Below are 72,089 nucleotides of genomic sequence, written 5' to 3' on the forward strand. Positions count from 1 at the left end.
TAATATATATTTATATGTATATGGTGTACTCTACTGTATCCATAATATATATTTATATGTATATAGTGTACTCTACTGTATCCATAATATATATTTATATGTATATAGTGTACTCTACTGTATCCATAATATATATTTATATGTATATAGTGTACTCTACTGTATCCATAATATATATTTATATTTATATAGTGTACTCTACTGTATCCATAATATATATAGTATATGTATATACTGTACTCTACTGTATCCATAACATATATAGTTATATGTATATACTGTACTCTACAGTATCCATAATATATATTTATATGTATATAGTGTACTCTACTGTATCCATAATATATATTTATATGTATATAGTGTACTCTACTGTATCCATAATATATATTTATATGTATATAGTGTACTCTACTGTATCCATAATATATATTTATATGTATATAGTGTACTCTACTGTATCCATAAAATATATGTATATGTATATAGTGTACTCTACTGTATCCATAATATAGATTTATATGTATATAGTGTACTCTACTGTATCCATAATATATATATAGTTATATGTATATAGTGTACTCTACTGTATCCATAATATATATTTATATGTATATAGTGTACTCTACTGTATCCATAATATATATGTATATGTATATAGTGTACTCTACTGTATCCATAATATAGATTTATATGTATATAGTGTACTCTACTGTATCCATAATATATATTTATATGTATATAGTGTACTCTACTGTATCCATAATATAGATTTATATGTATATAGTGTACTCTACTGTATCCATAATATATATTTATATGTATATAGTGTACTCTACTGTATCCATAATATGTATAGTATATGTATATAGTGTACTCTACTGTATCCATAACATATATAGTTATATGTATATACTGTACTCTACAGTATCCATAATATATATTTATATGTATATGGTGTACTCTACTGTATCCATAATATATATTTATATGTATATAGTGTACTCTACTGTATCCATAATATATATTTATATGTATATAGTGTACTCTACTGTATCCATAATATATATTTATATGTATATAGTGTACTCTACTGTATCCATAATATATATTTATATTTATATAGTGTACTCTACTGTATCCATAATATATATAGTATATGTATATAGTGTACTCTACTGTATCCATAACATATATAGTTATATGTATATACTGTACTCTACAGTATCCATAATATATATTTATATGTATATAGTGTACTCTACTGTATCCATAATATATATTTATATGTATATAGTGTACTCTACTGTATCCATAATATATATTTATATGTATATAGTGTACTCTACTGTATCCATAATATATATTTATATGTATATAGTGTACTCTACTGTATCCATAATATATATGTATATGTATATAGTGTACTCTACTGTATCCATAATATAGATTTATATGTATATAGTGTACTCTACTGTATCCATAATATATATATAGTTATATGTATATAGTGTACTCTACTGTATCCATAATATATATTTATATGTATATAGTGTACTCTACTGTATCCATAATATATATTTATATGTATATAGTGTACTCTAGTGTATCCATAATATATGTAGTTATATGTATATAGTGTACTCTACTGTATCCATAATATATATAGTTATATGTATATAGTGTACTCTACTGTATCCATAAATCACTGCTCAAAAATAAAGGGAACACTAAAATAACACATACTAGATCTGAATGAATGAAATATTCTTATTAAGTACTTTTTTATTTACATAGTTGAATATGCTGACAACTAAATCACACAAAAATTATCAATGGAAATCAAATTTTTCAACCAATGGAGGTCTGGATTTGGAGTCACACTCAAAATTAAAGTGGAAAACCACACTACAGGCTGATCCAACTTTGATGTAGTGTCCTTAAAATAAGTCAAAATGAGGCACAGTAGTGTGTGTGGCCTCCACGTTCCTGTATGACCTCCCTACAACGCCTGGGCATGCTCCTGATGAGGTGGCGGATGGTCTCCTGAGGGATCTCCTCCCAGACCTGGACTAAAGCATCCGCCAACTCCTGGACAGTCTGTGGTGCAACGTGGCATTGGTGGATGGAGCGAGACATGATGTCCCAGATGTGCTCAACTGGATTCAGGTCTGGGGAACGGGCGGGCCAGTCCATAGCATCAATGCCTTCCTCTTGCAGGAACTGCTGACACACTCTAGCCACATGAAGTCTAGCATTGTCTTGCATTAGGAGGAACCCAGGGCCAACCGCACCAGCATATGGTCTCACAAGGGGTCTGAGGATCTCATCTTGGTACCTAATGACAATCAGGCTACATCTGGCGAGCACATGGAGGGCTGTGCGGCACCCAAAGGAATGCCACCCCACACCGTGACTGACCCACTGCCAAACCGGTCATGCTGGAGGATGTTGCAGGCAGCAGAACGTTCTCCACGGCATCTCCATACTCTGTCACATGTGCTCAGTTTGAACCTGCTTTCATCTGAGGAACACATGGCGCCAGTGGCGAATTTGCCAATCTTGGTGTTCTCTGGCAAATGCCAAACATCCTGCACAGTGTTGGGCTGTAAGCACAACCCCCACCTGTGGACGTCGGGCCTTCATACCACCCTCATGGAGTCTGTTTCTGACTGTTTGAGCAGACACATGTACATTTGTGGCCTGCTGGAGGTCATTTTGCAGGGCTCTCGCAGTGCTCCTCCTGGTCCTCCTTTCACAAAGGTGGAGGTAGTGGTCCTGCTGCTTGGTTGTTGCCCTCCTACGGCCTCCTCCGTGTCTCCTGATCTACTGGCCTGTCTCCTGGTAGCGCCTCCATGCTCTGGACACTACGCTGACAGACACATCAAACCTTCTTGCCACAGCTCACATTGATGCACCATCCTGGATGAGCTGCACTACCTGAGCCACTTGTGTGGGTTGTAGACTCATGCTACCACTAGAGTGAAAGCACTGCCAACATTCAAAAGTGACCAAAACATCAGCCAGGAAGCATAGGAACTGAGAAGTGGTCTGTGGTCACCAACTGCAGAACCACTCCTTTATTGGGGGTGTCTTGCTAATTGCCTATAATTTCCACCTGTTGTCTATCCCATTTGCACAACAGCATGTGAAATTTATTGTCAATCAGTGTTGCTTCCTAAGTGGACAGTTTGATTTCACAGAAGTGTGATTGACTTGGAGTTACATTGTGTTGTTTAATTTTTCCCTTTATTTTTTGAGCAGTATATACTCTGCTCTACTGTATCCAGAATATATATACAGTTGAAGTCAGAGCATTACATACACCTTACACGGAACCCAAACCGGCTGCGCTCGTGCGCCATTGTTTACTATCGTGAATAAATGTATTTTGTCCCACAACCCCAAATGCGATTACAACACGCAGGTGAAAATATCAAAACAAACTCTGAACCAATGACATTCATTTGGAAAACAGGTCAAAAAGCATTAAGCATATATGGCAATTTAGCTAGCTAGCTTGCTGTTGCTAGCTAATCTGTCCTGGGATAAAAACATTGAGTTGTTATTTTACTTGAAATGCACAAGGTCCTCTACTCTGACAATTAATCCAAAATTATAACGGCCAACTGAATCGTTTCTAGTCATCTCTACTCATTCCAGGCTTTTACATCTTTGAAATTATATGGTGATTGGCATCTACACTTTCATAGTATTACCACGACAACCGGCAAAACATTGAGTCTTTCAATCCGCCACGTGCGTATAACAAATGATGAGATGCCATGTGGGTACCTGCTTCTATAACCCAATGAGGAGATGCCACGCGGGTACCTGCTTTTATAACCCAATGAGGAGATGGCACCTGGGTACCTGCTTCTATAAACCAATGAGGAGATGGCACCTGGGTACCTGCTTCTATAAACCAATGAGGAGATGGCACCTGGGTACCTGCTTCTATAAACCAATGAGGAGATGGCACTTGGGTACCTGCTTCTATAAACCAATGAGGAGATGGCACTTGGGCACCTACTTCTATAAACCAATGAGGAGATGGCACTTGGGTACCTGCTTCTATAAACCAATGAGGAGATGGCACTTGGGTACCTGCTTCTATAACCCAATGAGGAGATGGCACCTGGGTACCTGCTTCTAGAACCCAATGAGGAGATGCAAAGTGGGTACCTGCTTCTATAAACCAATGAGGAGATGGCATGTGGGTACCTGCTTCTATAAACCAATGAGGAGATGGCACTTGGGTACCTGCTTCTATAAACCAATGAGGAGATGGCATGTGGGTACCTGCTTCTATAAACCAATGAGGGGATGGCATGTGGGTACCTGCTTCTATAAACCAATGAGGAGATGGCACATGGGTACCTGCTTCTGTAAACCAATGAGGAGATGGCATGTGGGTACCTGCTTCTATAAACCAATGAGGAGATGGCATGTGGGTACCTGCTTCTATAAACCAATGAGGAGATGGCATGTGGGTACCTGCTTCTATAAACCAATGAGGAGATGGCACTTGGGTACCTGCTTCTATAAACCAATGTGGAGATGGCACTTGGGTACCTGCTTCTATAAACCAATTAGGAGATGCCACGTGGGTACCTGCTTCTATAAACCAATGAGGAGATGGCATGTGGGTACCTGCTTCTATAAACCAATGAGGAGATGGCATGTGGGTACCTGCTTCTATAAACCAATGAGGAGATGGCATGTGGGTACCTGCTTCTATAAACCAATGAGGAGATGGCATGTGGGTACCTGCTTCTATAAACCAATGAGGAGATGGCACTTGGGTACCTGCTTCTATAAACCAATGAGGAGATGGCACTTGGGTACCTGCTTCTATAAACCAATGAGGAGATGGCACTTGGGTACCTGCTTCTATAAACCAATGAGGAGATGGCACTTGGGTACCTGCTTCTATAAACCAATGAGGAGATGGCACCTGGGTACCTGCTTCTATAAACCAATGAGGAGATGGCACTTGGGTACCTGCTTCTATAAACCAATGAGGAGATGGCACTTGGGCACCTGCTTCTATAAACCAATGAGGAGATGGCACTTGGGTACCTGCTTCTATAAACCAATGAGGAGATGGCACCTGGGTACCTGCTTCTATAAACCAATGAGGAGATGGCACTTGGGTACCTGCTTCTATAAACCAATGAGGAGATGGCACTTGGGCACCTGCTTCTATAAACCAATGAGGAGATGGCACGCGGGTACCTGCTTCTATAACCCAATGAGGAGATGGCATGTGGGTACCTGCTTCTATAAACCAATGAGGAGATGGCACTTGGGTACCTGCTTCTGTAAACCAATGAGGAGATGGCACTTGGGTACCTGCTTCTATAAACCAATGAGGAGATGGCACTTGGGTACCTGCTTCTATAAACCATTGAGGAGATGGCACTTGGGTACCTGCTTCTATAACCCAATGAGGAGATGCCACGTGCGTACCTGCTTCTATAAACCAATGAGGAGATGGCATGTGGGTACCTGCTTCTATAACCCAATGAGGAGATGCCACGTGGGTACCTGCTTCTATAAACCAATGAGGAGATGGCATGTGGGTACCTGCTTCTATAAACCAATGAGGAGATGGCATGTGGGTACCTGCTTCTATAAACCAATGAGGGGATGGCATGTGGGTACCTGCTTCTATAAACCAATGAGGAGATGGCACATGGGTACCTGCTTCTATACACCAATGAGGAGATGGCATGTGGGTACCTGCTTCTATAAACCAATGAGGAGATGGCATGTGGGTACCTGCTTCTATAAACCAATGAGGAGATGGCATGTGGGTACCTGCTTCTATAAACCAATGAGGAGATGGCACTTGGGTACCTGCTTCTATAAACCAATGTGGAGATGGCACTTGGGTACCTGCTTCTATAAACCAATGAGGAGATGGCACCTGGGTACCTGCTTCTATAAACCAATGAGGAGATGGCACTTGGGCACCTGCTTCTATAAACCAATGAGGAGATGGCACTTGGGTACCTGCTTCTATAAACCAATGAGGAGATGCCACGCGGGTACCTGATTCTATAACCCAATGAGGAGATGGCATGTGGGTACCTGCTTCTATAAACCAATGAGGAGATGGCACTTGGGTACCTGCTTCTATAAACCAATGAGGAGATGGCACTTGGGTACCTGCTTCTATAAACCAATGAGGAGATGGCACCTGGGTACCTGCTTCTATAACCCAATGAGGAGATGCCACGTGGGTACCTGCTTCTATAAACCAATGAGGAGATGGCATGTGGGTACCTGCTTCTATAAACCAATGAGGGGATGGCATGTGGGTACCTGCTTCTATAAACCAATGAGGAGATGGCACATGGGTACCTGCTTCTATAAACCAATGAGGAGATGGCATGTGGGTACCTGCTTCTATAAACCATTGAGGAGATGGCATGTGGGTACCTGCTTCTATAAACCAATGAGGAGTTGGCATGTGGGTACCTGCTTCTATAAACCAATGAGGAGATGGCACTTGGGTACCTGCTTCTATAAACCAATGAGGAGATGGCACTTGGGTACCTGCTTCTATAAACCAATGAGGAGATGGCACTTGGGTACCTGCTTCTATAAACCAATGAGGAGATGGCACCTGGGTACCTGCTTCTATAAACCAATGAGGAGATGGCACTTGGGTACCTGCTTCTATAAACCAATGAGGAGATGGCACTTGGGCACCTGCTTCTATAAACCAATGAGGAGATGGCACTTGGGTACCTGCTTCTATAAACCAATGAGGAGATGCCACGCGGGTACCTGCTTCTATAACCCAATGAGGAGATGGCATGTGGGTACCTGCTTCTATAAACCAATGAGGAGATGGCACTTGGGTACCTGCTTCTATAAACCAATGAGGAGATGGCACTTGGGTACCTGCTTCTATAAACCAATGAGGAGATGGCACTTGGGTACCTGCTTCTATAAACCATTGAGGTGATGGCACTTGGGTACCTGCTTCTATAACCCAATGAGGAGATGCCACGTGGGTACCTGCTTCTATAAACCTATGAGGAGGTGGCATGTGGGTACCTGCTTCTATAACCCAATGAGGAGATGCCACGTGGGTACCTGCTTCTATAAACCAATGAGGAGATGGCACTTGGGTACCTGCTTCTATAAACCAATGAGGAGATGGCATGTGGGTACCTGCTTCTATAAACCATTGAGGAGATGGCATGTGGGTACCTGCTTCTATAAACCAATGAGGAAATTGCACTTGGGTACCTGCTTCTATAAACCAATGAGGAGATGGCACGTGGGTACCTGCTTCTATAAACCAATGAGGAGATGGCACATGGGTACCTGCTTCTATAAACCAATGAGGAGATGGCACGTGGGTACCTGCTTCTATAAACCAATGAGGAGATGGCACGTGGGTACCTGCATCTATAAACCAATGAGGAGATGGCACGTGGGTACCTGCTTCTATAAACCAATGAGGAGATGGCACCTGGGTACCTGCTTCTATAAACCAATGAGGAGATGGCACGTGGGTACCTGCATCTATAAACCAATGAGGAGATGGCACGTGGGTACCTGCTTCTATAAACCAATGAGGAGATGGCACCTTGGTACCTGCATCTATAAACCAATGAGGAGATGGCACGTGGGTACCTGCTTCTATAAACCAATTTGGGGAGTTTCTCCCATTCTTGTCTATAGATCCTCTCAAGCTCTGTCAGGTTGGATGGGGGGTCAAGTTTGGGCTTTCGCAGTGCACGGGTAAGGGTAGCAGTGTGTGTGTGTGTCCATAAGCCATACGTCTACCCGTGTTCCTGCCAAGGCCTGGTTACCATGGGAACGTCATGGAGGATGACATCGCTGTGTTACTGTGACATCATCACCAGACAGTGACTCATATTCTTTGGGGTCGTGACAGTGTGTGTGTGTGTGTGTGTGTGTGTGTGTGTGTGTGTGTGTGTGTGTGTGTGTGTGTGTGTGTGTGTGTGTGTGTGTGTGTGTGTGTGTGTGTGTGTGTGTGTGTGTGTGTGTGTTTGCGTTTGCGTTTGCACTAGTGTCCTTGCACTGCGATGCAAAAATTAAATCCACCAACCGATATCATTTCAACATCAAAGTGTTTTTATTCTATGTAACAAAAATAATAAAATTGTTCTTAGTTCTATGAAAAGCCAAACTGAAAAACATAAACTGAACAAAATTCATAAACGAGACACACATTCACATCATGTCAAGGCAGAATAATCTTGCATTGGACACAAGGGGTTCCCCTGACACAGATTAGAATAGATTTACATTCATAAATATAATTATGCAGATTCTTAGTAATATTAAGGGGTTGGTTTCATTCTATCTTTTATGTTTCTGTATCATCATGTGCTATTTCTGAATAGGTTGGTCCTCCATCTAATCAACATTCCACTGTGAGGTGGTATATTTTAACAGTCCACCGTATTAAACCTGATTCAAACAAACATATCAGTATCGTGTATTGTATTGATTTCAAGTGAAAAACCTTTTCATAACATTTGAATAAGACTCGTTTTCCAGGGAACAACGAGGCCAACTAACCATGTCCAAGGAAGCAAGCTTAAACAAATCCTAAACCCGCATTTAGATTCCCCCTGGGGTAGCAATACAATTAAATATCAAAAATATATGAAACCACAGTAACATTCAACAGATAGCTGCAATGGGAATACAGAAAAGAACCAAATCAAACCTCAGCAACATTCAACGGAGAGCTGCAGACAAGAGGCAACATGAACTGAAATATAATTCCCTATATGGGTCTCCCTATGGGTCTCTCTATGGGTCTCTCTATGGGTCACGGGTCTCTCTATGGGTCTCTCTATGGGTCTCTCTATGGGTCACGGGTCTCTCTATGGGCCTCTCTATGGGTCTCTCTATGGGTCTCTCTATGGGTCTCCCTATGGGTCTCTCTATGGGTCTCTCTATGGGTCTCTCTGTGGGTCTCTCTGTGGGTCTCTCTATGGGTCTCCCTATGGGTCTCTCTATGGGTCTCTCTGTGGGTCTCTCTATGGGTCTCCCTATGGGTCTCTCTATGGGTCTCTCTGTGGGTCTCTCTATGGGTCTCCCGATGGGTCACGGGTCTCTCTATGGGTCTCTCTATGGGTCTCTCTGTGGGTCTCTCTATGGGTCTCTCTATGGGTCTCTCTATGGGACTCCCTATGGGTCACGGGTTTCTCTATGGGTGTCTCTATGGGTGTCTCTATGGGTCTCTCTATGGGTCGCGGGTCTCTCTATGGGTCTCTCTATGGGTCTCTCTATGGGTCACGGGTCTCTCTATGGGCCTCTCTATGGGTCTCTCTATGGGTCTCTCTATGGGTCTCCCTATGGGTCTCTCTATGGGTCTCTCTGTGGGTCTCTCTATGGGTCTCCCGATGGGTCACGGGTCTCTCTATGGGTCTCTCTATGGGTCTCTCTGTGGGTCTCTCTATGGGTCTCTCTATGGGTCTCTCTATGGGTCTCCTATGGGTCACGGGTTTCTCTATGGGTGTCTCTATGGGTGTCTCTATGGGTCTCTCTATGGGTCGGGTCTCTCTATGGGTCTCTCTATGGGTCTCTCTATGGGTCACGGGTCTCTCTATGGGTCTCTCTATGGGCCTCTCTATGGGTCTCTCTATGGGTCTCTCTATGGGTCTCCCTATGGGTCTCTCTATGGGTCTCTCTATGGGTCTCTCTATGGGTCTCTCTGTGGGTCTCTCTATGGGTGTCCCTATGGGTCTCTCTATGGGTCTCTCTGTGGGTCTCTCTATGGGTCTCCCTATGGGTCTCTCTATGGGTCTCTCTGTGGGTCTCTCTATGGGTCTCCCGATGGGTCACGGGTCTCTCTATGGGTCTCTCTATGGGTCTCTCTGTGGGTCTCTCTATGGGTCTCTCTATGGGTCTCCCTATGGGTCACGGGTTTCTCTATGGGTGTCTCTTTGGGTGTCTCTATGGGTCTCTCTATGGGTCTCCCTATGGGTCACGGGTCTATCTATGGGTCTCTCTGTGGGTCTCTCTATGGGTCTCTCTATGGGTCTCCCTATGGGTCACGGGTCTCTCTATGGGTCTCTCTATGGGTCTCCCTATGGGTCAAGGGTCTCTCTCTATGGGTCTCCCCATGGGTCTCCCCATGGGTCTCCCCATGGGTCTCCCTAAGGGTCTCTCTATGGGTCTCCCTATGGGTCTCACTATGGGTCAAGGGTCTCTCTATGGGTCACGGGTCTCTCTATGGGTCTCCCTATGGTATCCCTATGGGTCTCTCTCTAAAGGTCACGGGTCTCTCTATGGGTCTCCCTATGGGTATCCCTATGGGTCTCTCTCTATGGGTCTCCCTATGGGTCTCTCTATGGGTCTCTCTGTGGGTCTCCCTATGGGTCTACCTATGGGTCTCTCTATGGGTCACGGGTCTCTCTATGGGTCTCCCTATGGGTATCCCTATGGGTCTCCCTGTGGGTCTCTCTATGGGTCTCTCTATGGGTCTCTCTATGGGTCTCTCTATTGGTCTCTCTATGAGTCTCCCTATGGGTCTCCCTATTGGTATCTCTATGGGTCTCTCTATGGGTCTCCCTATGGGTTTCTCTATGTGTCTCGTTATGGGTCTCCCTATGGAGCTCTCTATGGGTCTCTCTATGGGTCTCCCTATGGGTTTCTCTATGGGTCTCTCTCTATGGGTCTCGTTATGGGTCTCCCTATGGGGCTCTCTATGGGTCTCCCTATGGGTCTCTCTATGGGTCTCTCTATGGGTCTCCCTATGGGTTTCTCTATGGGTCTCTCTCTATGGGTCTCGTTATGGGTCTCCCTATGGGTCTCCCTATGGGGCTCTCTATGGGTCTCCCTATGGGTCTCTCTATGGGTTTCTCTATGGGTCTCGTTATGGGTCTCCCTATGGGTCTCCCTATGGGTCTCTCTATGGGTCTCCCTATGGGTTTCTCTATGGGTCTCTCTCTATGGGTCTCGTTATGGGTCTCCCTATGGGTCTCTCTATGGGTCTCTCTCTATGGGTCTCTCTATGGGTCTCTCTATGGGTCTCTCTATGGGTCTCTCTATGGGTCTCTCTATGGGTCTCCCTATGGGTTTCTCTATGGGTCTCTCTCTATGGGTCTCGTTATGGGTCTCCCTATGGGTCAGGAAAGTACACAGGGAACGTAGAATGTCCATATGGACTGCTGAGGCATCTCTGTTACACACATACACACACACACACACACACACACACAAGCACACGCACACGCACACACACATACACATACACACACACACACAGGCAGGAAGGAACACACAGACACACACAGGCAGGCACGACGGAACACACACACACACAAAATGCATGTGAATGATCTCACAAAAGCCAAAAGCTCATAAATATAAATGTGCACACGAATACATTCACAATCACACACACAAACACACACGCACACACTCACACACAAACATTTAGAAACACACAGACACACACACACACACACTCACACACAAACATTTAGAAACACACAGACACACACCCATTCTCTGGTTATACCCAAACCACTGTAGCTGTGTTGTCACGTGAAAGAAGCTGTAGGTTTTAGTGTTACATTGTCACGTACATTATTACATACGTTTATATTCATTTCTCTGGTTATACCCAAACCACTGTAGCTGTGTTGTCACGTGAAAGAAGCTGTAGGTTTTAGTGTTACATTGTCACGTACATTATTACATACGTTTATATTCACACATACGCTTTTTGTCAGAATCATTTCATCGTAGTTTCACAATTAACAGAAAAAGGCTAGAGCTTGTCTCTCTTTAAAGGGAGGGAACATTCTGATTGGCTTAAGGACGAGGGAGAAACGCCATTGGCTAGGGAAGTTCCATCGTTTCGCCTCCTCTATCTACAGGACACTAAGATTTCCGGTGTCTAGCCGTTGGACTAGAAACATAGACCCCCCCCACACACACACACACACACACACACACACACACACACACACACACACACACACACACACACACACACACACACACACACACACACAACTTGCTCTTTTCTCGATTGAGTTCAAAAATCTCCCTCTCCTCAACCACCTGTTACAATCCACTGTCTGCCTGACATTTGAAGAGCAGGAGGAAGAGGAGGATGAAGAGGAGGAGAGGAAATGAGGAGAGGAAGATGGGAGGATGGCTTTTTGAGACTTTTTAGAAGAAAACAGGAGAAATATGGAGGCTTTGATCTGTCGAGGATCAACCAGCAGCCTGCAATTATCATTGAGCATCATGAAACAACGGCCCCGTGGCTCTGTTAGTAGTTGTCGAAACGTGTCTTCTTTTCCCCGGCAGGGTAGCCTAGTGGTTAGAGCGTTGGACTAGTAACCGAAAGGTTGTGAGTTCAAACCCCCGAGCTGACAAGGTACAAATCTGTCGTTCTGCCCTTGAACAGGCAGTTAACCCACTGTTCCCAGGCCGTCATTGAATATAAGAATTTGTTCTTAACTGACTTGCCTGGTTAAATAAAGGTAAAATTAAAACAATTTGAAGACTCATAGCTTCACAGTTCTTTGGCAGGTGAGTATTGTAGCTGCCCGCTACAATAAAATAAAACACATAACAACATTGAGTGAAGTCAGTTGATGTTTGGACAGGACTGCTCTTTAAAAAGGTAAAATCGCCATCACTATCATCAATGTTCGTATCATCACCATCACAATCATGACATCACTATAATCACCATCACTATCATCACCATCACTATCATCACTATCACCATCACTATCATCACTATCATCCCTCTCTTGCCCTCCTCTCTCTCTCTCTGTACCCCTCTCTCTCTCTCTGTACCCCCTCTCTCTCTCTCTTTCTCTCTACCCCATCCCCTCTCTCTCTCTCTACCCCTCTCTCTCTCTCTCTACCTACCCTCTCTCTCTCTCTCTTTTCCTCAATCTATTAACATCACACTGTCTGGTCCCACAAACCTCTGCTTCTTCTTTATTTTCAGTAAATGTATCTCCTAACCTTCATCTCCTTAAATGTTTCTCCACCCTGCTCTCCTCCATCTCTACCCCCCTCATCCCCTCCCTACTTCTGCAGATTTCCAATGTCCATCCTGTCTCTCATCCTTCCACCCCCCTCCATCCTTCTCTATATCACTTGGCAACAGTCGTACAATGAGAGGTCAAACATGCCATCTCCATCTCTCCCTCCCTCACCACCTCCCTCCCTCCTCCCTCTCTCCTCCCTCTCCCTCCCTCCCTCACCTCCTCCCCTCCCTCCCCTCCCTCACCTCCCTCCCTCACCTTCCTCCCTCCCTCCCTCCCTCCCTCACCTCCCTCCTCACCACCTCCCTCCCTCCCTCCCTCCCTCCCTCCCTCCCTCCCTCCCTCCCTCCCTCCCTCCCTCCCTCCCTCCCTCCCTCCCTCCCTCCCTCCCTCCTCCCTACTCCCCTCCTCCTCCCTACTCCCTCCCTCCCTCCTCCCTACTCCCTCCCTCCCTCCTCTCTCCTCCCTCCCTCACCTCCTCCCTCCCTCCCACCCTCCCTCCCTCCCTCCCTCCCTCCCTCCCTCCCTCCCTCCCTCCCTCCCTCCCCCTCCCTCCCTCCCCTCCCTACTCCCCTCCTCCTCCCTACTCCCTCCCTCCCTCCTCCCTACTCCCTCCCTCCCTCCTCTCTCCTCCCTCCCTCACCTCCTCCCTCCCCTCCTCCCTCCTCCCTCACCACCTCCCTCACCACCTCCCTCCTCTATTTCTGCATGTCACACTGTAGCAGTAGGACGATGGAGGGATCACTCTGGCTGCCTCTTTGAACTCCTCCAGCGTGATCTCATCGTTGTGATCTTTATCCATCTTGGAGAAGATCTTATCCACGCGCTGCTGGGGAGTCAGCCCGTCCTCGTTCATACGCATCATTATCACAGTGCCAACCATCTTGTAGATCGCCTAGGAAACAGAGAGAGAGAGAGAGAGAGAGAGAGAGAGAGAGAGAGAGAGAGAGGAGGTGGTCAGTAAAGAATGGGGGCATTCGCAGGAGACAAACACAGTGATTTATCAGACAGATGCACACAGTTACAACACGTGGATGCACACACACACGCAGACAGGAACACGCGAACACACACAGACCTCTATGATCTCCAGCATCTCCATGCGTGTGATCTTGCCGTCTCCGTCTAAGTCATACATGTTGAAGGCCCAGTTGAGTTTCTGCTCAAAGCTCCCCTAGAGGTGATGGAGAGAATTGTGTGTGCACCATCCAGTCCCAGCTCCCAGCTCCCCTCAACCCCACCCCTCTATCTCTAAACACCATCCAGTCCCAGCTCCCCTCAACCCCACCCTCTATCTCTAAACACCATCCAGTCCCAGCTCCCCTCAACCCCACCCCTCTATCTCTAAACACCATCCAGTCCCAGCTCCCCTCAATTGTGTGTGTGTGTGTGTGTGTGTGTGTGTGTGTGTGTGTGTGTGTGTGTGTGTGTGTGTGTGTGTGTGTGTGTGCGTACGCGTGCGTGCTTGCGTGTGTGTGTGTGTGCGTACGCGTGTGTGTGTGTGTGTGTGTGTGTGCGTACGCGTGTGTGTGTGTGTGCGTGTGTGTGTGTGCGTGCGTGTGTGTGTGTGTGTGTGCGCCCTGTCAAACCTGACATCACCCGTGTTATGGATCGTACCTCGAGGTGATTGACAGAGCGCAGATAAACTCCCGGAAGTCGATGGTCCCGTCCCCGTTCTTATCGAAGGTCCGGAAGGCGTGTTGGGCGAACTTAGACGCGTCGCCGTACGGAAAGAACTGCATGAGAAAAAAAAACAGATTAAGAAATGTAATGTAATTTAATGTAATGTAAAAACGTAGGTCACCGGAGGGCTTTTTAATATATCAGTGGGGTTTTCTGAGGACATTAATTTTCTGTGTCCCAAAATGGCATCCTATGGGCAATGGTCAGAGGTAGGGCACTACATAGGTAATAGAATGTCACTTGGGACGCAATCCATGATGATGTTGCACATTGTAAATCCCTCTACTCCCAACGAGTTTCTGCTTTAGGAATCCCATGGTCCACTGTACTCAGTCCTTCCTCTTCTCCTCCCTCCCTCCCTCCCTCCCTCCCTCCCTCCCTCCCTCCCTCCCTCCCTCCCTCCCTCCCTCCCTCCCTCCCTCCCTCCCTCCCTCCCTCCCTCCCTCCCTCCCTCCCTCCCTCCCTCCCTCCCTCCCTCCCTCCCTCCCTCCCACGATGAATCACAATCCCTTTCTCTCTCTCTCTCTCTCTAATTACATTTCAATTCAGTAGACGTCATTGACATGGCAAGTTAAATTACTTACATTGTCAAAGTATACATGTAACAAACAAAATGGTGGCACCAACAACCAATCATCCTGGACCAGAGAGAGAACAGCCTGCCCTCTCTGGGAAGCCAGGTTTGTCTGTGACGACCGGTCTCTATAGCCAGACTGTGCTCACTGAGTCTGTACCCCGTCAGTGTTTTCCTCAGTTTTCTATCAGACACAGTGGTCAATAGTGTGCAAAGCTGCCATCAAGGCAAAACTATTCATCAACAGCTCTTCTGCATTCCCTAACGACACAAATGAATACATCTGTCTAACGACACACATCTGTGAAGCCAATTCAACAAATACTTGTAGTACCTTAAAATGGAGGGAACCATGTAGAAAAGCTTTTATCATTTCTAAACGGTTCATCTGATATGTATGAAAATACCCTCAAATTAAAGCTGACAGTCTGCTCTTTAACCCTCGTTCTCATTGTATCCTTTTCAAACTCAAAGTGCTAGATTACAGAGCCAAAATAACAACAAAAGAAATGGTCACTGTCCAATGAATTATGGTGCTCACTGTAAATACATACATAAACACATACACACGTACTGTACAAACGTTTTTTATTAAATCCATTTTCTGTCATGTCTTGTTATGTCTGTTCCTGTCCTTTCTCTTCACTCTGTCTCTCTCTGCTGGTCTTTTTAGGTTACCTTCTCTGTCTCTCATTCTTCAGCTGTTCTACATCTCCCCTGACTAGCTCATTCACTCTTTCCCACCTGTTCTCCCTTCCCCCTCTGATTAGGTCTCTATTTCTCTCTCTGTTCCTGCTACTTTCAGTGTCTGATTCTTGTTTGTGTTTTTGATGCCAGAAGCAAGCTGTCGTCCCGTTTGCTTCCACCTTGTCCTATCCTGTCGGAGTCTGCCTGGAAGGTGCATCCTGCATTATACTAACGTTCTTTTTGTTCCATTGACTACGTTGGAAGAGGATTTATGCCATTCCTGTTTTTCATTAAAGAACTCTGTTTTCTGTTAAAACCGCTTTTGGGTCTTCACTCAAGTACATAACAGAAGAATCAGACCAAGAATGGACCCAGCGGCTCCGGACCCTTTTCACTCCGCCGTCGAGATCCAGGGAGCGATGCTAGGCAGACACGAGGAGGAATTGTCTGCTGCTCGACATGCCGTTGAGACCCTGGCCGTCCAAGTCTCCGACCTCACAAGACAGGTTCACCTACTCCACCTCGATCCACCGCCCACTTCCAGGGTTTCCGAGTCTCCGGAGCCCAGGATCAACAACCCGCCGTGTTACTCTGGGGAGCCCACTGAGTGCCGCTCATTCCTCACTCAGTGTGATGTGGTGTTCTCTCTCCAGCCCAACACTTACTCCAGGAGCGCAGCCCGCACGCCTACGTCATTTCTCTCCTTACCGGACGGGCGCGTGAGTGGGGCACGGCAATCTGGGAGGCGAGGGCTGAGTGTATTAACCAGTATCAGGACTTTAAGGAGGAGATGATACGGGTTTTTGACCGTTCTGTTTTTGGGGAGGAGGCTTCCAGGGCCCTGTCTTCCCTATGTCAGGGGAATCGATCCATAACGGATTATTCTATTGAGTTTCGCACTCTCGCTGCCTCTAGTGACTGGAACGAGCCGGCTTTGCTCGCTCGTTTTCTGGAGGGTCTCCTCGTCGAGGTTAAGGATGAGATCCTCTCCCGGGAGGTTCCTTCCAGTCTGACTCCTTAATAGCTCTCGCTATTCGCATAGAGCGACGGTTTGATCTTCGTCGCCGAGCTCGTGGAAAGGAGCTCGCGTTCTCCGTTGCTCCCTCTCCACATCACTGCCACCTGCCGCATCACTGCCACCCTCCTCCGCCGGCTCGGATGCTGAGCCTATGCAGCTGGGGGTATCCGCATCTCGGCCAAGGAGAAGGAACGGAGAATCACCAATCGCCTCTGTCTCTACTGCGGCTCCGCTGGTCATTTTGTCACCTCATGTCCAGTAAAAGCCAGAGCTCATCAGTAAGAGGAGGGCTACTGGTGAGCGCAACTACTCAGGCCTCTCCTTCTGGATCACGCACTACCTTTCCGGTCCATCTCCGCTGGCCCGGTTCATCTGCTTCCTGCAGTGCCTTGATAGACTCTGGGGCGGAGGGCTGTTTTATGGACGAGACCTGGGCTCGGGAACATGACATTCCTCTCAGACAGTTAGGGAGCCCACGGCCTTGTTCGCTTTAGATGGTAGTTCTCTCCCCAAGATTCAGCGTGAGACGCTGCCTTTAACCCTCACTGTCTCTGGTAATCATAGCGAAACCATTTCTTTTTTAATTTTTCGTTCACCTTTTACACCTGTTGTTTTGGGTCATCCCTGGCTAGTGCGCCATAACCCTTCTATTAATTGGTCTAGTAATACTATCCTATCCTGGAATGTTTCTTGTCATGTGACCTGTTTAATGTCTGCTATCCCTCCTGTTTCCTCTGTCTCTTCTTCACAGGAGGAGCCTGGCGATTTGACAGGGGTGCCGGAGGAGTATCACGATCTGCGCACGGTGTTCAGTCGTTCCAAGGCCACTTCTCTCCCTCCACACCGGTCGTATGACTGTAGTATTGATCTCCTTCCGGGAACTACTCCCCCCGGGGTAGATTATACTCTCTGTCGGCTCCCGAACGTAAGGCTCTCGAGGATTATTTGTCGGTTTCGCTCGACGCCGGTACCATAGTCTCCTCCTCCTCTCCCGCCGGAGCGGGGGTTTTTTTGTTCAGAAGAAGGACGGGTCCCTGCGCCCATGCGTGGATTATCGAGGGCTGAATGACATAACAGTTAAGAATCGTTATCCGCTTCCTCTTATGTCTTCAGCCTTCGAGATCCTGCAGGGAGCCAGGTTTTTCACCAAATTGGACCTTCGTAACGCCTACCATCTCGTGCGCATCAGGGAGGGGGACGAGTGGAAGACGGCGTTTAACACTCCGTTAGGGCACTTTGAATACCGGGTTCTTCCTTTCGGCCTCGTTAACGCTCCAGCTGTCTTTCAGGCACTAGTTAACGACGTCCTGAGAGACATGCTGAACATTTTTGTTTTCGTTTACATGGACGATATCCTGATTTTTTCACCGTCTCTCTCGATTCATGTTCAGCACGTGCGACGCGTCCTCCAGCGCCTTTTGGAGAACTGTCTTTATGTGAAGGCTGAGAAGTGCACTTTTCATGCCGCCTCTGTCCCTTTTCTCGGTTCCGTTATTTCCGCTGAGGGCATTAAGATGGATCCCGCTAAGGTCCAGGCTGTCATTGATTGGCCCGTTCCTAAGTCACGCGTCGAGCTGCAGCGCTTTCTGGGCTTCGCTAATTTCTATCGTCGTTTCATCCGTAATTTCGGTCAGGTGGCAGCTCCCCTCACAGCCCTTACTTCTGTTAAGACGTGCTTTAAGTGGTCCGTTTCCGCCCAGGGAGCTTTTGATCTTCTTAAGAATCGTTTTACTTCCGCACCTATTCTTGTTACACCTGACATCTCTAGTCAGTTTGTTGTTGAGGTTGACGCGTCAGAGGTGGGCGTGGGAGCCATTCTCTCTCAGCGCTCTCTCTCTGACGGCAAGGTCCATCCTTGCGCGTTTTTCTCTCATCGCTTATCGCCGTCAGAACGTAACTATGATGTTGGTAATCGCGAACTGCTCGCCATCCGCTTAGCCCTAGGCGAATGGCGACAGTGGTTGGAGGGGGCGACCGTTCCTTTTGTCGTTTGGACTGACCATAGGAACCTTGAGTACATCCGTTCAGCCAAACGACTTAATGCGCGTCAGGCTCGTTGGGCTCTGTTTTTCGCTCGTTTCGAGTTTGTTATTTCTTATCGTCCGGGCTCAAAAACACCAAGCCTGATGCTTTATCTCGTCTCTTCAGTTCTTCTGAGGTCTCCACCGACCCGAGGGGATTCTCCCTGAGGGGCGTGTTGTCGGTTGACTGTCTGGGGAATTGAGCGGCAGGTAAAGCAAGCACTCGCTCACACTCCGTCGCCGCGAGCTTGTCCTAGGAACCTTCTGTTCGTTCCCGTTCCTACTCGTCCGGCCGTTCTTCAGTGGGCCCACTCTGCCAAGTTAGCCGGCCACCCCGGCGTTCGGGTACGCTCGCTTCCATTCGCCAGCGTTTCTGGTGGCCCACTCGGGAACGTGACGCGCGTCGATTTGTCGCCGCTTGTTCGGTCTGCGCGCAGACTAAATCTGGGAACTCTCCTCCTGCCGGCCGTCTCAGACCGCTTCCTATTCCCTCTCGACCGTGGTCTCACATCGCTTTAGATTTTATCACCGGACTGCCTTCATCAGCGGGGAAGACAGTTATTCTTACGGTTGTCGATAGATTCTCTAAGGCGGCTCATTTCATTCCTCTCGATAAGCTCCCTTCTGCTAAGGAGACGGCTCAGATCATTATCGAGAATGTTTTCCGAATTCATGGCCTTCCGTCTGACGTCGTTTCCGACAGAGGCCCGCAGTTCACGTCTCAATTTTGGAGGGAGTTTTGCCGTTTGATTGGGGCTTCCGTCAGTCTCTCGTCCGGCTTTCATCCCCAGTCTAACGGCCAAGCCGAACGGGCCAATCAGACTGTTGGTCGCATTTTACGCAGTCTTTCTTTTCGTAACCCTGCGTCTTGGTCAGAACAGCTCCCCTGGGCAGAGTACGCCCACAACTCGCTTCCCTCGTCTGCTACCGGTCTATCCCCTTTTCAGAGTAGCCTCGGGTACCAGCCTCCGCTGTTCTCATCTCAGCTCGCCGAGTCCTGCGTCCCCTCCGCTCAGGCTTTTGTCCAGCGTTGCGAGCGCACCTGGAAGGGGGTCAGGTCGGCACTTTGCCGTAATAGGGCGCAGACTGTGAGGGCCGTTAATAAGCGTAGGACCAAGAGTCCTAGATATTGTTGCGGTTAGAGAGTATGGCTCTCCACTCAGAACCTTCCCCTTAAGACAGCTTCTCGCAAGTTGGCCCCGCGGTTCATTGGTCCGTTCCGTATTTCTCAGGTCATTAATCCTGTCGCAGTGCGACTTCTTCTCCCGCGCTATCTTCGTCGCGTTCACCCGGTCTTCCATGTCTCCTGTGTTAAGCCCGTTCTTCGCGCCCCGCTCGTCCCTCCCCCCATCCTTGTCGAGGGCGCACCCATCTACAGGGTTCGTAAGATTTTGGACATGCGCCCTCGGGGCCAGGGTCATCAGTACCTAGTGGATTGGGAGGGGTACGGTCCTGAGGAGAGGAGTTGGGTTCCCTCTCGGGACGTGCTGGACCGTTCGCTGATCGATGATTTCCTCCGTTGCCGCCAGGTTTCCTCCTCGAGTGCGCCAGGAGGCGCTCGGTGAGGGGGGGGGTACTGTCATGTCTTGTTATGTCTGTTCCTGTCCTTTCTCTTCACTCTGTCTCTCTCTGCTGGTCTTTTTAGGTTACCTTCTCTGTCTCTCATTCTTCAGCTGTTCTACATCTCCCCTAACTAGCTCATTCACTCTTTCCCACCTGTTCTCCCTTCCCCTCTGATTAGGTCTCTATTTCTCTCTCTGTTCCTGCTACTTTCAGTGTCTGATTCTTGTTTGTGTTTTTGATGCCAGAAGCAAGCTGTCGTCCCGTTTGCTTCCACCTTGTCCTATCCTGTCGGAGTCTGCCTGGCAGGTGCATCCTGCATTATACTAACGTTCTTTTGTTCCATTGACTACGTTGGAAGAGGATTTATGCCATTCCTGTTTTTCATTAAAGAACTCTGTTTTCTGTTAAAACCGCTTTTGGGTCTTCACTCAAGTACATAACATTTTCTTTATTACCCTCCAACACTACCACCCCTCTGCCACTTGGAGCAAACCAGTGAACAACAAGGCCTGTATTTCCAGTCTATAATACTTTATACACTTCAGGGACACAGTCTATTTTACAATCATTTTATTTAGCTTGTTTTTACTCTTGTCCTTCCTCTATCCTCTAACCATATTTTATTTTATATTTATTTATTTTATACCATTCGGTTTCATTTCTATTTGCCACATCTTTCAAACTGTGTTCTTTCAAACTGTGTTCTTTAAAACTGTGATCTTTCAAACTGTGTTCTTTAAAACTGTGTTCTTTAAAACTGTGTTCTTTAAAACTGTGTTCTTTCAAACTGTGTTCTTTCAAACTGTGTTCTTTCAAACTGTGTTCTTTCAAACTGTGTTCTTTAAAACTGTGTTCTTTCAAACTGTGTTCTTTCAAACTGTGTTCATTCAAACTGTGTTCTTTAAAACTGTGTTCTTTCAAACTGTGTTCTTTCAAAAAAGTTCTGAACCTTATTATGTGTTTCACGGACACAGTATGTTTTACATTGGTGATCTTGATGTTATTAGGTATTATTAGTCCCAACCTTCAGCACCATTCAGCCCCTCCCCACTATCTCTAAACACCATCCAGTCCCATCCTTCAGCTCCATTCACCCCCTCCCCTCTATCTCTAGACACCATCCAGTCCCAAGCTTCAGCTCCCCTCAACCCCTCCCCTCTATCTCTAAACACCATCCAGTCTCAACCTTCAGCTCCATTCAACCCCTCCCCTCTATCTCTAAACACCATCCAGTCCCATCCTGCAGCTCCATTCAGCCCCTCCCCTCTATCTCTAAACACCATCCAGTCCCAACCTTCAGCACCATTCAACCCCTCCCCTCTCTAAACACCATCCAGTCCCAACCTTCAGCACCATTCACCCCCTCCCCTCTATCTCTAAACACCATCCAGTCCCAAGCTTCAGCTCCCCTCAACCGCTCCCCTCTATCTCTAGACACCATCCAGTCCCATCCTTCAGCTCCATTCAGCCCCTCCCCTCTATCTCTAAACACCATCCAGTCCCATCCTTCAGCTCCATTCAGCCCCTCCCCTCTATCTCTAAACACCATCCAGTCCCAAGCTTCAGCTCCCCTCAACCCCTCCCCTCTATCTCTAAACACCATCCAGTCCCAAGCTTCAGCTCCCCTCAACCCCTCCCCTCTATCTCTAAACACCATCCAGTCCCAAGCTTCAGCTCCCCTCAACCCCTCCCCTCTATCTCTAAACACCATCCAGTCCCAAGCTTCAGCTCCCCTCAACCCCTCCCCTCTATCTCTAAACACCATCCAGTCCCAAGCTTCAGCTCCCCTCAACCCCTCCCCTCTATCTCTAAACACCATCCAGTCCCATCCTTCAGCTCCATTCACCCCCTCCCCTCTATCTCTAGACACCATCCAGTCCCAACCTTCAGCTCCATTCCCCCCTCCCCTCTATCTCTAGACACCATCCAGTCCCAAGATTCAGCTCCCTCAACACCTCCCCTCTATCTCTAAACACCATCCAGTCCCAAGCTTCAGCTCCCCTCAACCCCTCCCCTCTATCTCTAAACACCATCCAGTCCCAACCTTCAACTCCCCTCAACCCCTCCCCTCTATCTCTAATCACCATCCAGTCCCAAGCTTCAGCTCCATTCAGCCCCTCCCCTCTATCTCTAAACACCATCCAGTCCCAAGCTTCAGCTCCATTCAGCCCCTCCCCTCTATCTCTAAACACCATCCAGTCCCAAGCTTCAGCACCATTCAGCCCCTCCCCTCTATCTCTAAACACCATCCAGTCCCACCCTACAGCTCCATTTAACCCCTCCCATCAATCTCTAAAAAACATCCAGTCCCAGCTCCCCTCAACCCCACCCCTCCATCTCTAAACACCATCCAGTCCCATCTCCCCTTAACCCATCCCCTCTATCTCTAAACACCATCCAGTCCCATCTCCCTTAACCCATCTTTTCTATCTCTAAACACCATCCAGTCCCATCTCTCCTTAACCCATCCCCTCTATCTCTAAACACCATCCAGTCCCAACCTTCAGCTCCATTAAACCCCTCCCCTCTATCTCTAAACACCATCCAGTCCCATCTCCCCTCAACCCCACCCCTCCATCTCTAAACACCATCCAGTCCCACCCTTCAGCTCCATTCAACCCTCCCATCAATCTCTAAACACCATCCAGTCCCAGCTCCCCTCAACCCCTCCCATCAATCTCTAAACACCATCCAGTCCCAGCTCCCTGTCTAACGACACACATCTGTGAAGCCATTCACAAATACTTGTAGTACCTTAAAATGGAGGGAACTTAACCCATCCCCTCTATCTCTAAACACCATCCAGTCCCATCTCTCCTTAACCCCTCCCCTCTATCTCTAAACACCATCCAGTCCCAGCTCCCCTCAACCCCTCCCCCTCATCTCTAAACACCATCCAGTCCCATCTCCCCTCAACCCAACCCCTCTATCTCTAAACACCATCCAGTCCCACCCTTCAGCTCCATTCAACCCCTCCCATCAATCTCTAAACACCATCCAGTCCCAAGCTTCAGCTCCATTCAGAACCAAAATATCTCTAAACACCATCCAGTCCCAAGCTTCAGCTCCATTCAGCCCCTCCCTCTATCTCTAAACACCATCCAGTCCCAAGCTTCAGCACCATTCAGCCCCTTTCTATCTCTAAACACCATCCAGTCCCACCCTTCAGCTCCATTCAACCCATCCCATCAATCTCTGAAAAAACATCCAGTCCCATCTCCCTTTAACCCCTCCCCTCTATCTCTAAACACCATCCAGTCCCATCTCCCCTTAACCCCTCCCCTCTATCTCTAAACACCATCCAGTCCCATCTCCCTTAACCCATCCCCTCTATCTCTAAACACCATCCAGTCCCATCTTCCTTAACCCCTCCCCTCTATCTCTAAACACCATCCAGTCCCAGCTCCCCTCAACCCCTCCCCTCTATCTCTAAACACCATCCAGTCCCATCTCCCCTCAACCCAACCCCTCTATCTCTAAACACCATCCAGTCCCACCCTTCAGCTCCATTCAACCCCTCCCATCAATCTCTAAACACCATCCAGTCCCAGCTCCCCTCAACCCCTCCCATCAATCTCTAAACACCATCCAGTCCCAGCTCCCCTTAACCCATCCCCTCTATCTCTAAACACCATCCAGTCCCATCTCTCCTTAATCTATCTCTAAACACCATCCAGTCCCAGTTCCCCTCAACCCCTCCCCTCTATCTCTAAACACCATCCAGTCCCATCTCCCCTCAACCCATCCCCTCTATCTCTAAACACCATCCAGTCCCAACCTTCAGCTCCATTCAACCCCTCCCATCAATCTCTAAACACCATCCAGTCCCAGCTCCCCTCAACCCCTCCCATCAATCTCTAAACACCATCCAGTCCCAGCTCCCCTCAACCCCTCCCATCAATCTCTAAACACCATCCAGTCCCATCTCCCCTTAACCCCTCCCCTCTATCTCTAAAACCATCCAGTCCCACCCTTCAGCTCCATTCAACCCCTCCCATCAATCTCTAAACACCATCCAGTCCCAGCTCCCCTCAACCCACCCCTCTATCTCTAAACACCATCCAGTCCCACCCTTCAGCTCCATTCAACCCATCCCATCAATCTCTCAACACCATCCAGTCCCAGCTCCCCTCAACCCCACCCCTCCATCTCTAAACACCATCCAGTCCCATCTCCCCTTAACCCCTCCCCTCCATCTCTAAACACCATCCAGTCCCAACCTTCAGCTCCATTCAACCCCTCCCCTCTATCTCTAAACACCATCCAGTCCCATCTCTCCTTAACCCCTCCCCTCTGTCTCTCAACATCATCCATTTCTATATGCCATATATTTTTCAACTGTGCTGTGATGCTTCACATTAAGTACTGAACCTTTCTATTCTCATAGCTTCTACAGATTATAAAATATTGAAAAATATATATTTTTTTAGCTAAAATTATTATTATATAATTGATCGATTGACTATGACTTTTCAGAATGCCCAGAATTGCTATCTGCAGGGTTAGCTCTGGGTAAATGTTGAAATTGTTCAGCCATTCCTGGACCTGTGACCATAAACAAGCTACATATGGACAATACCAAAACAAATTATCCAATGATTCTGTCTCCTCGTAGCAAAATCTGCAGAGCTGGGAAGGTTGTATCTCCAATATGTATAGCATTCTATTGGTTGACAGTATTCTGTATAATAATTTAAAGTTTTGAATCTGCCGGCGTTTTAAGAATCAGCTCTTAAACCATGAGCCATGGAATCGGTACACTGAAAATCTCTACACAGCTATTTTGAAAGACCAATGATGGTCTCTAATGCTTACAGACACGTTCCTTACATTTTCCCACCTTCCACTTTCCTCCTCCTTTTTTGCAGTAATGCTGCAATTAGTTGGTTGTAATTTTGGGTAGAGCAGACATTTCCATATGTCTTTGTTAGCTGCATGTGTGACATAACTCCAGCAGTCCTATTTATGATATAATTTACAAATATGATACATTTTTTATATAGACAAAATAGGGTTTTTAGTTCCAAATGAAATTGAATGTTTTTTTCTCATGTACATTTTAAAAATATTTATCTTGGTCTAGGCAAGACCATAAGGAAATACGTCAATTATGATATTGCTACTGAGTGGTGCAGCAGTTTAAGGCACTACATCTCAGTGCAAGAGGTATCACGACAGTTCCTGGTTCAAATCTAGGCTGTATCACATCTGGCTGTGATTGGTAGTCCCATAGGGCTGAGCATAATTGGCCCAGCGTCGTCCAGGTAGAGCGTCAATGTAAATAAGAACTTGTTCTTAACTGAATAAAGGTTCAATTTAAAAAAAAAAGAGTTCATCAAAGTGATTTATCTAAAAATAGAAAGGCATTTTCCATGGTAGCATGATCTTATCTATTTTTGCTAACGTTCTATAAAAATGTATTGGAGTGAAATCATGTACGTCTTTCGGGATATGTATACCGAGTATATCCACATCACCATCAGACTATTTTATCGGTAAACTACATGGTAATGTAAAAGTTGTATTTTTTTTTGTGATCCAATACGTAATATGGTGCAGTTATCATAATTTGGTTTTAATCCAGAGAGGAAAGAAAAATGATCTAGATCCTCTAAGAGTCTGTAGAGGGATTCTAATTGTGGTTTTAAAAGAAAACATGAATCATAAGTGTTCAATGACACCTTTGGTTTTAAGCCATGGATTTCTAGCCCCTTGATATTATTGTTGGATCAGATTTCTATAGTTAACTTTCAATGGCCATAATAAATAGATATGCCTATAGTGGACAACCTTGTTTTACTCCTCTTGACAGTTTAAATATTTCTGAGAAGTAGCCATTATTTACTATTTTACACCTAAGGTTACTACATTGCTACATTATAAATGACAGTCTAAATCTTTATCTTTATTTACACCTAGGGTTACTACCTTATAAATTATTTTACAAGGCATTCTCCTAAATTTAAATAATCCAGGGATGTATATTTAAACTCCAGTCGTACTTTTTCAAATGTCTTTTCAAAGTCAGCTAATAATCCAGGGATGTATATTTAAACTCCAGTCGTACTTTTTCAAATTACTTTTCAAAGTCAGCTAATAATCCAGGGATGTATATTTAAACTCCAGTCGTACTTTTTCAAATGTCTTTTCAAAGTCAGCTATGGGTACCAGGCCTGGTTTCCCAGATTTTTCATAGCGTTCTATTGTTTCCAGTACTTGCCTTATATACATTTACATTTACATTTAAGTCATTTAGCAGACGCTCTTATCCAGAGCGACTTACAACTCAAATGTATCTTCTTCTCATGAATAACGTCCGACCGTACCTTTTAAATTACACACATAAACACACGTTTGGTATACTTCCACTGGTATGGTTAAAACATGCTAATAACACTCCTCTGAGTATATAAACAAACGTTTGGTATACTTCCACTGGTATGGTTAAAACATGCTAATAACACTCCTCTGAGTATATAAACAAACGTTTGGTATACTACCACTGGTATGGTTAAAACATGCTAATAACACTCCTCTGAGTATATAAACAAACGTTTGGTATACTACCACTGGTATGGTTAAAACATGCTAATAACACTCCTCTGAGTATATAAACAAACGTATTTGGTATACTACCACTGGTATGGTTAAAACATGCTAATAACACTCCTCTGAGTATATAAACAAACGTTTGGTATACTACCACTGGTATGGTTAAAGCATGCTAATAACACTCCTCTGAGTATATAAACAAACGTTTGGTATACTACCACTGGTATGCCATCCAGCCCTGGACTTTTCCCAGATGTAATGATGCAAAAGTTTTTAATTGCATCAAGAAGTTCCTCCTCTGTAATTTGGCCTTCACTTCAGTCTTTCTGTAGAGCTGTTAATTTTACATTATTAATAGAAAAATATCTATACAATTAGCTTCGGTTGGAGGAGATGGAGGAGACTGAATTGAAAACATGTGTTTAAAGTTCTTTGCTTCCTCTTTCAAAATATAATTTGGGGAATCACGAGTGACTCCGTCATTTCTAACAAGTTTTAGTAAATTATTTTTGGTGGCATTTCTATGTTGAAGATTAAAAAATAATTTGGTGCATTTTTCCCCATATTCCATCCAGTTGTCTTTATTATTATAAAATATTACACTTTATCATTGTTGAATATGTTCCTCCATTTCTTCCCTCTAACTTATTTTGAGCCTCTATGGTACAGGTTTATTGCTCTCTATCTGTTCTGTCCTTCTATTACCTCTATTACCTTGTTAGTATGGACCTTTGACCTAAATTGTTTTTATTTTAGAGATGAGTACTGAATTGCATGGCCTCTAAAGGCACATTTAAAAGTGTCCCGTACAACTTTGCGCTGTTACCTGAACGCCCATCTGCGGTCCACTAACCGTTGGCTGTCTTATCGGCTGCTGTCTGAATAGGTCCATCGGACAATTTTTCTTGGGTCACTATAACTATATCTATTTTGCCAATTGGATTGGTGCCCTCTACCACACGGAACCCCACTAATCTACCAACGGAAACGCACAAGGTGGCTAAAAACAGACTTCCATCCTCTGCCAGCTTGCTACTTGCTACCCATGGACCGGCTAGCTGTTTGAATCACCGTGACCCCAACCAACCTCACTACTCACTGGACCCTTATGTTCACTTGACTAAGCATGCCTCTCCTTAATGTCAATATGCCTTGTCCATTGCTGTTCTGGTTAGTGTTTATTGGCTTATTTCACTGTAGAGCCTCTTGCCCTGCTCATTATACCTTATCCAATCTTTCACCCACACATGCGATGCAACCACCACCCACGCATGCGATGACATCACCTGGTTTCAATGAGGTTTCTAGAGACACAATCTCTCATCATCACTCAATACCTAGGTTTACCTCCACTGTATTCACATCCTACCATACCTTTGTCTGTACATTATACCTTGAAGCTATTTTATCGCCTCCAGAAACCTGCTACTTTTACTCTCTGTTCCAAACGTACTTGACGACCAATTCTAATAGGTTTTAGCCGTACCCTTATCCTACTCCTCCTCTATTCCTCTGGTGATGTAGAGGTGAATCCAGGCCCTGCAGTGCCTAGCTCCACTCCTATTCCCCAGGTGCTTTCTTTTGATTACTTCTGTAACCGCAATAGCCTTGGTTTCATGCATGTTAACATTAGAAGCCTAACTACAACATTTTCAGACAAGATAGAAACAACCAAAAGAGGGCGGTGTTGCAATCTAATGCAAAGATAGCCTGCAGAGTTCTGTCCTGCTATCCAGGTCTGTATCCGAACAATTTGAACTTCTACTTTTAAAAATCAACCTCTCTAAAAACAAGTCTCTCACCATTGCCGCCTGCTATAGACCACCCTCTGCCCCCAGCTGTGCTCTGGACACCATATGTGAACTGATTGCCCCCCATCTATCTTCAGAACTCATGCTGCAAGGTGACCTAAACTGGGACATGCTTAACACCGCAGCCATCCTACAATCTAAGCTTGATGCCCTCAATCTCACACAAATTATCAATGAACCTACCAGGTACTACGCCAAAGCCATAAAAACACAGGCACCCTCATAGATATCATCCTAACCAACTTGTCCTCTAAATACAATTTTGCTGTTTTCAACCAAGATCTCAGCGATCACTGCCTCATTGCCTGCATCAGTAATGGGTCAGCGGTCAAACGACCTCCACTCATAACTGTCAAACGCTCCCTGAAACACTTCAGCAAACAGGCCTTTGTAATCGACCTGACCCGGGTATCCTGGAAGGATACTGACCTCATCCCATCAGCAGAGGATGCCTGGTTATTCTTTTTAAATGCCTTCCTCACCAACTTAAATAAGCATGCCCCATTCAAGAAATTTAGAACCAGGAACAGATATAGCCCTTGGTTCTCTCCAGACCTGACTGCACTTAACCAACACAAAAACATCCTGCATTAGCATCAAACAGCCCCCGTGATATGCAACTTTTCAGGGAAGTTAGAAACCAATATACACAGTCAGTTAGAAAAGCCAAGGTTAGCTTCAAGCAGAAGTTTGCTTCCTGCAACACAAACTCAAAAAAGTTCTGGGACACTGTAAAGTCCATGGAGAATAAGAACACCTCCTCCCAGCTGCCAACTGCACTGGGATAGGAAATTCTGTCACCACCGATAAATCGAATATAATTGATAATTTCAATAAGCATTTTTCTACAGCTGGCCATGCTTTCCACCTGGTTACCCCTACCCCGGGCAACAGCACTGTACCCCCCACAGCAACTTGCCCATTCCTTCCCCATTTCTCCTTCTCCCAAATCCAGTCAGCTGATGTTCTGAAAGACCTGCACAATCTGGACCCCTACAAATCAGCCAGGCTAGACAATCTCGATCCTCTCTTTCTAAAACTATCTGCCGAGATTGTTGCATCCCCTATTACTAGCCTGTTCAACCTCTCTTTCGTATCGTTTGAGTTCCCAAAAGATTGGAAAGCTGCTGCGGTTATCCCCCTCTTCAAAGGGGGTGACACCCTAGACCCAAACTGTTAAAGACCTATATATATCCTACCATTGTCTTTCTAAAGTCTTCGAAAGCCAAGTTATCAAACAGATTACCGACCATTTTGAATCCCACCGTACCTTCTCCGCTATGCAATCTGGTTTCAGAGCTGGACATGGGTGAACCTCAGCCACGCTCAAGGTCCTAAACGACATCATATCCGCCATCGATAAGAGACATTACTGTGCAGCCATTTTCATCAACCTGGCCAAGACTTTCAACTCTGTCAATCACCACATCCTCATCGGCAGACTCGATAGCCTTGCTTTCTCAAATCATTGCCTCGCCTGGTTCACCAACTACTTCTCTGATAGAGTTCAGTGTGTCAAATCTGAGGGCCTGTTGTCAGAGCCTCTACAGTCTCTATGGGGGTGCCACAGGGTTCAATTCTTGGGCTGACTCTCTTCTCTGTATAAATCAATGATGTCGCTCTTGCTGCGGGCGATTCCCTGATCCACCTCTACGCAGACGACACCATTCTATATACATCTGGCCCTTCTTTGGACACTGTGTTAAGAACCCTCCTGACGAGATTCAATGCCATACAACACTCCTTCCATGGCCTCCAACTGCTCTTAAAGTAAAACTAAATGCATGCTTTTCAACCGATCACTGCCTGCAACTGCCTGCCTGTCCAACATCACTACTCTGGACGGCTCTGATTTAGAATACGTGGACAACTACAAATACCTAGGTGTCTGGTTAGACTGTAAACTCTCCTTGCAGATTCACATTAAACATCTCCAATCCAAAGTTAAATCTAGAATCGGCTTCCTATTTCGCAACAAAGCATCACTCATGCTGCCAAACATACCCTCGTAAAACTGACCATCCTACCGATCCTCGACTTCGGCAATGTCATCTACAAAATAGCCTCCAACACTCTACTCAATAAATTGGATGCAGTCTATCACAGTGCCATCCATTTTGTCACCAAAGCCCCATATACTACCCAACACTGTGACCTGTTTCATACTCGTCGCCAAACCCACTGGCTCCAGGTCATCTACAAGACCCTGCTAGGTAAAATCCCCCCCTTATCTCAGCTCGCTGGTCACCATAGCAGCATCCACCTGTAGCACGTGCTCCAGCAGGTATATATCTCTGGTCTCCCCCAAAACCAATTCCTCCTTTGGCCATCTCTCCTTCCAGGTCTCTGCTGCCAATGACTGGAACGAACTACAAAAATCTCTGAAACTGGAAACACTTATCTCCCTCACTAGCTTTAAGCACCATCAGAGCAGCTCACAGATTACTGCACCTGTACATAGCCCATCTATAATTTAGCCCAAACAACTGCCTCTTTCCCTACTGTATTTATTTATTTTGCTCTTTTGCACGCCATTATTTATATTTATACTTTGCACATTGTTCCACTGCAAATCTACCGTTCCAGTGTTTTACTTGCTATATTGTATTTACTTTGCCACCATGGCCTTTTTTTGCCTTTACCTCCCTTATCTAACCTCATTTCCTCACATTGTATATAGACCTATTTGTCTACTGTATTATTGACTGTATGTTTGTTTTACTCCATGTGTAACTCTGTGCTGTTGTATGTGTTGAACTGCTTTGCTTTATCTTGTCCAGGTCACAATTGTAAATGAGAACTTGTTCTCAACTGGCCTACCTGGTTAAATAAAGGTGTTCTCAACTGGCCTACCTGGTTAAATAAAGGTGTTCTCAACTGGCCTACCTGGTTAAATAAAGGTGTTCTCAACTGGCCTACCTGGTTAAATAAATGTGTTCTCAACTGGCCTACCTGGTTAAATAAAGGTGTTCTCAACTGGGCCTACCTGGTTAAGTAAAGGTGTTCTCAACTGGCCTACCTGATTAAATAAAGGTGTTCTCAACTGGCCTACCTGATTAAATAAATGTGTTCTCAACTGGCCTACCTGGTTAAATAAAGGTGTTCTCAACTGGCCTACCTGGTTAAATAAAGGTGTTCTCAACTGGCCTACCTGGTTAAATAAAGGTGTTCTCAACTGGCCTACCTGGTTAAATAAATGTGTTCTCAACTGGCCTACCTGGTTAAATAAAGGTGTTCTCAACTGGCCTACCTGGTTAAATAAAGGTGTTCTCAACTGGCCTACCTGGTTAAATAAAGGTGGAATAAAAAAGAAAAGAAAAGAAGGAAAATAAGGTTTGCTGTACCTCTGTTATGTCTGAGAAAGTTATCCTCCAATAGGATCCAACAAGTCATCATCCAATAGGATCCAACAAGTTATCATCCAATAGGATCCAACAAGTCATCATCCAATAGGATCCAACAAGTCATCATCCAATAGGATCCAACAAGTTATCCTCCAATAGGATCCAACAAGTTATCCTCCAATAGGATCCAACAAGTTATCCTCCAATAGGCTTTAATTCCATGTCAAATATTCTCGCTCACGCGGAAATTCAGTAAGAATAATTTATTTGCCAATTATCTGATGGTCCGACCACATTTTATCCCCTATCAAAACCTTTTATAACTTTTGGTGCTAACTAGAATGACATAAGAAAGAAGTCAAGAGGACGATCTCACTAGGTCAGGATATTAAACCTCCTCCATATATATCTCACTAGGTCAGGATATTAAATCTCCATATATATCTCACTAGGTCAGGATATTAAACCTCCTCCATATATATCTCACTAGGTCAGGATATTAAACCTCCTCCATGTATATCATCACTAGGTCAGGATATTAAACCTCCAATATATCTCACTAGGTCAGGATATTAAACCTCCATGTATATCTCACTAGGTCAGGATATTAAACCTCCTCCATGTATATCTCACTAGGTCAGGATATTAAACCTCCTCCATGTATATCTCATTAGGTCAGTGTATTTCCTCCATGTATATCTCACTAGGTCAGGATATTAAACCTCCATTATATCTCACTAGGTCAGGATATTAAACCTCCATGTATATCTTTAGGTCAGGATATTAAACCTCCATGTATATCTCACTAGGTCAGGATATTAAACCTCCTCCATGTATATCTCACTAGGTCAGGATATTAAACCTCCTCCATGTATATCTCACCAGGTCAGGGTATTAAACCTCCTCCATGTATATCTCACCAGGTCAGGTATTAAACCTCCTCCAAGTATATCTCACTAGGTCAGGATATTAAACCTCCTCCATGTATATCTCACTAGGTCAGGATATTAAACCTCCTCCATGTATATCTCACTAGGTCAGGATATTAAACCTCCTCCATGTATATCTCACTAGGTCAGGATATTAAACCTCCATGTATATCTCACTAGGTCAGGATATTAAACCTCCATGTATATCTCACTAGGTCAGGATATTAAACCTCCATGTATATCTCACTAGGTCAGGATATTAAACCTCCATGTATATCTCACTAGGTCAGGATATTAAACCTCCATGTATATCTCACTAGGTCAGGATATTAAACCTCCATGTATATCTCACTAGGTCAGGATATTAAACCTCCTCCATGTATATCTCACTAGGTCAGGATATTAACCTCCTCCATGTTTATCTCACTAGGTCAGGATATTAAACCTCCTCCATGTATATCTCACTAGGTCAGGATATTCAACCTCCTCCATGTATATCTCACTAGGTCAGGATATTAAACCTCCTTCGTGTATATCTCACAAGGTCAGGATATTAAACCTCCTCCATGTATATCTCACTAGTTCAGGATATTAAACCTCCTTGTATATCTCACTAGGTCAGGATATTTCCTTGTATATCTCACTAGGTGGATATTAAACCTCCTTGTGATTTCCTTACAAGGTCAGGGTGATATTTCCTCCATGTATATCTCACTAGGTCATGCGGATATTAAAGTTTCCATGTGATATCTCACTAGGTCAGGATATTAAACCTTTGTATAATAGGTCAGGATATTAAACCTCCATATATCCACTAGTTCCATTATATCCATGACATTCATGATTTCCTTAAGAGCGTGAGGGTGGTAGTTTGTAATGTGATTTCCTTAAGAGCATGAGGGTGGTAGTTTGTAATGTGATTTCCTTAAGAGCGTGAGGGTGGTAGTTTGTAATGTGATTTCCTTAAGAGCGTGCGGGTGGTAGTTTGTAGTGTGATTTCCTTTCCGGTTAGCAGTTAATTATTCCATAACAATAACCCCAAAGCACATACGGGGGAGAAAATGTATTTGTTAAAAGAAAAGAAAATCATAGTTATTATGCTGGAAAGTAGATAGCAGATGTTAATAATTCTACACAGAACAGAGGAACAGGAAGTAATTTATAACACAACCCGAGCCTGTGGTTGACCAATTAGAATTCCTTTCAATAAAACGGGGCCAATGGCCAAATAACAAGAATCCTGTTTCAGGCTCAATGTATAAACAATTTAGACGAATGACAACTTGACATGTCGCTATGAGTCCCTGACTGAAATTCCTCCCCTGTCTCTGACCCATTAATCATTAATTCCCTATTACAGGAAAACCACTATTTCCATTGATTGTTAATTCCCTCTGCGTTGTGTCTTAAAAATATTCTGAAAGTCCATTGAGGTATTTAAAACAGTATTAAAATCTCGCACCATAATAATAGAGTATTTTATTTGCTTGCAGGGTTGATCATTTATTATAAATATTTTCAAGAAAGTAGGATCATCATTATTTGGTCAGTAAAGGTTTATGTGCCTGTTCTGTTTGTACAATAACAACATTATTTATTATATTATATATACATTATATGTTATTGTTTTCAAATCATCCATCTATCTTGAGGACCTATATGGACAATTTGCATATTCGGATCAAAATCATCCATTTTGAATTTCTTTGAAATATATTTCACCCCCCCGGTCCATTTTCCACACCATCTAAAATTGTTGAATGCGTTTTCTGTAAACAATAGATATTATATTCTTTTTTCTTTGAGACGGATAAATATTGTTGCTCTTTTCTCACTATCTGCTAAGCCATTACACTTTTAGCTGGCTATACTTATTTCACCATTTCATAATGATGAGATAATGAGATAATGAAGCGATTTATTATAATATATGTTTGTAAATGTACCATTAATTTTACATAGTCATGTTTTCAATTTGCTGGCATGATATTTGCATTTATTTTACCATTGCTCTCCACTATTCCACCGGCTAAAGCCCCTCCAAAGTCGGGTTGCCATCCCAGTGACCGACAGACCGCCCCAGTCCTCCGGATCCCAGGGCCCCCCCTCAAATCCCAGGCCCCCCTAGAGACCAGGACCCATCCTTGGAAAAGAGCACACAGTGCTCGATGTCTATAATGTGAGAAGTTAGCATAGCAGACTAGATGTCTATAATGTGAGAAGTTAGCATAGCAGACAGACTATAATGTAGATGTCATATAGATGTCTATAATGTGAGAAGTTAGCATAGCAGACTAGATGTCTATAATGTGTGAAGTTAGCATAGCAGACTAGATGTCTATAATGTGAGAAGTTAGCATAGCAGACTAGATGTCTATAATAGCAGACTAGATGTCTATAATGTGGGATGTTAGCATAGCAGACTAGATGTCTATAATGACTAGATGAAGTGGGATGTTAGCATAGCTATAATGTGGGATGTTAGAATAGCAGACTAGATGTCTATAATGTCAGAAGTTAGCATAGCAGACTAGATGTCTATAATGTGGGAGTTAGCATAGCAGATTAGATGTCTATAATGTGGGATGTTAGCATAGCAGACTAGATGTCTATAATGTGGGAAGCTAGCATAGCAGACTAGATGTCTATAATGTGGGATGTTAGCATAGCAGACTAGATGTCTATAATGTGGGATGTTAGCATAGCAGACTAGATGTCTATAATGTCAGAAGTTAGCATAGCAGACTAGATGTCTATATGTGGGATGTTGGGATGTTAGCATAGCAGACTAGATGTCTATAATGTGTGAAGCTATCATAGCAGACTAGATGTCTATAATGTGTGAAGTTAGCATAGCAGACTAGATGTCTATAATGTGAGAAGTTAGCATAGCAGACTAGATGTCTATAATGTGGGATGTTAGCATAGCAGACTAGATGTCTATAATGTGGGATGTTAGCATAGCAGACTAGATGTCTATAATGTGGGAAGCTAGCATAGCAGACTAGATGTCTATAATGTGGGATGTTAGCATAGCAGACTAGATGTCTATAATGTGGGATGTTAGCATAGCAGACTAGATGTCTATAATGTCAGAAGTTAGCATAGCAGACTAGATGTCTATAATGTGGGATGTTAGCATAGCAGACTAGATGTCTATAATGTGGGATGTTAGCATAGCAGACTAGATGTCTATAATGTGGGATGTTAGCATAGCAGACTAGATGTCTATAATGTCAGAAGTTAGCATAGCAGACTAGATGTCTATAATGTGGGATGTTAGCATAGCAGACTAGATGTCTATAATGTGGGATGTTATAATGATGTCTATAATGGATGTTAGCATAGCAGACTAGATGTCTATAATGTGGGATGTTAGCATAGCAGACTAGCTGTCTATAATGTGGGATGTTAGCATAGCAGACTAGATGTCTATAATGTGGGATGTTAACATAGCAGACTAGATGTCTATAATGTGAGAAGTTAGCATAGCAGACTAGATGTCTATAATGTGAGAAGTTAGCATAGCAGACTTGATGTCTATAATGTGTGAAGTTAGCATAGCAGACTAGATGTCTATAATGTGGGAAGTTAGCATAGCAGACTAGATGTCTATAATGTGGGATGTTAGCATAGCAGACTAGATGTCTATAATGTGGGATGTTAGCATAGCAGACTAGATGTCTATAATGTGTGAAGTTAGCATAGCAGACTAGATGTCTATAATGTGGGAAGCTAGCATAGCAGACTAGATGTCTATAATGTGGGATGTTAGCATAGCAGACTAGATGTCTATAATGTGGGATGTTAGCATAGCAGACTAGATGTCTATAATGTGGGATGACATAGCAGACTAGATGTCTATAATGTGTTAGCATAGCAGACTAGATGTCTATAATGTGGGATGTTAGCATAGCAGACTAGCTGTCTATAATGTGGGATGTTAGCATAGCAGACTAGATGTCTATAATGTGGGATGTTAACATAGCAGACTAGATGTCTATAATGTGAGAAGTTAGCATAGCAGACTAGATGTCTATAATGTGGGATGTTAGCATAGCAGACTAGATGTCTATAATGTGGGATGTTAGCATAGCAGACTAGATGTCTATAATGTGGGATGTTAGCATAGCAGACTAGATGTCTATAATGTCAGAGGTTAGCATAGCAGACTAGATGTCTATAATGTGGGATGTTAGCATAGCAGACTAGCTGTCTATAATGTGGGATGTTAGCATAGCAGACTAGATGTCTATAATGTGGGATGTTAACATAGCAGACTAGATGTCTATAATGTTAGCATAGCAGACTAGATGTCTATAATGTGGGATGTTAGCATAGCAGACTAGATGTCTATAATGTGGGATGTTAGCATAGCAGACTAGATGTCTATAATGTCAGAGGTTAGCATAGCAGACTAGATGTCTATAATGTGGGATGTTAGCATAGCAGACTAGATGTCTATAATGTGGGAAAAGAGCACACAGTGCCACCCACAGAACAGAAGCAGATCATTGGCTAAAAGTATGTCCATTGCTCTCACCTCAATTTGTTTATACATAGCCATTAAATTATATATATTAAATATCTCATGTATTTTACTTTATATCATTAATAATTAATATGCGTAATAAAGTTGTCAATTGGTGCAAAAGATTGCTACCTATAACTAAGAATTATATTACATTTTTGCTTGCTCCTATCTATTATTTTAGCAAACAATTATTGTGATTCCTACTATATTGTCCCTAACATCCTTACCCCCTTAGCCAGCCTGCCAACTTAGTGGAGTCTGCCATGAGCACAATCAGTGTAGTCAGCTCAGCTATCCCCATTGAGACTGTGTCTGTGCCTCGATCTAGGTTGGGCAAAACGAAACATGTTGGTGTTCGCCTTAGCAATCTCACTGGACTTAAGACCTCCTCCATTCCTGTCGTTATTGTAAAAAATTGTGATATCTCACATCTCAAAATAGGGCTGTTAAGGTGAATGAAAAGGCACAGAAGCGACAAACCACCCTTGCTGTCTCTACCTAGCCAGTTCCCCTCTCTCCACTGGGATTCTCTGCCTTTATTAACCCTATTACTGACTCAACTCCAGCCACTTTAATAATGGGAATTGATGGGAAACGATGTAAATATATCACTAGCCACTTTAAACAATGCTACCTTACATAATGTTACTTACCCTACATTATTCATCTCATATGCATACGTATATACTGTACTCTATTTCATCGACTGCATCCTTATGTAATACATGTATCACTAGCCACTTTAACTATGCCACTTTGTTTACATACTCATCTCATATGTATATACTGTACTCGATACCATCTACTGTATCTTGCCTATGCTGCTCTGTACCATCACTCATTCATATATCCTTATGTACATATTCTTTATCCCCTTACACTGTGTATAAGACAGTAGTTTAGGAATTGTTAGTTAGATTACTTGTTGGTTATTACTGCATTGTCGGAACAAGAAGCACAAGCATTTCGCTACACTCGCATTAACATCTGCTAACCATGTGTATGTGACAAATAAAATTTGATTTGATTTGATTCGATTTTACAGGGGCTGAGTCACTGGCTTACTTGTGCTCTTCCATGCCATTGCTAGGAGAGGTGCATCACTTGAGTGGGTTGAGTCACTGACGTGGTCTTCCTGTCTGGGTTGGCTCCCACCCTTGGGTTCGTGCCATATGAGAGATCTTCGTGGGCTATACTCGGCCTTCTCTCAGGGTAGTAAGTTGGTGGTTGAAGATATCCCTCTAGTGGTGTGTGGGCTGTGCTATTGGCAAAGTGGGTGGGGTTATGTCCTCCCTATTTGGCCCTGTCCGGGGATGTCATCGGATGGGGCCACAGTGTCTCCTGACCCCTCCTGTCTCAGCCTCCAGTATTTATGCTGCAATAGTTTATGTGTCGGGGGCTAGGGTCAGTCTGTTATATCTGGAGTATTTCTCCTGTCTTATCTGGTGTCCTGTGTGAATTTAAGTATGCAACCTCTAATTCTCTCTCTTTCTCTCTCTCTTTCTCTCTCTTTATTTTTCTCTCTCTTTCTCTTCCGTCGGAGGACCTGAGCCCTTGGACCGTAACTCAGGACTATCTGGCCTGATGACTCCTTGCTGTTCCCAGTACACCTGGCCGTGCTGCTGCTCCAGTTTCAACTGTTCTGCCTGCTATGGAACACTGACCTGTTCACCGGATGTGCCACCTGTCCCGGACCTGCTGTTTTCGACTCTCTCTGTATCTAACTCTAAATGATCTGCTCTGAAAAGCCAACTGATATTTACTCCTGAGGTGCTGACCTGTTGCACATTCGACAACCACTGTGATTATTATTATTTGACACTGCTGGTTAACCAATGAACGTTTGAACATCTTGGCCATGTTCTGTTATAATCTCCACCCGGCACAGCCAGAAGAGGACTGGCCACACCTCATAGCCTGGTTCCTCTCTAGGTTCCTTCCTAGGTTTTTGCCTTTCTAGGGAGTTTTTCCTTGCCACCGTGCGACTACATCTGCATTGCTTGCTGTTTGGGGTTTTAGGCTGGGTTTCTGTACAGCACTTTGAGACATCAGCTGATGTAAAAAGGGCTTTATAAATACATTTGGTTGATATAGAACAATTGGTTCTATTACTGATTGAAACATTTTGAGCCAGATTCTAACTGGAATTTCGATTTAAATGTTCCTTTTAATGCGATTATCTTCTTTCTTTGTCCCTCAGCACATTCACAGCCATGTAAAAGCTACCTGTGTTGCTGACATTTAGTCCTAGATACGTGTTTGTTAATAGAACTGTGTCTAAATATAATTTAGATTTGTCTTCCTGATTTCCCAAACCGCTTTTGTAATGTTGTTATATTAGTTGTTGTTTTTTAGGTTAACTGTCAGAGCCCAGGTCTGACAGAACCTATGCAGATGATCTAGATGCTTCTGTAACCCCTCCTTAGTGGGAGACAGCAGCACCAGGTCATCTGCTTTCAGCAGACACTCGATTTCAGTGTTGTGTAGGGTGAGACCAGGTGCTGCAGTTCCTTCTGATGTTTTTGATAATTAGTTAATGCACATGTTAAATAGTGTTGGACTTATTGAGCAGCCCTGTTTCCCTCCCCGTCCCTGAGAGAAGTCTGTTGGCTTAGGGTCAATTTTAACCACAGATTTGATTTTAGTGTACATTGATTTAACAACATCATATGATTTCCCTCCAATACCACGTTCTATTAGTTTATAATAAAAAAAAGACCTTCAGCTGTGTTGCAAGGCTGCTGTCCTGCTCTGTCCTCACCTTGGTTAGGAGCTCCTCTAAGGTGTGGATGTCTGGTTGCTCTTTGCTCACACTCTCCCTCAGCAGGACAACCTTCCCCTCCAGTCTGGTGAACTCATCCCTCATGGCATCTATGGTGGTGAGGAGGGCCACCTTCCCCTCCAGTCTGGTGAACTCATCCCTCATGGCATCTATGGTGGTGAGGAGGGCCACCTTCCCCTCCAGTCTGGTGAACTCATCCCTCATGGCATCTATGGTGGTGAGGAGGGCCACCTTCCCCTCCAGTCTGGTGAACTCATCCCTCATGGCATCTATGGTGGTGAGGAGGGCCACCTTGAGGAGGGCCCCTCCAGTCTGGTGAACTCATCCCTCATGGCATCTATGGTGGTGAGGAGGGCCACCTTCCCCTCCAGTCTGGTGAACTCATCCCTCATGGTAGCCATGGTGGTGAGGAGGGCCACCTTCCCCTCCAGTCTGGTGAACTCATCCCTCATGGCATCTATGGTGGTGAGGAGGGCCACCTTCCCCTCCAGTCTGGTGAACTCATCCCTCATGGCATCTATGGTGGTGAGGAGGGCCACCTTCCCCTCCAGTCTGGTGAACTCATCCCTCATGGCATCTATGGTGGTGAGGAGGGCCACCTTCCCCTCCAGTCTGGTGAACTCATCCCTCATGGTAGCCATGGTAGTGAGGAAGGCCTGAGCCTGCTCAGCACTGAGGGGGGGGTCGCTCTCCTCCTGGGGCGTGGCCTCCACTATGGTGGGAAGAGAGGTGCTGGATGTACCTTCTGGGGGGGAGTGGGGACATGATGCCTGTGGGCTACTGATGCTGCTGCTCTATTCTGCTGCACCGTTGCCATGGAAACCGGTTTTGGTATGTCTGCTGTTGTTGCTAGCTAGGTCTACTTCAGCACAAAAACCAGCAAAAAAATTTAAAAAATCTTCACACAAAAAAAACTGAAGATATTTTTAACGTTGGAGTCCGTGTTACGTTTTGGTTTACTCACTCAATTTGTATTTGTTACGTAGTTATATTAACTCCTCTTGCGAGGTTTGTTCGAGCTCTATGTTTCTGGCTAGCTTGTTAGCCTGCTAGCTAGGTTCTTGTTGTGTAGCTAGAGAGAATTAAAACGTCTTAATTAGAGGCGCAAAGTTACTTTTTTTCTCTATTGTGATTGAATAGAGTTGTTGTTCATAATTTCTTGTCTTGAATTATTTTTTAGATTTGAGTGTTAATCAAAAAATAATAATAACCAGGAGCTCACGTTGAGCAGCATGTCTGTAGCTCTCTTTCTCTCTCTCCCTTTCCTCCTCTCTCTCTCTCCCTCCCTGTCTCCTTCTCCTCCTCTCACACACTCTCTCTCCCCTCACATTAGCATAGGGGACAGTCTCCGTTTTTGGTGGCTGGAGCTGTCCCCGATTTTTAAATGTGCGTTAAAAACAGACCGTGAAATTTTTTACTTGGCAAGAAAGACCGGGCAGCAGAATCTAGTCTGTACATAGTCAAAGCTCTCCTTAAGTTTGGGTTAGTCACAGTGGTCAGGTATTCTGCCACTGGTTAGGGCCAAATAGCATTCTAGTTGGCTCAGTTTTTTTGTTAATTATGTCCAATGTGTCAAGTGATTATCAATTTGCTTTCTCATGATTTGGTTGGGTCTAATTGTGTTGCTGTCCTGGGGCTCTGTGGGGTCTGTTTGTTTTTGTGAACAGAGCCCCAGGACCAGCTTGCTTAGGGGACTCTTCTCTTGGTTCATCTCTCTGTAGGTGATGGCTTTGTTATGGAAGGTTTGGGAATTGCCTCTTTTTAGGTGTTTGCTCTTTTCTGGATTTTTGATAATTAGCGGGTATCAGCCTAATTCTGCTCTACATGCATTATCTGGTGTTTTACGCTGTCCACAGAGGATATTTGTCTAGATGGAATTTGTATTTGACGTCCTGGAGACTGGACCTTTTTTGGAACACCATTATTTTGGTCTTACTGAGATGTACTGTCAGGGCCCAGGTCTGACAGAATCTGTGCAGAAGATCTAGGTGCTGCTGTAGACCCTCTTTGGTTGGTGACAGAAGCACCATATCATCAGCAAACAGTAGACATTTGACTTCAGATTCTATTAGGGCGAGGCCTCTCTCTCTCCCTCCCAACATATTGTTGTTGAAATTCCTCTAGATTCTGTATACCAGTGGGCCAGTCTTTGACTCTCTCTCTCTCTCTCTCTCTCTCTCTCTCTCTCTCTCTCTCTCTCTCTCTCTCTCTCTCTCTCTCTCTCTCTCTCTCTCTCTCTCTCTCTCTCTCTCTCTCTCTCTCTCTCTCTCTCTCTCTCTCTCTCTCTCTCTCTCTCTCACCTTGACATATAGCTGTTGGAACTCCTCTAGGTTCAGTATACCAGAGGGACAGTCTTTGAGGAAGCCCTTGTACCACTGCTTGAGCTCAGCCTCGTTGAACTCAGTACTCTTGGTGAGGTCATCCAGGACCTCTGGTGCCAGCTTACTGTTTCCTTTCCCCATCACAAAGTCTCCTCTCTGGAGAAATAAACAGGAGACACAAGGAATCACACCATGATGGAACAATAAACTGATAATTGTTGGGAATGCACACAATCAGTTGATTGATCAATAAATCAATCAATAATGGATTCAACCATCTCTGGAATACACACAAGCAATTAAGATACAATCCAATTACAAATCAATTATTCAATCAAATAGGAAATGCACAGAATCATATAATCAGATTAAGTCAAAGGAATATAATGAATATTGGGAGGCAGGCATGTACCCAAAAAGTGCTGTTCCTGTGTAGAGCAGCGCCCCCCAGATAGGGCTCGTACTGTGTAGAGCAGCGCCCCCCAGATATGGCTCGTACTGTGTAGAGCAGCGCCCCCCAGATAGGGCTCGTACTGTGTAGAGCACCTACCCCCAGATAGGGCTCGTACTGTGTAGAGCAGCTACCCCCAGATAGGGCTCGTACTGTGTAGAGCAGCGCCCCCCAGATAGGGCTCATACTGTGAAGAGCACCTACCCCCAGATAGGGCTCGTACTGTGTAGAGCAGCGCCCCCCAGATAGGGCTCGTACAGTGTAGAGCAGATGCCCCCAGATAGAGCTCGTACAGTGTAGAGCAGATGCCCCCAGATAGGGCTCGTACTGTGTAGAGCAGATGCCCCCCAGATAGGGCTCGTACAGTGTAGAGCAGATGCCCCCAGATAGGGCTTGTACTGTGTAGAGCAGATGCCCCCAGATAGGGCTCGTAATGTGTAGAGCAGATGCCCCCAGATAGGGCTCGTACAGTGTAGAGCAGATGCCCCCAGATAGGGCTTGTACTGTGTAGAGCAGATGCCCCCAGATAGGGCTCGTACTGTGTAGAGCAGATGCCCCCAGATAGGGCTCGTACTGTGTAGAGCAGCGCCCCCCAGATAGGGCTCGTACTGTGTAGAGCAGATGCCCCCAGATAGGGCTCGTACTGTGTAGAGCAGATGCCCCCAGATAGGGCTCGTACTGTGTAGAGCAGATGCCCCCAGATAGGGCTCGTACTGTGTAGAGCAGATGCCCCCAGATTGGGCTCGTACTGTGTAGAGCAGATGCCCCCAGATAGGGCTCGTAGAGCAGATGCCCCCAGATTGTGTAGAGCAGCGCCCCCCAGATAGGGCTCGTAATGTGTAGAGCAGATGCCCCCAGATTGGGCTCGTACTGTGTAGAGCAGCGCCCCCAGATAGGGCTTGTACTGTGTAGAGCAGATGCCCCCAGATAGGGCTCGTACTGTGTAGAGCAGATGCCCCCAGATAGGGCTCGTACTGTGTAGAGCAGATGCCCCCAGATAGGGCTCGTACTGTGTAAGGGAATTCACCCCCGTATTGAACAAAAATGAATGGCAAATTATTGGCATAGTACAAACCATGTACACATTGGTCAATACCACCCAAATCGGCGTTGATTCATGCAAAGTGTACTTCAAATGTCATATGGCTATTGCCAGTTGTAACACTTCAAAAATCCAACAGGTGGCGTGTGCGCTCCACCGTGGTTTTTCATATTGATATTGGACTCCAAGTCAACATCCAAAAGCCAAATTTTGAAAAAATTGATTTCATAGGAAGTCAGAAGTCAAAAGTCAAAAATTATAAAATTTCATAAAAAACTTCACACACCCCTTAAAAAAGTGCTTTCTGGACCGTTTTTCGAAATTCTTTCGCTTTTTTTGTCAATTACACATGTGTAAGAACTGTATGAATATACTTTTGTCCAATTTTATTATCATTATTTTTTTATTTTTTTTACTTGCGCATTATTGCATGTGTTTTGTCCTTCTGCAATATGATTTCATAGGAAGTCAGAAGTCAAAAGTCAATAATTGCAAAATTTCATAAAAAACTTCACACACCCCTAAAAAAGTGCTTTCTGGACCGTTTTTCGAAATTTTTTCAAATTTTGTGTCAATTACACACGTATAAGAACTGTATCAACATACTTTAGTCATATTTTATTATCATAATGTTTTTTTTCTTTTTTACTTGTGCATAAGGCATATGTTTTGTGGGGGCCAAATGTCATAAGAAATTTGACATGCTCAAAAATCCTTCAGAAATGCAAAATTGACTGGCCTGATGAACTCGGGATGGCCGGGCAGTGATTGTTGTTCCTTTCAATCACTCATGGTGTTGATTTCATCATGTCCATTTGTTTATGTTTTCTCACTTTTGCAAAGTCACTGTGCATTTGCAATATGGTTAACTGGGCATTCACCATCACCAATTTGTCATGCTAAAAATCATGCAGGAATGCAAAATTGACTGGATCGATGAACTCGGGATGGCTGGGCAGTGATTCTGGTACCTCTCCATCGCTCGTTTGGGTTGATTTCAGAATGTCACTTTTGGTGATGGTACCTCACTGTTAAAACATATTGCAAATGTTTTCTCACTTTTGCAAAGTCACTGTGCATTTGCCATATGGTTAACTGGGCATTCACCATCACCAATTTGTCATGCTATAAAAATCATGCAGGAATGCCAAATTGACTTGCCCGATGAACTCGGGATGGCTGGGCAGTGATTCTGGTACCTCTCCATCGCTCGTTTGGGTTGATTTCAGAATGTCACTTTTGGTGATGGTACCTCACTGTTAAAACATATTGCAAATGTTTTCTCACTTTTGCGAAGTCACTGTGCATTTGCCATATGGTTAACTGGGCATTCACCATCACCAATTTGTCATGCTATAAAATTCATGCAGGAATGCCAAATTGACTGGCCCGATGAACTCGGGATACCTGGGCAGTGATTCTGGTACCTCTCCATCGCTCGTTTGGGTTGATTTCAGAATGTCACTTTTGGTGATGGTACCTCACTGTTAAAACATATTGCAAATGTTTTCTCACTTTTGCAAAGTCACTGTGCATTTGCCATATGGTTAACTGGGCATTCACCATCACCAATTTGTCATGCTATAAAAATCATGCAGGAATGCCAAATTGACTTGCCCGATGAACTCGGGATGGCTGGGCAGTGATTCTGGTACCTCTCCATCGCTCGTTTGGGTTGATTTCAGAATGTCACTTTTGGTGATGGTACCTCACTGTTAAAACATATTGCAAATGTTTTCTCACTTTTGCGAAGTCACTGTGCATTTGCCATATGGTTAACTGGGCATTCACCATCACCAATTTGTCATGCTATAAAATTCATGCAGGAATGCCAAATTGACTGGCCCGATGAACTCGGGATACCTGGGCAGTGATTCTGGTACCTCTCCATCGCTCGTTTGGGTTGATTTCAGAATGTCACTTTTGGTGATGGTACCTCACTGTTAAAACATATTGCAAATGTTTTCTCACTTTTGCAAAGTCACTGTGCATTTGCCATATGGTTAACTGGGCATTCACCATCACCAATTTGTCATGCTATAAAAATCATGCAGGAATGCCAAATTGACATGCCCGATGAACTCGGGATGGCTCGGCAGTGATTCTGGTACCTCTCCATCGCTCATTAGGGTTGATTTCAGAATGTCCATTTGGTAATGTTTTCTCACCCTTTCAAAGTCACTGTGCATTTGCCATATGGTTAACTGGGCATTCACCATCACCAATTTGTCATGCTATAAAAATCATGCAGGAATGCCAAATTGACTGGCCCGATGAACTCGGGATGGCTGGGCAGTGATTCTGGTACCTCTCCATCGCTCGTTTGGGTTGATTTCAGAATGTCACTTTTGGTGATGGTACCTCACTGTTAAAACATATTGCAAATGTTGTCTCACTTTTGCAAAGTCACTGTGCATTTGCCATATGGTTAACTGGGCAGTCACCATCACCAATTTGTCATGCTATAAAAATCATGCAGGAATGCCAAATTGACTGGCCCGATGACCTCAGGATGGCTGGGCAGTGATACTGGTACCTCTCCATCGCTCGTTTGGGTTGATTTCAGAATGTCGCTTTTGGTGATGGTACCTCACTGTTAAAACATATTGCAAATGTTCCTTACTTTTGCAAAGTCACTGAAAATTTGTGCAGGAATGCCAAATTGACTGGCCCGATGAACTCGGGATGGCTCGGCAGTGATTCTGGTACCTCTCCATCGCTCATTAGGGTTGATTTCAGAATGTCCATTTGGTAATGTTTTCTCACCCTTTCAAAGTCACTGTGCATTTGCCATATGGTTAACTGGGCATTCACCATCACCAATTTGTCATGCTATAAAAATCATGCAGGAATGCCAAATTGACTGGCCCGATGAACTCGGGATGGCTGGGCAGTGATTCTGGTACCTCTCCATCGCTCGTTTGGGTTGATTTCAGAATGTCACTTTTGGTGATGGTACCTCACTGTTAAAACATATTGCAAATGTTGTCTCACTTTTGCAAAGTCACTGTGCATTTGCCATATGGTTAACTGGACAGTCACCATCACCAATTTTCATGCCATAAAAATCATGCAGGAATGCCAAATTGACTGGCCCGATGACCTCAGGATGGCTGGGCAGTGATTATGGTACCTCTCCATCGCTCGTTAGGGTTGATTCCAGAATGTCCATTTGGTGATTTTCTCACTCTTTCAAAATCACTGTGCATTTGCCATATGGTTAACTGGGCAGTCACCATCACCAATTTGTCATGCTATAAAAATCATGCAGGAATGCCAAATTGACTGGCCCGATGACCTCAGGATGGCTGGGCAGTGATACTGGTACCTCTCCATCGCTCGTTTGGGTTGATTTCAGAATGTCGCTTTTGGTGATGGTACCTCACTGTTAAAACATATTGCAAATGTTCCTTACTTTTGCAAAGTCACTGAAAATTTGTGCAGGAATGCCAAATTGACTGGCCCGATGAACTCGGGATGGCTCGGCAGTGATTCTGGTACCTCTCCATCGCTCATTAGGGTTGATTTCAGAATGTCCATTTGGTAATGTTTTCTCACCCTTTCAAAGTCACTGTGCATTTGCCATATGGTTAACTGGGCATTCACCATCACCAATTTGTCATGCTATAAAAATCATGCAGGAATGCCAAATTGACTGGCCCGATGAACTCGGGATGGCTGGGCAGTGATTCTGGTACCTCTCCATCGCTCGTTTGGGTTGATTTCAGAATGTCACTTTTGGTGATGGTACCTCACTGTTAAAACATATTGCAAATGTTGTCTCACTTTTGCAAAGTCACTGTGCATTTGCCATATGGTTAACTGGACAGTCACCATCACCAATTTTTTCATGCCATAAAAATCATGCAGGAATGCCAAATTGACTGGCCCGATGACCTCAGGATGGCTGGGCAGTGATTATGGTACCTCTCCATCGCTCGTTAGGGTTGATTCCAGAATGTCCATTTGGTGATTTTTCTCACTCTTTCAAAATCACTGTGCATTTGCCATATGGTTAACTGGGCAGTCACCATCACCAATTTGTCATGCTATAAAAATCATGCAGGAATGCCAAATTGACTGGCCCGATGACCTCAGGATGGCTGGGCAGTGATACTGGTACCTCTCCATCGCTCGTTTGGGTTGATTTCAGAATGTCGCTTTTGGTGATGGTACCTCACTGTTAAAACATATTGCAAATGTTCCTTACTTTTGCAAAGTCACTGAAAATTTGTGCAGGAATGCCAAATTGACTGGCCCGATGAACTCGGGATGGCTCGGCAGTGATTCTGGTACCTCTCCATCGCTCATTAGGGTTGATTTCAGAATGTCCATTTGGTAATGTTTTCTCACCCTTTCAAAGTCACTGTGCATTTGCCATATGGTTAACTGGGCATTCACCATCACCAATTTGTCATGCTATAAAAATCATGCAGGAATGCCAAATTGACTGGCCCGATGAACTCGGGATGGCTGGGCAGTGATTCTGGTACCTCTCCATCGCTCGTTTGGGTTGATTTCAGAATGTCACTTTTGGTGATGGTACCTCACTGTTAAAACATATTGCAAATGTTGTCTCACTTTTGCAAAGTCACTGTGCATTTGCCATATGGTTAACTGGACAGTCACCATCACCAATTTTTCATGCCATAAAATCATGCAGGAATGCCAAATTGACTGGCCCGATGACCTCAGGATGGCTGGGCAGTGATTATGGTACCTCTCCATCGCTCGTTAGGGTTGATTCCAGAATGTCCATTTGGTGATTTTTCTCACTCTTTCAAAATCACTGTGCATTTGCCATATGGTTAACTGGGCAGTCACCATCACCAATTTGTCATGCTATAAAAATCATGCAGGAATGCCAAATTGACTGGCCCGATGACCTCAGGATGGCTGGGCAGTGATACTGGTACCTCTCCATCGCTCGTTTGGGTTGATTTCAGAATGTCGCTTTTGGTGATGGTACCTCACTGTTAAAACATATTGCAAATGTTCCTTACTTTTGCAAAGTCACTGAAAATTTGTGCAGGAATGCCAAATTGACTGGCCCGATGAACTCGGGATGGCTCGGCAGTGATTCTGGTACCTCTCCATCGCTCATTAGGGTTGATTTCAGAATGTCCATTTGGTAATGTTTTCTCACCCTTTCAAAGTCACTGTGCATTTGCCATATGGTTAACTGGGCATTCACCATCACCAATTTCTCATGCTATAAAAATCATGCAGGAATGCCAAATTGACTGGCCCGATGAACTCGGGATGGCTGGGCAGTGATTCTGGTACCTCTCCATCGCTCGTTTGGGTTGATTTCAGAATGTCACTTTTGGTGATGGTACCTCACTGTTAAAACATATTGCAAATGTTGTCTCACTTTTGCAAAGTCACTGTGCATTTGCCATATGGTTAACTGGACAGTCACCATCACCAATTTTTCATGCCATAAAAATCATGCAGGAATGCCAAATTGACTGGCCCGATGACCTCAGGATGGCTGGGCAGTGATTATGGTACCTCTCCATCGCTCGTTAGGGTTGATTCCAGAATGTCCATTTGGTGATTTTTCTCACTCTTTCAAAATCACTGTGCATTTGCCATATGGTTAACTGGGCAGTCACCATCACCAATTTGTCATGCTATAAAAATCATGCAGGAATGCCAAATTGACTGGCCCGATGACCTCAGGATGGCTGGGCAGTGATACTGGTACCTCTCCATCGCTCGTTTGGGTTGATTTCAGAATGTCGCTTTTGGTGATGGTACCTCACTGTTAAAACATATTGCAAATGTTCCTTACTTTTGCAAAGTCACTGAAAATTTGTGCAGGAATGCCAAATTGACTGGCCCGATGAACTCGGGATGGCTTGGCAGTGATTCTGGTACCTCTCCATCACTCGTTAGGGTTGATTCCAGAATGTCCATTTGGTGATTTTTCTCACTCTTTCAAAGTCACTGTGCATTTGCCATATGGTTAACTGGGCAGTCACCATTACCAATTTGTCATGCCATAAAAATCATGCAGGAATGCCAAATTGACTGGCCCGATGACATAGGGATGTCTGGGCAGTGATACTGGTACCTCTCCATCGCTCGTTTGGGTTGATTTCAGAATGTCGCTTTTGGTGATGGTACCTCACCGCTTAAACATATTGCTAATGGACAAGAGTCACCTGCAAGTCACCGTCCATCAGTCAATTTGATATCATTCAAAGCTAACTATTGGAGGCACTGTCAGTCTCTCACCCCAATGATACGTCCCTCCATCCATGTTGTGTATCTGTGTGATTTAGTTTTCCTTTGAATTTTTATGGGAAAAATGACTGATTTACAGTTCATGGGGGTTGCCTAATCATATATATGAAGTTTTGGAAAGATCTGATATTTTTAACCCCTCCAAACAGCCCATGAGACACCAATTATGGCACTTCCGGTTGGCACAGGAAGCTGTAACTCAACATACATCCTCATTGGGCTATTCCATTAGAGAATCCTGAGTTTTAAGTCTTTACCATGAAAACTGACTGATTTACACAGGGTTCAATGCACTATGTCCATCAAATTGCAGGCAGTGTATGGGTATACACTTTTAGGGCGATTTGAACCACTTCCGGTTGGTCCAGGAAGCTTAGAATCGACACAGGTAGACCTTATAGTGGTCTGATGGACTGGTACCAAAGACAGGTTCATACAACATTCATAACCCATATAGACTCCAGGTTGTATTTAGTGGAGCAGCCAATATATTCCTATGGGGAGAGAAGTCAATGAACACTGTTTTTATGTAAACACCTTCTTTTGACTGTGAAGGGTTAATGTCACACGGTCAAGGATAGGCTTGGACAGATCAGGAGGACCTTAGGAACAGTCCTGTGGTTGAATTGTCTTTCTAAACCTAACGGTTCCGCCGCTGTCACCCAAAATCAAATGACGTACTGGTGAAGGCTTCATATTGGGCCTATTTTTCTCATGGTCGCCGCGCTCAGACCGAGCGAGCTACGGTCAAGCGGGGCACCTCGTTGGACTCGGCACAGTCTGGACACTATGGTCATGCCATTGTTTGTGTTGATTTCAGAATGTCCATTTGGTCATGTTTTCTCACTTTTGCAAAGTCACTGTGCATTTGCCATATGGTTAACTGGGCAGTCACCATCACCAATTTGTCATGCCATAAAAATCATGTAGGAATGCCAAATTGACTGGCCCGATGACATAGGGATGGCTGGGCAGTTATTCTGGTACCTCTCCATCGCTCGTTTGGGTTGATTTCAGAATGTCGCTTTTGGTGATGGTACCTCACTGTTAAAACATATTGCAAATGTTCCTTACTTTTGCAAAGTCACTAAAAATTCTTGCAGGAATGCCAAATTGACTGGCCCGATGACCTCGGGATGTCTGGGCAGTGATTATGGTACCTCTCCATCGCTCGTTAGGGTTGATTCCAGAATGTCCATTTGGTGATTTTTCTCACTCTTTCAAAGTCACTGTGCATTTGCCATATGGTTAACTGGGCAGTCACCATCACCAATTTGTCATGCTATAAAAATCATGCAGGAATGCCAAATTGACTGGCCCGATGACCTCAGGATGGCTGGGCAGTGATACTGGTACCTCTCCATCGCTCGTTTGGGTTGATTTCAGAATGTCGCTTTTGGTGATGGTACCTCACTGTTAAAACATATTGCAAATGTTCCTTACTTTTGCAAAGTCACTGAAAATTTGTGCAGGAATGCCAAATTGACTGGCCCGATGAACTCGGGATGGCTTGGCAGTGATTCTGGTACCTCTCCATCACTCGTTAGGGTTGATTCCAGAATGTCCATTTGGTGATTTTTCTCACTCTTTCAAAGTCACTGTGCATTTGCCATATGGTTAACTGGGCAGTCACCATTACCAATTTGTCATGCCATAAAAATCATGCAGGAATGCCAAATTGACTGGCCCGATGACATAGGGATGTCTGGGCAGTGATACTGGTACCTCTCCATCGCTCGTTTGGGTTGATTTCAGAATGTCGCTTTTGGTGATGGTACCTCACCGCTTAAACATATTGCTAATGGACAAGAGTCACCTGCAAGTCACCGTCCATCAGTCAATTTGATATCATTCTGACACCAAACTGATACAAACTGACACCAAACCCACTTTTCCCAACTCATTTAGGAGCCAAGTATAACATACTTCAGAGCTGGCCCAAAATTCACAAGGCCTTCGGTACAAAACATTAAAAAACCATAAAACACATAGTTACTTTCTAGCTGCGGGGCCAGTTCGGACATTATGTGTAGTCCTATGTGAGGCGACCCCGAATCCCGAGTTTCGGCTCGATAGGTCATTTGGTGTCCGAGTAAAAGCCTAATTGGTGCTGAAAATCCACTTTTTCCATGCCTTGCTACGGGGTCCTTGAATGAGCTATCGGACCGAGATGTTGGGTTCTGTCTCTATGGGCCGAGACGGTCACAATGCACCTAGTCTTGTGTCTCTGGGACATTTCTAAATGTCGCCATTTTCGTAATGGTCAAAATGAATTGAAGTCATTGCAAATGTTCGACGCTGTTTCTCGGTCCGAGAACCTCCTAGAGCGCCGTAACTCACCACGCACTATCTACCTGAGGTCTAGAACAGGATTCTAAAGTTTCGGAACTCTAGGTCTGACGGTTCTTTTTAGCTCGAACAAAGCTAACTATTGGAGGCACTGTCAGTCTCTACACACCCCAATACGTCCCTCCATCCAAGTTGTGTATCTGTGTGATTTATTTTTCCTTTGAATTTTTATGGGAAAAATGACTGATTTACAGTTCATGGGGGTTGTCTAATCACACATATGAAGTTTTGGACAGATCTGATTTTTTAACCCTTCCAAACAGCCCCTGAGACACCAATTATGGCACTTCCGGTTGGCACAGGAAGCTATAAATACACACATGTCTTGACTGACATAGAAACCTAGGGAATCCTGAGTTTTAAGTCTTTAAGTTGAGAATTGACTGATCTACACAGGGTTGAATAATGCAGAGGCCTCGGCACCTTTCGAGGTGATGTACATCCAAATACCTTTTGGGTCAATTTAACCACTTCCGGTTGCTCCAGGAAGCTTAGAATCGACACAGGTAGACCTCATAGTGGTCTGATGGAATGTCATAGAAGACAGGTTCATACAGCATTCATAACCCATATAGACTCCAGGTTGTATTTAGGGAGCAGGCAATGTATTCCTATGGGAGAGAAGTCAATGCACACTGTTTTTTGTAAACACCTTCTTTTAACTTTGAAAGGTTAATGCCACACAGTCAAGGTTAGGCTTGCACAGATCGGGAGGACCTTAGGAACAGTCCTGTGTTTGAATTGTCCTTCTAAACCTAACGGTTCCGCCGCTGTCACCCAAAATTCAATGACATTGTGGTGCAGGCATCATTGTGGGCCTATTTTTCTCATGGTCGCTGCGCTCAGACCGAGCGAGCTACGGTCAAGAGGGGCACCTCGTTGGACTCGGCACGGCCTTGGGATTATGTTTATGCCATTGCCTGCTCTCTGTGTCTTTAAACACCACGCTTTGTCACTCCATCCTTGCTGTGTGTGTGTGTGAGAGCTTTTCTTTGACATCTGTTGGGAAAAATGACTGATTTACAGTTCATGGGTGTTGTCTAATCACACATATGAAGTTTTGGACAGATCTGATTTTTTTAACCCTTCCAAACAGCCCCTGAGACACCAATTATGGCACTTCCGGTTGGCACAGGAAGCTATAAATACACACATGTCTTGACTGACATAGAAACCTAGGGAATCCTGAGTTTTAAGTCTTTAAGTTGAGAATTGACTGATCTACACAGGGTTGAATAATGCAGAGGCCTCGGCACCTTTCGAGGTGATGTACATCCAAATACCTTTTGGGTCAATTTAACCACTTCCGGTTGCTCCAGGAAGCTTAGAATCGACACAGGTAGACCTCATAGTGGTCTGATGGAATGTCATAGAAGACAGGTTCATACAGCATTCATAACCCATAAAGACCCCAGGTTGTATTTAGGGGAGCAGGCAATGTATTCCTATGGGGAGAGAAGTCAATGCACACTGTTTTTTTGTAAACACCTTCTTTTAACTGTGAAAGGTTAATGCCACACAGTCAAGGTTAGGCTTGCACAGATCAGGAGGACCTTAGGAACAGTCCTGTGGTTGAATTGTCTTTCTAAACCTAACGGTTCCGCCGCTGTCACCCAAAATCAAATGACGTACTGGTGAAGGCTTCATATTGGGCCTATTTTTCTCATGGTCGCCGCGCTCAGACCGAGCGAGCTACGGTCAAGCGGGGCACCTCGTTGGACTCGGCACAGTCTGGACACTATGGTCATGCCATTGTTTGTGTTGATTTCAGAATGTCCATTTGGTCATGTTTTCTCACTTTTGCAAAGTCACTGTGCATTTGCCATATGGTTAACTGGGCAGTCACCATCACCAATTTGTCATGCCATAAAAATCATGTAGGAATGCCAAATTGACTGGCCCGATGACATAGGGATGGCTGGGCAGTTATTCTGGTACCTCTCCATCGCTCGTTTGGGTTGATTTCAGAATGTCGCTTTTGGTGATGGTACCTCACCGCTTAAACATATTGCAAATGTTCCTTACTTTTGCAAAGTCACTAAAAATTCTTGCAGGAATGCCAAATTGACTGGCCCGATGACCTCGGGATGTCTGGGCAGTGATTATGGTACCTCTCCATCGCTCGTTAGGGTTGATTCCAGAATGTCCATTTGGTGATTTTTCTCACTCTTTCAAAGTCACTGTGCATTTGCCATATGGTTAACTGGGCAGTCACCATCACCAATTTGTCATGCTATAAAAATCATGCAGGAATGCCAAATTGACTGGCCCGATGACCTCAGGATGGCTGGGCAGTGATACTGGTACCTCTCCATCGCTCGTTTGGGTTGATTTCAGAATGTCGCTTTTGGTGATGGTACCTCACTGTTAAAACATATTGCAAATGTTCCTTACTTTTGCAAAGTCACTGAAAATTTGTGCAGGAATGCCAAATTGACTGGCCCGATGAACTCGGGATGGCTTGGCAGTGATTCTGGTACCTCTCCATCACTCGTTAGGGTTGATTCCAGAATGTCCATTTGGTGATTTTTCTCACTCTTTCAAAGTCACTGTGCATTTGCCATATGGTTAACTGGGCAGTCACCATTACCAATTTGTCATGCCATAAAAATCATGCAGGAATGCCAAATTGACTGGCCCGATGACATAGGGATGTCTGGGCAGTGATACTGGTACCTCTCCATCGCTCGTTTGGGTTGATTTCAGAATGTCGCTTTTGGTGATGGTACCTCACCGCTTAAACATATTGCTAATGGACAAGAGTCACCTGCAAGTCACCGTCCATCAGTCAATTTGATATCATTCTGACACCAAACTGATACAAACTGACACCAAACCCACTTTTCCCAACTCATTTAGGAGCCAAGTATAACATACTTCAGAGCTGGCCCAAAATTCACAAGGCCTTCGGTACAAAACATTAAAAAACCATAAAACACATAGTTACTTTCTAGCTGCGGGGCCAGTTCGGACATTATGTGTAGTCCTATGTGAGGCGACCCCGAATCCCGAGTTTCGGCTCGATAGGTCATTTGGTGTCCGAGTAAAAGCCTAATTGGTGCTGAAAATCCACTTTTTTCCATGCCTTGCTACGGGGTCCTTGAATGAGCTATCGGACCGAGATGTTGGGTTCTGTCTCTATGGGCCGAGACGGTCACAATGCACCTAGTCTTGTGTCTCTGGGACATTTCTAAATGTCGCCATTTTCGTAATGGTCAAAATGAATTGAAGTCATTGCAAATGTTCGACGCTGTTTCTCGGTCCGAGAACCTCCTAGAGCGCCGTAACTCACCACGCACTATCTACCTGAGGTCTAGAACAGGATTCTAAAGTTTCGGAACTCTAGGTCTGACGGTTCTTTTTTAGCTCGAACAAAGCTAACTATTGGAGGCACTGTCAGTCTCTACACACCCCAATACGTCCCTCCATCCAAGTTGTGTATCTGTGTGATTTATTTTTCCTTTGAATTTTTATGGGAAAAATGACTGATTTACAGTTCATGGGGGTTGTCTAATCACACATATGAAGTTTTGGACAGATCTGATTTTTTTAACCCTTCCAAACAGCCCCTGAGACACCAATTATGGCACTTCCGGTTGGCACAGGAAGCTATAAATACACACATGTCTTGACTGACATAGAAACCTAGGGAATCCTGAGTTTTAAGTCTTTAAGTTGAGAATTGACTGATCTACACAGAGTTGAATAATGCAGAGGCCTCGGCACCTTTCGAGGTGATGTACATCCAAATACCTTTTGGGTCAATTTAACCACTTCCGGTTGCTCCAGGAAGCTTAGAATCGACACAGGTAGACCTCATAGTGGTCTGATGGAATGTCATAGAAGACAGGTTCATACAGCATTCATAACCCATATAGACTCCAGGTTGTATTTAGGGGAGCAGGCAATGTATTCCTATGGGGAGAGAAGTCAATGCACACTGTTTTTTTGTAAACACCTTCTTTTAACTTTGAAAGGTTAATGCCACACAGTCAAGGTTAGGCTTGCACAGATCGGGAGGACCTTAGGAACAGTCCTGTGTTTGAATTGTCCTTCTAAACCTAACGGTTCCGCCGCTGTCACCCAAAATTCAATGACATTGTGGTGCAGGCATCATTGTGGGCCTATTTTTCTCATGGTCGCTGCGCTCAGACCGAGCGAGCTACGGTCAAGAGGGGCACCTCGTTGGACTCGGCACGGCCTTGGGATTATGTTTATGCCATTGCCTGCTCTCTGTGTCTTTAAACACCACGCTTTGTCACTCCATCCTTGCTGTGTGTGTGTGTGAGAGCTTTTCTTTGACATCTGTTGGGAAAAATGACTGATTTACAGTTCATGGGGGTTGTCTAATCACACAGATGAAGTTTTGGACAGATCTGATTTTTTTAACCCTTCCAAACAGCCCCTGAGACACCAATTATGGCACTTCCGGTTGGCACAGGAAGCTATAAATACACACATGTCTTGACTGACATAGAAACCTAGGGAATCCTGAGTTTTAAGTCTTTAAGTTGAGAATTGACTGATCTACACAGGGTTGAATAATGCAGAGGCCTCGGCACCTTTCGAGGTGATGTACATCCAAATACCTTTTGGGTCAATTTAACCACTTCCGGTTGCTCCAGGAAGCTTAGAATCGACACAGGTAGACCTCATAGTGGTCTGATGGAATGTCATAGAAGACAGGTTCATACAGCATTCATAACCCATAAAGACCCCAGGTTGTATTTAGGGGAGCAGGCAATGTATTCCTATGGGGAGAGAAGTCAATGCACACTGTTTTTTTGTAAACACCTTCTTTTAACTGTGAAAGGTTAATGCCACACAGTCAAGGTTAGGCTTGCACAGATCGGGAGGACCTTAGGAACAGTCCTGTGTTTGAATTGTCCTTCTAAACCTAACGGTTCCGCCGCTGTCACCCAAAATCAAATGACATTGTGTTGCAGGCTTCATTGTGGGCCTATTTTTCTCATGGTCGCTGCGCTCAGACCGAGTGAGCTACGGTCAAGCGGGGCACCTCGTTGGACTCGGCCCTGCCTTGGGATTATGTTTATGCCATTGCCTGCTCTCTGTGTCTTTAAACACCACGCTTTGTCACTCCATCCTTGCTGTGTGTGTGTGTGAGAGCTTTTCTTTGACATCTGTTGGGAAAAATGACTGATTTACAGTTCATGGGTGTTGTCTAATCACACATATGAAGTTTTGGACAGATCTGATTTTTTTAACCCTTCCAAACAGCCCCTGAGACACCAATTATGGCACTTCCGGTTGGCACAGGAAGCTATAAATAAACTCATATCCTCATTGGGGTATGCCTTTACAGAATCCTGAGTTTTAAGTCTTTACGTTAAGAACTGAGTTATTTACGGAGGGTTTAGTGAGTGTGTGTTATTTCAGAAAATCATAGAAAATCACAGAAATGTCGCAGAGCTCCGCAGCACATTTTAAAAATACTCGTATGAACACCCTGCAACTGGATCTGTAACCGTTGAAAAAAAAAACACCTATATCTGAACATCACGATCTGGTCACCGTACGATTTCTCGTAAATGACGATAGATATTGACACCGGAGGCTCCTTGACTTTGACGTGAAGTGAAAAAATCTTTTCTCTATTTTCATTTTGGACCTTTAATCCCAGAAATATGGCCATAACTCAAAAACCGTTGAGGCCTAGACGCCATCTTGTTCGGGGCCATCTTCCCATAATGCCAAACCTACGCTCACCAAGTTTCGGCTTCGAAATATTTTCAGTTTTCGAGATATGGCACGTCGTGATTCGGGATGTTTTGTCCAACAGCAATATGATTGCTTATGCCCTCTTGTGGGATATTTCGGCATAGCGCAAAAATGGGCTAAAATTTGTTTATTTTATTAAACGAAAACCGAATGTCCGACAAAGTTCATTTGATGACTTCCCGGTAGGTCTGGCCCTACCGCTCGGCCCGACGCCGTCCCCGAATTTCTAAAATGTTTTCGGACGTCTAGTAAGGGACCGTACAGTTCCAATAGGGACTTTCTCACTAACCATACGGTGATTGTCAAAATGTTCCCTTAAGGTATGTTAAAACATATTGCAAATGTTTTCTCACTTTTGCAAAGTCACTGAAAATTTGTGCAGGAATGCCAAATTGACTGGCCCGATGAACTCGGGATGGCTGGGCAGTGATTCTGGTACCTCTCCATCGCTCGTTTGGGTTGATTTCAGAATGTCACTTTTGGTGATGGTACCTCACTGTTAAAACATATTGCAAATGTTGTCTCACTTTTGCAAAGTCACTGTGCATTTGCCATATGGTTAACTGGGCAGTCACCATCACCAATTTGTCATGCTATAAAAATTGTGCAGGGATGCCAAATTGACTGGCCCGATGACCTCGGGATGGCTGGGCAGTGATTCTGGTACCTCTCCATCGTTCGTTAGGGTTGATTTCAGAATGTCGCTTTTGGTGATGGTACCTCACCGCTTAAACATATTGCAAATGGACAAGAGTCACCTGCAAGTCACCGTCCATCAGTCAATTTGATATCATTCAAAGCTAACTATTGGAGGCACTGTCAGTCTCTACGCACCCCAATAATACGTCCCTCCATCCAAGTTGTGTATCTGTGTGATTTAGTTTTCCTTTGAATGTTTATGGGAGAAATGACTGATTTACAGTTCATGGGGGTTGCCTAATCATATATATGAAGTTTTGGAAAGATCTGATTTTTTTAACCCCTCCAAACAGCCCATGAGACACCAATTATGGCACTTCCGGTTGGCACAGGAAGCTGTAACTCAACATACATCTTCATTGGGGTATTCCATTACAGAATCCTGAGTTTTAAGTCTTTACCATTAAAACTGACTGATTTACACAGGGTTGAATGCACTATGTCTATCAAACTGCAGGCAGGTTATGGGTATACACTTTTAGGGCGATTTGAACCACTTCCGGTTGGTCCAGGATGCATAGAATCGACACAGGTAGACCTTATAGTGGCCTGATGGACTGGTACCAAAGACAGGTTCATATAGCATTCATAACCCATATAGACTCCAGGTTGTATTTAGTGGAGCAGCCAATGTATTCCTATGGGGAGAGAAGTCAATGCACACTGTTTTTATGTAAACACCTTCTTTTAACCTTGAAGGGTTAATGTCACACGGTCAAGGTTAGGCTTGCACAGATCAGGAGGACCTTAGGAACATTCCTGTGGTTGAATTGTCCTTCTAAACCTAACGGTTCCGCCGCTGTCACCTAAAATCAAATGACGTACTGGTGCAGGCTTCATATTGGGCCTATTTTTCTCATGGTCGCTGCGCTCAGACCGAGCGAGCTACGGTCAAGCGGAGCACCTCGTTGGACTCGGCACAGTCTGGACACTATGGTGATGCCATTGTTTGTGTTGATTTCAGAATGTCCATTTGGTAATGTTTTCTCACTCTTTCAAAGTCACTGTGCATTTGCCATATGGTTAACTGGGCATTCACCATAACCAATTTGTCATGCCATAAAAATCATGCAGGAATGCCAAATTGACTGGCCCGATGACCTCGGGATGGCTGGGCAGTGATTCTGGTACCTCTCCATCGCTCGTTTGAGTTGATTTCAGAATGTCGCTTTGGTGATGGTACCTCACTGTTAAAACATATTGCAAATGTTTTCTCACTTTTGCAAAGTCACTGAAAATTCGTGCAGGAATGCCAAATTGACTGGCCCGATGAATTCGGGATGGCTCGGCAGTGATTCTGGTACCTCTCCATCGCTCATTAGGGTTGATTTCAGAATGTCCATTTGGTAATGTTTTCTCACCCTTTCAAAGTCACTGTGCATTTGCCATATGGTTAACTGGGCAGTCACCATCACCAATTTGTCATGCCATAAAAATCATGCAGGAATGCCAAATTGACTGGCCCGATGACCTCAGGATGGCTGGGCAGTGATACTGGTACCTCTCCATTGCTCGTTATGGTTGATATCAGAATGTCGCTTTTGGTGATGGTACCTCACCGCTTAAACATATTGCAAATGGACAAGAGTCACCTGCAAGTCACCGTCCATCAGTCAATTTGATATCATTCTGACACCAAACTGATACAAACTGACACCAAACCCACTTTTCCCAACTCGTTTAGGAGCCAAGTATCACATACTTCAGAGCTGGCCCAAAATTCACAAGGCCTTCGGTACAAAACATAAAAAAAACATAAAACACATACTTTCTAGCTGCGGGGCCAGTTCGGACATTATGTGTAGTCCTATGTAAGGCGACCCCGAATCCCGAGTTTCGGCTCGATAGGTCATTTGGTGTCCGAGTAAAAGCCTAATTGGTGCTGAAAATCCACTTTTTTCCATGCCTTGCTACGGGGTCCTTGAATGAGCTATCGGACAGAGATGTTGGGTTCTGTCTCTATGGGCCGAGACGGTCACAATGCACCTAGTCTTGTGTCTCTGGGACATTTCTAAATGTCGCCATTTTCGTAATGGTCAAAATGAATTGAAGTCATTTCAAATGTTCGAGGCTGTTTCTCGGTCCGAGAACCTTCTAGAGCGCCGTAACTCACCACGCACTATCGACCTGAGGTCTAGAACAGGATTCTAAAGTTTCGGAACTCTAGGTCTGACGGTTCTTTTTTAGCTCGAACAAAGCTAACTATTGGAGGCACTGTCAGTCTCTACACACCCCAATACGTCCCTCCATCCAAGTTGTGTATCTGTGTGATTTATTTTTCCTTTGAATTTTTATGGGAAAAATGACTGATTTACAGTTCATGGGGGTTGTCTAATCACACATATGAAGTTTTGGACAGATCTGATTTTTTTAACCCTTCCAAACAGCCCCTGAGACACCAATTATGGCACTTCCAGTTGGCACAGGAAGCTATAAATACACACATGTCTTGATTGACATGGAAACCTACGGAATCCTGAGTTTTATGTCTTTAAGTTGAGAATTGACTGATCTACACAGGGTTGAATAATGCAGAGTCATTTTCACCTTTGGAGGTGATGTACATCCAAATACCTTTTGGGTCAATTTAACCACTTCCGGTTGCTCCAGGAACTCATTTAGAATCGACACAGGTAGACCTCATAGTGGTCTGATGGAATGTCATAGAAGACAGAATCATACAGCATTCATAACCCATATAGACCCCAGGTTGTATTTAGGGGAGCAGGCAATGTATTCCTATGGGGAGAGAAGTCAATGAACACTGTTTTTATGTAAACACCTTCTTTTAACTGTGAAAGGTTAATGCCACACAGTCAAGGTTAGGCTTGCACAGATCGGGAGGACCTTAGGAACAGTCCTGTGGTTGAATTGTCTTTCTAAACCTAACGGTTCCCCCGCTGTCACCCAAAATCAAATGACATTGTGGTGCAGGCTTCATTGTGGGCCTATTTTTCTCATGGTCGCTGCGCTTAGACCGAGCGAGCTACGGTCAAGCGGGATATCTCGTTGAACTCTAGGTCGGCCTTGGGATTATGTTTATGCCATTGCCTGCTCTCTGTGTCTTTAAACACCACGCTTTGTCACTCCATCCTTGCTGTGTGTGTGTGTGAGAGCTTTTCTTTGACATCTGTTGGGAGAAATGACTGATTTACAGTTCATGGGGGTTGCCTAATTACACATATGAAGTTTTGGACAGATCTGATTTTTTAACCGTTCCAAACAGCCCCTGAGACACCAATTATGGCACTTCCGGTTGGCACAGGAAGCTATAAATACACACATGTCTTGATTGACATAGAAACCTACAGAATCCTGAGTTTTAAGTCTTTAAGTTGAGAATTGACTGATCTACACAGGGTTGAATAATGCATAGTCATTTTCACCTTTGGAGGTGATGTACATCCAAATACCTTTTGGGTCAATTTAACCACTTCCGGTTGCTCCAGGAAGCTTAGAATCGACACAGGTAGACCTCATAGTGGTCTGATGGTATGTCATAGAAGACAGGTTCATACAGCATTCATAACCCATATAGACTCCAGGTTGTATTTAGGGGAGCAGGCAATGTATTCCTATGGGGAGAGAAGTCAATGCACACTGTTTTTATGTAAACACCTTCTTTTAACTGTGAAGGGTTAATGTCACACGGTCAAGGTTAGGCTTGCACAGATCGGGAGGACCTTAGGAACAGTCCTGTGTTTGAATTGTCCTTCTAAACCTAACGGTACCGCCGCTGTCACCCAAAACCATATGACATTGTGGTGCAGGCTTCATTGTGGGCCTATTTTTCTCATGGTCGCTGCGCTCAGACCGAGCGTGCTACGGTCAAGCGGGGCGCCTCGTTGGACTCGGCACGGCCTTGGGATTATGTTTATGCCATTGCCTGCTCTCTGTGTCTTTAAACACCGCGCTTTGTCACTCCATCCTTGCTGTGTGTGTGTGTGAGAGCTTTTCTTTGACATCTGTTGGGAGAAATGAGTGATTTTACAGTTCAGGAGGGTTGCCTAATCACATATGAAGTTTTGAAAAGATCTGACCTTTTTAACCCTTGGATACAGCCACTATGACACCATTTAAGGCACTTCCTGTTGGCACAGGAAGCTATAAATAAACTCATATCCTCATTGGGGTATGCCTTTACAGAATCCTGAGTTTTAAGTCTTTACGTTAAGAACTGAGTTATTTACGGAGGGTTTAGTGAGTGTGTGTTATTTCAGAAAATCATAGAAAATCACAGAAATGTCGCAGAGCTCCGCAGCACACTTTAAAAATATTCGTATGAACACCCTGCAACTGGATCTGTAACCGTTGAAAAAAAAAAACACCTATATCTGAACATCACAAACTGGTCATCGTACGATTTCTCTTAAATGACGATAGATAAATGGCTGATTTTTTTTAATTGACACCGGAGGCTCCTTGACTTTGACGTGAAGTGAAAAAATCATTTCTCTATTTTCATTTTGGACCTTTAATCCCAGAAATATGGCCACAACTCAAAAACCGTTGAGGCCTAGACGCCATCTTGTTCGGGGCCATCTGCCCATTATGCCAAACCTACGCTCACCAAGTTTCGGCTTCGAAATATTTTCAGTTTTCGAGATATGGCCCGTCGTGATTCGGGATGTTTTGTCCAATAGCAATATGATTGCTTATGCCCTCTTGTGGGATCTTCCGGCATAGCGGAAAAATGGACCAAAATTTGATTATTTTATAAAAACGAAAACCGAATGTCCGACAAAGTTCATTTGATGACTTCCCGGTAGGTCTGGCCCTACCGCTCGGCCGGACGCCGTCCCCGAATTTTAAAAATGTTTTCGGACGTCTAGTAAGGGACCGTACATTTCCAATATGGACTTTCTCACTAACCATACGGTGATTGTCAAAAAGTTCCCTTAAGGTATGTAGAGCACCTACACCCAGATAGGGCTCGTAATGTGTAGAGCACCTGTCTCCATTCTCGAACCGTGGCTTGACCTTGGACAATACCCTGTCATCTTCTGCAACAATCAAAGCAGTGAGCCTCTCCTGCAGGGTCATACTCTACAACATCCGTAGAGTATGACCCTACCTCACACAGGAAGCGGCGCAGATCCTAATCCAGGCCGTTTTCATCTACTGCAACTTGCTGTTGGCTTGGCTCCCCACTTGTGCAACCAAACCACTGAATCTTATCCAGAACAGAAAAAATTATAAAATATATTTAGAATTTTTAACTTCTTGTTACTCTCAAACCCGGATCCAGGAGCTACATAGCCTCAAACTAATTAGCATAACGCAGCGGACATAAATCTTCCTACAAAATCTTCCTATTCATGAAAATCACAAATAAAATATATTGAGACACAGCTTAGCCTTTTTGTTAATCACACTGTCATCTCAGATTTTCAAAATATGCTTTAAAGCCAACGCTAGACAAGCATTTGTGTAAGTTTGTCATGGCATAATGCTATGCTAGGCTCTGCTGGCAGCAGTAAAGTAAATAGAAAAGTCGTTTGACTTGTTTGAGCTGTAGCTCTTTGTTTGTTGAACGAGTGGACTACTCAAATCGATGGTGCCAACTAAACTGACTTTTTGGGATATAAAGAAGGATTTTATCTAACAAAATGACCATTCATGTTGTAGCTGGGACCCTTGGGATTGCAAACAGAGGAAGATCTTCAAAAGTAAGTGATTTATTTAATCGCTATTTGTTATTTTATGAAGCCTGTGCTGGTTGAAAAATATGTTGATGTGGGGCACCGTCCTCAGACAATCGTTCAACGCAGTTAGATGAACAATAATTTAAGCTTTTTATTACTTCTATGTTCATGAATGTTTAAAATTGTGATTATTTATTTGAATTGCACACCCTCCAATTTCACCAGATGTTGTCGGCTAGCGGGAAGCCTATCCCTTAACAATAAAACAGTAACATTACACAGAAATTCAAAAGAATAAAAAACATTTCAAATGTCATCATGTCTTCATCAACACAACCGGTGACAGAGACAGACACAGAGACAGACACAGAGACAGAGACAGAGACAGAGACAGAGATAGACACAGACACAGAGACAGAGATAGACACAGAGGCAGAGACAGAGACAGAGATAGAGACAGAGACAGAGACAGAGACATAGAGACAGAGACAGAGACAGAGACAAAGACAGAGACAGAGACAGAGACAGAGACAGAGACAGACACAGACACAGAGAAAGAGAGACAGAGACAGAGACAGAAACAGAGACAGAGACAGACACAGACACAGACACAGACACAGACACAGAGACAGAGACAGAGACAGAGACAGAGTTCGTTTTCGCCTAAAATGACATACCCAAATCTAACTGCCTGCAACTCAGGCCCTGAAGCAAGGATATGCATATTCTTTTGTACTCCACACTTCCCTTTCACACCTGGAAAGAAAGGAACACCTATATGAGAAAGCTATTCATTGACTACAGCCCAGAGTTCAATACCATAGTACCCTCAAAGCTCATAAGGACCCTGGGACTAAACACCTTCCTCTGCAACTGGATCCTGGACTTCCGGATGGGCTGCCCCCAGGTGGTAAGGGTAGGTAACAACACATCCACCACGCTGATACTCAGCATGGTGGCCCCTCACGGGTGTGTGCTCAGTCCCCTCCTGTACCTCCAGGCCATTACGTTTGCTGATGACACAACAGTAGTAGGTCTGATCACCGACAACGATGAGACAGCCTATAGGGAGAAGTTCAGAGACCTTACCTTGTGGTGCCAGGACAACAACCTCTCCCTCAATGTGATCAAGACAAAGGAGATCATTGTGGACTACAGGAAAAGGAGGACTGAGCACGCTGCCATTCTCATCAATGAGTGGAGCAGGTTAAGAGCTTCAAGTTGCTTGGCGCCCACATGACCAACAAACTAACATGGTCCAATTACACCAAGACAGTCATGAAGAGGGCATTACAAAACCTATTCCCCCTCAGAAGCCCGAAAAGATTTGGCATGGGTCTTCAGATCCTCAAAAGCTTCTAAACCTGCACCATCGAGAGCATCCTAATGGGTTGCATCACTCCCTGGTATTGCAACTGCTCAGCCTCCGACCACAAAGCACTACAGAGGTTAGAGTGTACGGCCCAGTACATCACTGGGGGCAAGCTTCCTGCCATCTAGGACCTCTATACCAGGCGGTGTCAGTGGAAAGCCCTATAAATTGGCAAAGACTCCAGCCACCCGAGTCATAGACTCTCTCTGCTACCGCACGGCAAGCAGTATCGTAGCGCCACGTCTAGGTCCAAGAGGCTTCTAAACAGCTTCTACCCCCAAACCATAAGACTCCTGAAAAGCTAATAAAATGGCTCCCCAGACTATTTGCATGCTCCTCCCCCATCTGGAATGCTACTGCTACTCTCTGTTATTATCTGTGCATAGTCACTTTAATAACTCTACCTACATGTACATATTACCTCAATTACCTTGACACTGGTGCCCCCACACTGTTCCAGAACCACCATTAACCCTGTTCCAGAACCACCATTAACCCTGTTCCAGAACCACCATTAACCCTGTTCCAGAACCACCATTAACCCTGTTCCAGAACCACCATTAACCCTGTCCCAGAACCACCTGCCCCGCTATTGTTATTTACCACTTACTTTTTGGGAGTATTTCCTAGAACTGCATTGTTGGTTAAGGGCTTTTAAATAAGCATGTCAATGTAAGGTCTACACCTGTCGGTCAAAACCTTTTAAGTCCTTATTGAAGACTCATCTCTTCAGTAAGTCCTATGATTGAGTGTAGTCTGTCCCAGGGGTGTGATGGTGGACGGATAGGCACTGGAGCGACGAACCGCCCTTGCTGTCTCTGCCTGGCCGGTTCCCCTCTTTCCACTGGGATTCTCTGCCTTTAACCCTATTATGGGGGCTGAGTCACTGGCTTACTGGGGCACTTTCATACCGTCCCTAGGAGGGGTGCGTCACTTGAGTCACTGACATGATCTTCCTGTCCGGGTTGGTGCCCCCCTCGGGTTCGTGTCGTGGGGGAGATCTTCGCAGGCTATACTCGGCCTTGTCTCAGAGTAGTAAGTTGGTGGTTGAAGATATCCCTCTAGTGGTGTGGGGGCTGTGCTTTGGCAAAGTGGTGTGGTTATATCCTGCCTGGTTGGCCCCGTCTGGGGGTATCATCGGATGGGGCCACAGTGTCCCCCGACCCCTCCTGCCTCATCCTCTAGTATTTATGCTGCAATAGTTTACATGTCGGGGGGCTGGGGTCAGTTTGTTATATCTGGAGTAATTCTTCTGTCTTATCTAGTGTCCTGTGTGAATTTAAGTATGCTCTCTCTAATTCTCTCTTTTTCTCTCTCTTTCTCTCTCTTTCTCTCTCTTTCTCTCTCTTTCTCTCTTTCTCTCCTCTCTAAGAGGACCTGAACCATAGGACCATGCCTCAGGTCTACCTGGCCTAATGACTCCTTGCCGTCCCCAAGTCCACCTGGTCATGCTGCTGCTCCAGTTTCAAATGTTCTCCCTGCTATGGAACCCTGACCTGTTCACCGGACGTACCTGTCCCAGACCTGCTGTTTTCAACTCTCTCCCTCGACCTGCTGTCTCTAACTCTAAATGATCTGCTCTGAAAAGCCAACTGATATTTACTCCTGAGGTGCTGACCTGCATCACCCTCGACAACTACTGTGATTATAATTATCTGACCCTGTTGCTCATCTATGAACATTTGGACATCTTGGCCATGTTCTGTTATAATCTCCACCGGGCACAGCCAGAAGAGGACTGGCCACCCCTCAGAGCCTGGTTCCTCTCTAGGTTTCTTCCGAGGTGCCTGCCTGTCTAGGGAGTTTTTCCTAGCCACCGTGCTACTACATCTGCATTGCTTGCTGTTTGGGGTTTTAGGCTTGGTTTCTGTATAGCACTTTGTGACATTAGGTGATGTAAAAATGGCCTCATAAATACATTTGATTGATTGCATTTGGTGTATGTGACAAATACAACTTCATTTGATTCGATTTGACTGGGGCAAAATAGCTGCAACAAAGGTCAATGGTGTGTCTCCTTTGTATTAACAAATAACCTCCCAGGTAAAGAAAGTAGAACAGATCCTTGTATATCTGTCTATGTATCTCTCTCCCCAACTCTCTCTCTGCTGTTAGAACAGGTCTCTCTCTCTCCCTCTCTCTCCCCAACTCTCTCTCTCTGTTGTTAGAACAGGTCTCTCTCTCTCCCTCTCTCTCCCCAACTCTCTCTCTGTTGTTAGAACAGGTCTCTCTCTCTCCCTCTCTCTCCCCAACTCTCTCTCTGTTGTTAGAACAGGTCTCCCTCTCTCCCTCTCTCTCCCCAACTCTCTCTCTGTTGTTAGAACAGGTCTCTCTCTCTCCCTCTCTCTCCCCAACTCTCTCTCTCTGTTGTTAGAACAGGTCTCTCTCTCTCCCTCTCTCTCCCCAACTCTCTCTCTGTTGTTAGAACAGGTCTCTCTCTCTCCCTCTCTCTCCCCAACTCTCTCTCTCTGTTGTTAGAACAGGTCTCTCTCTCTCTCTCTGTTGTTAGAACAGGTCTCTCTCTCTCTCTGTTGTTAGAACAGGTCTCTCTCTCTCTCTGTTGTTAGAACAGGTCTCTCTCTCTCTCTCTGTTGTTAGAACAGGTCTCTCTCTCTCTGTTGTTAGAACAGGTCTCTCTCTCTCTCTGTTGTTAGAACAGGTCTCTCTGTTGTTAGAACAGGTCTCTCTCTCTCTCTGTTGTTAGAACAGGTCTCTCTCTCTGTTGTTAGAACAGGTCTCTCTCTTTGTTGTTAGAACAGGTCTCTCTCTCTCTCTGTTGTTAGAACAGGTCTCTCTCTCTCTGTTGTTAGAACAGGTCTCTCTGTTGTTAGAACAGGTCTCTCTCTCTCTCTCTGTTGTTAGAACAGGTCTCTCTCTCTCTCTGTTGTTAGAACAGGTCTCTCTCTCTCTGTTGTTAGAACAGGTCTCTCTCTCTCTCTCTCGCTCTGTTGTTAGAACAGGTCTCTCTCTCTGTTGTTTGAACAGGTCTCTCTCTCTGTTGTTAGAACAGGTCTCTCTCTCTCTCTCTGTTGTTATAACAGGTCTCTCTCTCTCTGTTGTTAGAACAGGTCTCTCTCTCTCTCTCTCTCTCTCTCGCTCTGTTGTTAGAACAGGTCTCTCTCTCTGTTGTTAGAACAGGTCTCTCTCTCTCTGTTGTTATAACAGGTCTCTCTCTCTCTGTTGTTAGAACAGGTCTCTCTCTCTCTCTCTCTCTCTCTCTCTCTCTTGCTCTGTTGTTAGAACAGGTCTCTCTCTCTGTGTGTTGTTAGAACAGGTCTCTCTCTCTCTGTTGTTTGAACATGTCTCTCTCTCTGTTGTTAGAACAGGTCTCTCTCTCTTATTGGTATGGGAAACCTATTTTACCATCGCAAAAGCATGTGAAATAGATAAAACAAAAATTACAATCAAAATTAACAGTAAACATTACACACACAAAGTTCCAAAAGACTAAATGCATTTCAAATGTCATATTATGTCGATATACAGCGTTGTAATGATTTTAATCTAGTTAAAGTACAAAACGGAAATTAAATAAACATATAAATTTTGGTTGTATTTACAATGTTGTTTGTTCTTCACGGGTTAACCTTTTCTTGTTTCAGTTCACAAATCTTGCTGCTGTGATGGCACACTGTGGTATGTCACACTATAGTCATTGATTTGTTTTCCGAAATCTCTGTGGGTCTGTCTAATCTGAAAGAAAAGTGTGTCTCTAATATGGTCATACATTGGGCAGGAGGTTAGGAAGTACAGCTCAGTTTCCACCTCATTTTGTGAGCAGTGAGCACATAGCCTGTCTTCTCTTGAGAGCCATGTCTGCCTACGGCGGCCTTTCTCAATAGCAAAGCTATGCTCACTGAGTCTGTACATAATCAGGTCAAATAACATTCTAGTTTGCTCTGTTTTTTTTTTCAAATTCTTTCCAATGTATTTATCTTTTTGTTTTCTCATGACGGTTGGGTCTAAATGTGTTGCTGTCCTGGGGCTCTGTGGGGTGTGTTTGTGTTTGTAAACAAAGCCCCAGGACCAGCTTGCTTAGGGGACTTTTCTCCAGGTTTATCTCTCTGTAGGTGATGGCTATGTTATGGAAGGTTTGGGAATCACTTCCGTTTAGGTGGTTGTAGAATTTAACGTCTCTTTTCTGGATTTTGATCATTAGCGGGTATATAATTCTGCTCTGAATTCTCTGGTATTTTGGACACAGAGTCTACATTTGGTGTTTGTCCTATTTTATTCAACACCCATTTCTAGGGGCGGCAGGGTAGCCTAGTGGTTAGAGTGTAGAGGAGGAAGGGTAGCCTAGTGGTTAGAGTATAGAGGAGGAAGGGTAGCCTAGTGGTTAGAGTGTAGAGGAGGAAGGGTAGCCTAGTGGTTAGAGTGTAGAGGAGGAAGGGTAGCCTAGTGGTTAGAGTGTAGAGGAGGAAGGGTAGCCTAGTGGTTAGAGTGTAGAGGAGGAAGGGTAGCCTAGTGGTTAGAGTGGATGGGGTGGCAGGGTAGCCTAGTGGTTAGAGTGGAGGGGTGGCAGGGTAGCCTAGTGGTTAGAGTGGAGGGGTGGCATGGTAACCTAGTGGTTAGAGTGTAGAGGAGGAAGGGTAGCCTAGTGGTTAGAGTGTAGAGGAGGAAGGGTAGCCTAGTGGTTAGAGTGGAGGGGTGGCAGGGTAGCCTAGTGGTTAGAGTGGAGGGGTGGCAGGGTAGCCTAGTGGTTAGAGTGTAGAGGAGGAAGGGTAGCCTAGTGGTTAGAGTGTAGAGGAGGAAGGGTAGCCTAGTGGTTAGAGTGTAGAGGAGGAAGGGTAGCCTAGTGGTTAGAGTGTAGAGGAGGAATGGTAGCCTAGTGGTTAGACTGTAGAGGAGGAAGGGTAGCCTAGTGGTTAGAGTGTAGAGGAGGAATGGTAGCCTAGTGGTTAGAGTGTAGAGGAGGAAGGGTAGCCTAGTGGTTAGAGTGTAGAGGAGGAAGGGTAGCCTAGTGGTTAGAGTGTAGAGGAGGAAGGGTAGCCTAGTGGTTAGAGTGTAGAGGAGGAAGGGTAGCCTAGTGGTTAGAGTGGAGGGGTGGCAGGGTAGCCTAGTGGTTAGAGTGGAGGGGTGGCAGGGTAGCCTAGTGGTTAGAGTGTAGAGGAGGAAGGGTAGCCTAGTGGTTAGAGTGTAGAGGAGGAAGGGTAGCCTAGTGGTTAGAGTGGAGGGGTGGCAGGGTAGCCTAGTGGTTAGAGTGTACGCAAAAGGTTGCAAGGTCAAATCCCCGAGTTGACAAGGTGGAAATCTGTTGTTCTGCCCCTGAACAGGCAGTTAACCCACTGTTCCTACGCCATCATTGAAAATAAGAATATGTTCTTAACTGACTTGCCTAGTTAAATAAAGGTAAAAAAATAATAAAAATTGAGTTGACCTCTATTCAACACCCTTCCATTAATGTTACTCAGTTCCTTTGGCTTTGATGCCTCATGTTTGAGTATTGCTCTGTTTAAGTAGACTGTGATTTTGCTCAGGGGAGAGCTTCTCCTGCTTGGCTCATTCTTTGATTAGGTGAAAGTCCAGCTGAGACTGTTTGGGGTTGCCCTGTTCCATTACTGTTCCAGACTTATAGAGGTTTATATTAGCTGACTCAGAGTCCTTGTTGTTAAGTTTCCTGAGTTTCCACCCCTCGTTAACACCCCTCTCTTAACTTCTTATGGTATAGGGGACGCTTGCGTCCCACTTGGGCAAAA

At 44.6% G+C, this 72,089-nt stretch overlaps 1 protein-coding gene and 1 pseudogene across 1 annotated transcript in view; both read right to left on the reverse strand.

Moving 5' to 3' along the window:
• Window positions 1-3,365, reverse strand: part of LOC135551629 (cytosolic 5'-nucleotidase 1A-like) — a 66,412-nt gene extending 63,047 nt beyond the window's left edge. Inside the window, exons 1-2 of the mRNA XM_064982817.1 lie at window positions 3,333-3,365; window positions 2,412-2,606 (exon numbers count right to left, since the gene is read on the reverse strand). Coding sequence (XP_064838889.1) covers window positions 2,412-2,606; window positions 3,333-3,365 — 228 coding nt within the window. The remainder of the gene's footprint in view (window positions 1-2,411; window positions 2,607-3,332) is intronic.
• A 10,355-nt stretch (window positions 3,366-13,720) lies between these two features.
• On the reverse strand, window positions 13,721-42,993 carry LOC135551338 (visinin-like protein 1; annotated as a pseudogene).
• Window positions 42,994-72,089: the final 29,096 nt, after the last annotated feature.

The sequence above is a fragment of the Oncorhynchus masou genome, chromosome 13 (genome assembly GCF_036934945.1).
Source record: "Oncorhynchus masou masou isolate Uvic2021 chromosome 13, UVic_Omas_1.1, whole genome shotgun sequence".
In the NCBI taxonomy this organism is placed as follows: domain Eukaryota; kingdom Metazoa; phylum Chordata; class Actinopteri; order Salmoniformes; family Salmonidae; genus Oncorhynchus; species Oncorhynchus masou.